General features: G+C 28.2%; 4 protein-coding genes and 1 long non-coding RNA gene across 20 annotated transcripts; 2 read left to right on the top strand and 3 right to left on the bottom strand.

Annotated features, from left to right (window-relative positions):
- Positions 1 to 251: 251 nt before the first annotated feature.
- Positions 252 to 9,222, bottom strand: LOC135926345 (uncharacterized). 2 transcript variants are annotated; one of them, XM_065462188.1, is made up of 7 exons: positions 9,150 to 9,222; positions 4,841 to 4,922; positions 4,299 to 4,516; positions 1,910 to 2,018; positions 1,572 to 1,607; positions 574 to 749; positions 252 to 510 (listed from the first exon to the last, which is right to left on the bottom strand). In XM_065462188.1, the coding sequence occupies exons 2-7, from the start codon at positions 4,902 to 4,904 to the stop codon at positions 304 to 306; spliced, it is 810 nt and encodes a 269-aa protein (XP_065318260.1). In that variant the 5' UTR covers positions 4,905 to 4,922; positions 9,150 to 9,222; the 3' UTR covers positions 252 to 303. The 2 variants fall into 2 exon arrangements, with proteins under 2 accessions (XP_065318260.1, XP_065318259.1); XM_065462187.1 differs by having other exon boundaries at positions 4,299 to 4,519.
- Positions 9,223 to 10,198: 976 nt separating this feature from the next.
- Positions 10,199 to 19,280, bottom strand: LOC135927673 (uncharacterized). Of its 14 annotated transcripts, XM_065463816.1 has the most exons (17): positions 19,221 to 19,274; positions 19,138 to 19,152; positions 18,918 to 18,950; positions 18,820 to 18,867; positions 18,745 to 18,771; positions 17,023 to 17,046; positions 16,936 to 16,965; positions 16,858 to 16,881; positions 16,769 to 16,798; positions 16,700 to 16,723; positions 16,367 to 16,399; positions 15,558 to 15,578; positions 13,179 to 13,214; positions 12,676 to 12,702; positions 12,306 to 12,338; positions 12,203 to 12,229; positions 10,199 to 10,347 (listed from the first exon to the last, which is right to left on the bottom strand). In XM_065463816.1, exons 1-17 carry the CDS (start codon positions 19,264 to 19,266, stop codon positions 10,328 to 10,330), a joined length of 498 nt encoding a protein of 165 aa, XP_065319888.1. In that variant the 5' UTR covers positions 19,267 to 19,274; the 3' UTR covers positions 10,199 to 10,327. The 14 variants fall into 14 exon arrangements, 9 of the variants coding, with proteins under 9 accessions (XP_065319888.1, XP_065319889.1, XP_065319890.1 ...); XM_065463817.1 differs by lacking the exon at positions 19,138 to 19,152; XM_065463818.1 differs by lacking the exon at positions 16,700 to 16,723.
- A 15,684-nt stretch (positions 19,281 to 34,964) lies between these two features.
- Positions 34,965 to 48,824, bottom strand: LOC135926237 (glycosylphosphatidylinositol anchor attachment 1 protein-like). 2 transcript variants are annotated; one of them, XM_065462038.1, is made up of 8 exons: positions 48,780 to 48,824; positions 46,031 to 47,164; positions 45,282 to 45,423; positions 39,251 to 39,401; positions 38,665 to 38,818; positions 37,942 to 38,058; positions 36,634 to 37,205; positions 34,965 to 35,320 (listed from the first exon to the last, which is right to left on the bottom strand). In XM_065462038.1, the coding sequence occupies exons 1-8, from the start codon at positions 48,801 to 48,803 to the stop codon at positions 35,050 to 35,052; spliced, it is 2,565 nt and encodes an 854-aa protein (XP_065318110.1). In that variant the 5' UTR covers positions 48,804 to 48,824; the 3' UTR covers positions 34,965 to 35,049. The 2 variants fall into 2 exon arrangements, with proteins under 2 accessions (XP_065318110.1, XP_065318111.1); XM_065462039.1 differs by having other exon boundaries at positions 35,037 to 35,270.
- On the top strand, positions 40,635 to 42,284 carry LOC135926238 (uncharacterized). The gene is made up of 3 exons (XR_010571810.1): positions 40,635 to 40,757; positions 40,800 to 40,864; positions 41,529 to 42,284. It is a non-coding gene; the product is annotated as an uncharacterized LOC135926238 (long non-coding RNA).
- A 2,896-nt stretch (positions 48,825 to 51,720) lies between the features above and the next one.
- LOC135926045 (DNA-binding protein HEXBP-like) lies at positions 51,721 to 52,314 on the top strand. The gene has a single exon (XM_065461709.1). The coding sequence runs from the start codon at positions 51,721 to 51,723 to the stop codon at positions 52,312 to 52,314; it is 594 nt and encodes a 197-aa protein (XP_065317781.1).
- The last annotated feature ends 623 nt before the right edge of the window (positions 52,315 to 52,937 follow it).

Below are 52,937 nucleotides of genomic sequence, written 5' to 3' on the forward strand. Positions count from 1 at the left end.
TCTCGGGGTTGAGAAAGCAAATTTCAAAATAGGCTACTGAATGTGAGCTAATATTAATGTAAGGAAAGATATTTACGTGAAAGTTAACGCATCGTTTAAATTTTTTATTATTCAGCTAATTCCCAATTTCTATAATTTAATTTGACATCAAAAAGTATATGATTGATTATTTTAATTTTTTTTCTAATCAATCATTTTTAAAGATAATTTTTATAATAATCATAAATTTTGTTATAATTGTAACCCCAGAATTTATTTATTTTATTTAAATTTTTATTAACTTATTGTATCATTCGATTAAATCTAATTCTGGAAATATCCGTATTTGACATCAGAATTGATATCTTCTGCAGTAAACTTTACCGGTACTCTACCGACAAGCAAATATGGAGAAGGTTTAGACCCCGCTCTACCGGTATTCGCGATTGGTTTGATATCAACCGAGTAGGATTTTTCTACCGATAATTCTTTGTTCTTCAGGTCCATCTGCCCAGAATACCTGTTACCAATCTAAAGTATATGTAAATAAATTCCTATATTATAAGGCCAAATAATGGGGATTTTTATATATACCTTTTGAATCTCTACAGTTTCCTCATAATATCCGCCATAATTGGGGATTAGGTATATAATTGCCTTTACGTTATTTCCCCGATAACTGTTATAGGCATCAACCCCATCAAATTCAAAAGTAACCTTTAAGACTTTGTCCACTATGCACGCCTTTAATCCGTCGTACAAATCAATACCTGTCAAATCAAGGAATTAAATATATTTATATAATAACACTCATGATTTTTTTTTAAAATAAATTAACATAAATCACTTATTGTTAAGTGGATTTAAAGATAATCCCCTATTCTATCCATAAATATAAACTATCACGCTACACACATCGACGAGGTCAGAAGATAGGTAGGAGTATTGGGAGAAAGAAATATCATATTTATATTTACACTCATATTTTTTTTAAAAATAATTTTAAATCCCATATATGGATTATTTGGATAGCACAAATAAAATAAGTATCTGTTAATATAAAAAAAACTTCTCTTTCTAATATCAAATTAGTTAGTATTCAAAAAAAAAATACAGAATCTAAATATAATTAACTGGACTTTAACCTCCTACTAATATTATTTAGTCGGCTCAAGCTAAAGAGCTCAACTCATATAGGGAAGTTTTAATTGTAAATCAAGGCTAATCGAAGGTGATTATTTAGGATTAAATATTCTTAAATGAGTCGTGGTTTTCTGGCTCAATCTGGATAATTAAAAAAAAATAACTATTCATGACCCTTGAATTGGAAGACTAACACAAAGCTCTACTATACTAATCTTAGAAAAAGAGGCACAATGCAATTATTAAGAAACGCAGGACAATAAAATATTTTCTCTAGGATCCATCATTTTTCCTTATGTATAAAGGTAAGTAAAGTCTGGTAATCGAGTTAAAATTTGTTTAACCCCATATCAAAAAATAATCATTAAAATTATAACTTATCGAAGTATTGGCGCCTTGCGCTAAAGATTAATAAATATATAATATATAATATATATTATTTTATTCACTTCTTTGATAAAACATGTTCGCATTTTCAATTTCAACTAAAAAATGATAAAAAAGAAAAATTAAGATAAAGAAGGATATACTCTTTAAAAATTTTTTTAAGATTATAATCTTTATAGATTAGTGTTGATCATGGCTTCCGATTAGGGTTGATATCACGTGAACGTAATAATCAACCCATTCCATAGCTATTCCGGGCTAATATAACGTCATTTTGTCTTAAATATTAGTCGTATCCTTTTTAAAAAAATCGTTACAAATTGGACCGTTTAAACAACACTACTTTAAAGATACTTCTTTTTTTTCATTATAGCAGACAAGATATTTAAAAAAAAATTACATTTGAAAAAGTAGGGAAAAGTCTTTGTGGCAGATCCAACCACGTCATCTTCGGTTATGTAAATATAATAAGGTGTCTTTATTTTGAGTCCTTTGATTACAACTAGATCCTGTATTATTGGACAAACGATTTAAATACAAAAAAGGGAAATTCGAAAGGAATTACTTTCTTTCTTTCTTTCTTTCTTTCTTTCTTTGTTTGTTAAGCATCATTGTGTTTTTCTTCGGCAATGTGCTATTATTTTTATGCAACTTTAAATCATTTTTAGAGCACGAGAAAATCGGAATTTACCGAAAATATGTTTTATCATGTTTGAGAATACCTATCTTATGAATTGTAGACCTTGTTAACCTTTGAATCATTTATAATATATATTAAAAAAATATATAAAATTTAACATTTTATATTAAATTATATTAAGTTTAAAAGTTCACGAAAAAATTGTTTGAAATTCGTAGGGTAAGGTATTTCAAACATTACGGCATCCATTTCCGGTAAATTCAGATTTTTAAATTTTTACAAAAACGTTCTCAAAAAATTTTACAAAATGTGAAAAGTATACATATTTTTTTCTCGGATATAAAAAAAATAAAATAACAGAAATTCTAAATCTAAATGTAAATCATATATGGTAATAAGAATTATGAGATATCATTTAAATAAAGGTGTGGGGAGAGAGGGGGGGGGGTATCCAACATCCAAAGAATAAATGAAGAAATCTTCAGGAGTATATATTAAACACCTCGTATGGATCTTTCGCAGCCTACAATTCATTTTCCAGAGGCCTTTATTTTAATTAATTGGAAAGCCTCGCCTCAAAGATTCCAAAAGTTGTTCATAACTGGTGACCGTCAATTTCAATTTAAAAAGTTGGGAGTATTTGTTATTTTTCTTCTTTCTTTAAGTGTTCAGCATGGACCAGGACAGATCGTGAACTATTTGATCTATCAATCCCGATGTAGGCCTTTATGGGGTATTAAGGTCAGGGGTATTAAGGTCATAACATCTGGTCTTTTTTAAACTATAAGACGATTTACTAGTATAAGTGTAAGATGGTGTATGTTTAAATATGCTTTCCAAACCTACTTTAATTTCTGCTAAAACTATATGCTCACCACATATAGGATTTTTAAATCCTCGTTACAGTTTTTAAATATTTTTCCCAGTCTTCAATTCGGTTTTTTTTTCTTATTTGATTAAAAATAAATTGTAATCTATAATAACTAACAATATATAATCTTAATTATAAATTACTATCTTGTCCATATTTTAAATGTAAAAATATAATTCTGTATTTCTATTTCAAATATACATTTGAAAAACTATCGACTATACATATATTAGCGGAAATATGTTTTTTTCCGGCAATGTATAATTTGTTGTTTTTTTAAACTTTAAATCAATTTTTTGAGCTCGTTTTTAAAAAATTTTTAAAAAAATGATTTTACTGAATATGTGTGCTGTTAGTGTTGTTAAATTGGCTCGTTTTGAGCCAATTTTTTAAAACGGCTAACTCAATATTTCATCCAGAATACTATTACGCAAGCCTGTAGATTTTGTTTGTAGAAGGAACAAAGGTTTGGACATGTATTAGTCAAATCTTGAGGCTTAGACAATATTTTTCTGGATAAAATAATGATTCAGCCGTTTAACAGTACTATATGCCGTGTTTGGAATAGGTATCCTGTGATATTTAGACAAAATTTGCTAAGAAACCTCTGAACTTAATATAATTTAAATTTAATTTTTCCCATAGATTTTTTTTATACAATTTTAAATGACTCAAAGGTTATTGTCTACAAATTTATAAAGTAGGTATTTCCCAAATATGTTGGAATATATTTTCGGTAAAATCCAATGACATATATAATACCTAGACTGACGATTCATTCATTTAGCAAATCAGCTGGAGATGCCATCTTGGTTACACTAATCATTATTAAAATTTTAAACGAGAGCCTAGTTTATTCCTATCTGATGCAAACTTTATTAAAGAATTACAGGATCATCGAGATAATAAGGAAGCAAGTTATCAATTTAATAGTAGTTTTTTTAACATGAGCATAATTACTAATATGTGTTACCAAAAATGGCGAGTCCAACTGATTTGCTTTAAACGACGCTTAAAAATGCATTTTAATGAATGAATCGTCAGTCTAGGTATTATATATGTCATTGGTAAAATCAGATTCTTAAATTTCAAAAAAAAAAATCTAGCTTAAAAAATGATTTATAGTTGAAAAAATAACACACATTGGCCGGAATAAAAAAACAAATTGACGCTAACATATACATAGAAACTATATTTAAATATGTTATTTTAAAAGTATTTTTAAATATCTCTATTTGTATTATTTTTTCTTTGTTCTTTAAGAAAATATTAATTAACCTCTTTCCTGAAATTTCCCATCTTTACAAACGTGGGATTAGTAAGCCCCACATCGGGGTGGGCAAATAATTCGTACACACTATTGCGCGTTCTTTGATTTGGAGGATTAGCATATTGTAATTCGAGATCAAAAGTTTCCTGGTTTACTAGTACATTTGAATATCTCAAATAGATCTCGGGCCGTGCCTCGAAAGGTTTTGTGAAGCATTTATCTTCTTCTTCTTATTTTTAGCCCAAAATTTATTTGTTATAAATAGCATCATAGTATAGTTATTACATCTTTAAAATAGTGTTGTTAAATCGACTCGTTTTGAGCCGAGTTTTAAAAACGGCTTACTCAATATTTCATCCAGAAAAAATATTAGGCAAGCCTGAAGATTTTGCTGATAGAAGGAAACAAAGGTCTAAACATATATTATGGAAATATCGAGGCTTAGGTACTGAAATATTGAGTAAGCCATCTTTTAAAAATCGGCTCAAAACGAGCCATTCAACAACACTATCCTTTAAAATAAAATAAATTAGCAATAATAATTTTATACCTGACGACTCTGTATGTCTTGAACAAAAGATGAGTATAATTCCAAATCCAAAGATAAATTTCATGCTAAATTTTTGCGATAACTTTAAAAAAAAAAATAGTAGGTATTGAAATTGATTCAATATTATAACAACTTTATATACTCATGAAAATCCAAGTGTCCAAGGTTAAAGTTAATTTTTTTTTAAATAGTCAATTTTTTTCCTTAAGTCGATATTTATAACTGATTAAATTGTTAAATAAATTATAAATAGACAAATATCCTTTTGTTAAATTTTAAAAAAAACAAGCCTTTTTTTAAGCTTATATATTTAGAGCTTATTGCACTTTTAAATAATATTGATTCTAAGCAAATTAAATAAGTCAATAGAGATCGTTAAAATTTATAGCTAAAAAATTTGCAGGGCCCTCCAGTACACAAAGTACTGAGTACACAAAGTACTGAGTACACAAAGTACTGGAAGACCGTCGTGTCAGGCTATTCTAACTGTCTTTATTGCATCTTATATACATCTATAAAAATGACAATAGAGACGATGTGTATAATAATATAAGTTGTTGCGACAACTTAAAATGGGGTAAGAGATCAATTTTTGTAATCAAAATACTTTTATAATTTGATCATTTTAATGGTTCTGATACAAGATTACTATCACAACAAACACTTACAATCAGAAATGGATAATAACACCCGTTTAAGATTTCATCCCTCAAGATTTTTCAAATAGAGAACCAAACCTACACTACAATTCTTATAATGGAAGTATACTCAAACACAAATTCCAAAAAATATTGAAGTTGTTCTGACTTAATCAAAATGAAACCATTAGATATTACTGAAAATTTTTTTTCAGAGCTAGATTTAATTATTTCAAGCATGAATGCGAACCAACCTTAATTTATCATTTAAAATACTAACCTAAGCGATTATGGATATTTGAAGTATACACCAAAATTTTGAATATATCAAATTCATAATGAAGATCGAAGATAAATTTAAGCTTCAAAATATATCCCTCTCAATAAAATTATTCATTTTCCATACTTTATAAATTGACTACAACCTCCTAGTAGAAAATTGAAATATTATTTTAATTATGACTACCAATTTATTGATATTCAAAAGATTCTATTGAAAGATGATTCCATTCCATCAATATTTAATTTCTAAGCCACCTAATGACTGATATATTATATCCTCAATTATTCAATTAATCCTCATCCAATGCAAGATATAGAACAAATGGAGATTGATCTTCGATCATATAATTATTTGAACATGGGATTGGATTACAAATATTTTCAAATTATTTTTAAACCTAAATATTCCACCAAATAATGTCCACTGCTTATATATATATATATATATATAATAGCCATAGAAGCTTACCACCAAGATTTCTTTGACTCAACAATGATAAAAATACCAGTTAGTTGATTTATCTACTTGATTATTATATTATTTTTAAATATTCCAATTCCACAATCATCTAAACCCCAAATTTTAATACATATTTTTCAAAAATATAGATTTTAAGTTAGTTTGTATCATAAACATTACTCAATTTTTTAAACCATAATATCATGAATCTTGATACAACAAAATCAAATTTTTAATTAAATTTTATAATTTTTTATTTTTTTTAATTTTTAAAAATAGCATTTTTGAAATTTTAGAAATAGGTCATTCGTTCATATTATACCACCCCCCCTACATCCTCCTTTTTTTTCCCTTCTAAAATGGGTATGTCAAGCATTTGTAATGCCTGTCATAGAAATATAACCTTGACCCAAACTATTTGTTTTTATAAACATGGGCTCAGGACAAAACAATGTTTAAACTCTGGTAAACCCCCCTTCAAATTAAATTTTGTACAACAAAATTGAAGCAACCCCCATTGTAACTCAAAATTTATATCCTAATTTTTATGATAATTTTTTAAAGTGGAAAAAGCGACCAACCTTAATCCACCTATCCCTTGAATCAAGGTCTCTAATTTCTAATTTTTTAACAGCACTTATTATGGAAGTTAATTCAATTTTAAATTCCCTTAAATCATGGGAAAATCTTTTAACCTTTCCTTTCAAAGTCTCAATTAAACCTACAGATAAAAATAAAAAAACTGATTTACAATGATATTAAAAACTGAATAGAAGGAGTGAAAATTCTTATAGTGATGGAGTTTTTCGTTCGACATGGCTTGGAGAGTAGGCTTGTAAAATATTAGTTGGCAAAACTTAAGACGCGTCTTGTTTTCTTTATTCACCGACACTGTCTTCTGCTCGAAATCGATATCGATACCCAGGTAACACATCTCTCCCGTTGGAATGGTCACTGATTTAGTGCGAGTGACGTTAGCCCCCTGGCTGCAGCAAGATTAAGGAATGACATGGTATCCTGAAAATCGGCGTGATCGCTGGCATGGAAAACATCATCTAGATATATCGAATAATGAGCTTCTTTGATTGATTTAGCACATAGGTCCAGAATAGTATTTTGTAACGCGTAAGGCGAGAAGCCAGCGCCCATGGATAATGTTTTATAGCGAAATTTCGCGGTAGCGGTAGATAATCTAAAAAAACATCTTCAGCTTTGAGCCAACCAAATTAAATAGAATGCCGATTTTAGGTCAATTTTGGCGGCATTGCTAGTGCTAGCCAACATTGGTGCGATCATCGAATCGTCTTTAATGAATGGGTATTTTATAAAATATTTTAAAAAGTTTGAGATATGACTCTGGGTGATCTATCTTGTTTGGGGATCAGGAACAGGGGTGAGCAGAACGTGGTATGGGATTTTTCTATGACACCGCCTTCCACTAGTTGGGTGACTATCAGCATATATTTCGAGGCTAGAAGAATAAACATGTTCCTGAAATATCCTCCATGGTCCGCGAATGCCTGGTTATCGTATTTCGGGCAAAAGCCGCGTAACGCGACACTTCTCGTTTAAAGATACCGCTGACAAGTCCAATCTTGCGAACAAGTTGAGTTCGGTTTCATCTGTCGTATCGATGCCCATGAGCCTGAGTAGTTTATGGAACCTGCCGATCGTGGCGCTGTCGGTCGGCGCTGACGGAGGCAAGACAGCACCCAGGTAGGGAGAGATCCTATCGGAAAAAATATTGGCTATGATGATGGGAGTCGACACTAGATGTTTCGCTAGGTAGATCCTCGATTTCATCCCCGTCTGCTCGACCTCGTCAGTTAAAAAAATATGCGAATATCCATCCTTAGACTACCTCAGAGACATCGCCATGAAAGCGCAAACTTACTTGAAGTCCTATGCATGGGGCTGAGTCCAAATTAAATACGAGGCCCAACATAATCTCTGAAAATTAGTGGGAAGTCTTCCACTTATAGCCAACCAGCCCTTTCAAGCGGCCCAAGCTTCCGCAGGTGGCCGCAAGCAAGGAGCACCTACCGGGAAAGACAAGCTCCCTGCCACTGACGAGGAGGAGCCCACTACCAGCTCAACGACAATGCAGAGGGAGGCTTCCCTAAGCGAAGGGGAAGGCCCAACAACCGTAAATGAGTTCATCAGAACTCTCCCCCCTTCGGCCCTTGGAATTGGGAGTCGCAGAGGCACTGGCAGCCTTGGCGGAAACCTGCCTTTCTAGCGATGGGAATTCATAAACGTCTCTTCTTCGCAGTTGGTAGCCAGGGGCTCTTTCTGCTAGACATATGTCATTCACGAAGTGCTTGGCCGTCCTGATCAACTTGTTCTCCTACTCCTCCCAAGCTAATAACCAAAAACATCCTCTATTTTCACCCACGATTCAAAGGAGTAGTTCTCGAAACGAAACTTGAACAAGAAAAAAGCTCTGATTAAAACTAACTGTAAGTTCCATTTTTTTTAAAAAAGAGGGGGGGGGGGAATTTAACGAAAATCATTTTAATTAGAAAGGTCAAATTTATCGAAGGTTATATATAATTTTAAAAATAAATTTTGAGTTACTTTTTATTGCTTCGTCAATATATAATTAGCAAAATTAACTCGATTTGACATTTTAAACTTAATAATAAAACAAATATTGAATTACGTATGTTAAATGTATATTTATTTTTTTTAAATTAAGCACGCTTAAAATTCTTTAAATTATATATAAAAATTTTTAAGCTATGTACAAAATGAGACAGCGTCTTTCTAACCAGATCCAAAGGGATGAATAGCTTAAGAGATCTAATAAAAGAAAAGTAATCTTTTTCTCAATAAGAGTATATATATATATCTTAGATGCCTAATTCATTTTTTGCGTCTGATAGTTATTTATTAATTATAAATTAATAAATATTTAATATTTCCCAACCTCTATCTTATATTATCGTTTTTCAAAAGTAACGCTGACGCAATAAGGATCTGTCACGAAACCTTAGAGTTCTAATATAAAAATTAGTAGTAGTCATTTTTAACAAAATATATTGAATGTAAAAAAAAATAAAAATTACAACTGCTGTTCAAACCTAGAACAAATGTTGTTAATGAGTAGAAAAACGGCCCGATTAAGATTATAGCCTAAAAAATATTATGTAAGCCTCAAGCTTTAGTCAATTGATGACCAAACCTTTCTGACAGCTAAGAGCAAAATCCCTAGGCATCATTTTGGTTATTATCTTAATGGGGTCGTTTTTAAAAAATCGACCCTTAATCGGGGATATTTTAACAACACTTAGTCGGCTCAAGCTAAAGGTCTCAAACTCATTCAGAGAGGGTTAAATTGTAAAAATTAAGGCTGATCACTTGTGATATTTAAGATTAAATATTCTTGGATGAGTCTGGGTTGTCTGGGCTCTATAAGGCTAATTTAAAACCAATACTATCCATTATTACATTTAAAACAATATTTCAGACCAATATTACAAACCCCAACATTTCATATATATATATCAAACTAATATTTCTTTATTTTCTTTATCTCCATATCATATAATGATACTAAAAATCAATAATAATCTTTTAGAAAATATATCGAAAAACGTCCATATCTGTCAGTTTACAAATAGTAAGATTATACAACATCCATGAGTGCTGAAATGGAAGACTAACATAGCCAACATACTAATTCTTAGAAAAAAAAGAAGCACAATATTTTTTTTGCAACGACAAGAAAAATATTTTTTCTTACTTTTTTTAAGATAATATTTAACATTTTTGGTGTGTGTGTGTGTATAAATACTTGTAAAATATTGTAATCAAAGTTTAAAAATAAATTCAAACTCAATCTCCATGTCAATAAAAAAATAATATAAAATTTTTAAAAAACTATCTAAAAAGTTAAGTAGAATCTCTATTAATGAAAACGAATCACTAGTTTTTTCTCAAAACACCAAAATAAAGTTAAAATATATTGATAACATGTAAGTAAAAATATTTTTATTGATAAATCAATCCATTTAAATATATTGTCATATCCCCAAAGATAAATAAAAATATAATGTTAAAGCATTTATAATATTAATAATTAAGATTTTTCCAGTGTTGGATCCATTACAAGTTTATCCTGGTACCTTTATCAAATATATTATAAATTATATGAAATGAATTATTTATTAAAATTAATAATGAGAGCTGATATGTTAAAGGTGTTCTCTTTTATAATGCTCTCTTATTATATCATTAAAAACCGCATTATTTATAAATATCATTTTCTTCAAAATAAACCCTCTTTATGATTCGAAATTCTTATCGAAGGTAATTTCCATGTCTTATTTTATTGCTAGTGTAAAAACAAAAATGAGATAAAATAAAATTAACTAAACCCCCTCGAACAAAAGTTTAAATAATTATATTTATTTTTAATAACAAATTTATTCAAAATTTATTTGGAATTTTATTAAAAAAACCAAACCTGTTGAGAAATTTTGATAATTTTAAGATATAAATAATTTTAAAAAATTGCATAGGCAGTTAAGACATATTTTTATTAAAATCTTTACTAAATATATTTAAATAATTTTAATATTTTATATAAAATTCTTATTTTCGCAAAATTCATTTTCAATATTTTGCTTTGCAATAATGGCACATCGGAAGTTGGAAAAAAATTCTCAAATTTTGAAATCACAAATTTTGAAATTCTCAAATTATAAAATTCTTTCTTTCTTTCTTTCTTTCTTTCTTTCTTCTCTCTTCTTCTCTCTTCTTCTCTTCTCTCTTCTCTTCTACTTCTCTTTCTTCTCTTTCTTTCTCTCATAATGCTACGTCAAAAGTAAAATTTTTATTAATTTTCTAAATAATAATAATTTTTGATCACAAATAATAAGTTTCAAATATATTTTAATTTTATTTGGATTTTACTTCAGCTGACAAAAATGGGGCAATTATTTTTTTTAATCATGTCATTATTTTTTTACAAAAGGCTATTAATACTATAATTAGGATCTAAAATATACTAATATATATTTCAACCCCCTTTTTCTTTATATTAATTATGCCGATAAAGGTGAACGTTTTTATTTATTATTCAAATAGCCATTAAATTAGATCTAGATAGATAGCAATTCTTCCCGTGGAATGAGAATTGGGTGAGCATTGATAATAATATTGAATCAAATCAATGATGGCTATAAATCGTAAGTAAAGGATATTTTAAATTTTTGAAGCAATTTATATCATAATTGAAATTTTAACAATAATATTAAATATATTATGAAGATATTCAGCCCTAAAAGAAATCAATATATTTCTAATGAAATCATAGCTAAATTAAACATAAGGATTATAATTAATTAGACTAACAAAATCAAAAAAAAAATGTAGTCGGAACAATTTTTGAAGAAGTGAATTTTTTACTTCTAATACATATCTATCTTTCAATATATAAAACCAATCCTATAATACCTCTTTCTCTCATTTAATAAATGGTACACGAACTTCTTTCTATATGATAATTTAGGCTAAAGATATGGTTTTATCATTTATTAAAATTGTAATATTATAATTTCAATTAAGAGAAATTATAAGTGTATTTGGAAATATAATTATTATTAAAAATAATTAATTTTTGATCATATTTCTTCTCTCATGAACAACGATACCGCACCATCTTGGGATTAAGAAATATGGCAGAAATAAACAAACCTTGCACGATAAAATTTGTCAATTCCGACATCAAATTGTCTTGATGCTGCATATGTAGACTTTTATGATCTTTAATGGGGAGGGAGGTAATGAGTAGGAATTCACCCTTATTATTTTGATTCCTGCCTAGATACCACTTACATAAAATATATTCTAAACAAATTTTCCTTGAAAAATCTTTTTTCGTTTTTCATCTATTTAAATTTCTTAACTATTTTATAAAGTCATTTAAATTTTTTTTAGTTGCAAACAAAAATTAAATGATATAAATTGGTGATATACCATTATGTTGAAGAATGTAAGGCATAGCTGTAAAAAATTTATTTAATATTTTTATAAAAAATTTATCATAATAATTCTGAAAAACGATTTTTTTTTATATTACTTCTATCGGATATAACTGTGAACTTTCCCGAGACTAATAAAATATTAAAGAATTGAAGAAAGAAAGAAAGAAAGAAAGAAAGAAAGAAAGAAAGAAAGAAAGAAAGAAAGAAAGAAAGAAAGAAAGAAAGAAAGAAAGAAAGAAAGAAAGAAAGAAAGAAAGAAAGAAAGAAAGAAAGAAAGAAAGAAAGAAAGAAAGAAAGAAAGAAAGAAAGAAAGAAAGAAAGAAAGAAAGAAAGAAAGAAAGAAAGAAAGAAAGAAAGAAAGAAAGAAAGAAAGAAAGAAAGAAAGAAAGAAAGAAAGAAAGAAAGAAAGAAAGAAAGAAAGAAAGAAAGAAAGAAAAGAAAGGTTCTATAAATTATATTATATACCTGATTCATTGAACATGGCATTACTTCCTAAAATAGAAAAAAAATAAATCTTAATTATTTTTGCGTTTCATTTATATTATTTATATTGGCATTATGAGTAGTTTGTTTCAGGACTAGGTAAATATTTACTTAATTAAGGGGAGAGGTGGGATGGGTTAGTAGAGGGCTCTTCTCTTGTAGTTGACCCTAACAAATTTGAATTTAAACAGTAGTTTTTCTCTGAAAAATTTAATAATTTACTCATTATTATAAAATATATTTTTTATAAAATGATATATTATATATAGCCTAAATAACCATTAAAACAGTAAGTTCCTCTACAGAGTATAATAGCCAATTCTGTCGGGATTTATAATAATTTTATATTTTCAAAACCGGCCCAGTCAGAATTTATTATCATTATTTCTTAATTTTCAAGCCCATTTCTTATTTTTAACATACAAAAGTATTTATAAAGTTATATATATATATATATATAAGAGATTATGAAAAGATCTAATTACCTCCTACAAATATGGTAATGTTGCCGTGCGCAGGTCCTAAAAGATGGTTAACACATTTTTATTATTATAGTATACGTATATCGGTTAATTAGCTTATATAAAGCTTTAGTTAATTTGCGTTCAACTATAAACAATTGACAAACTAGTAACTGACTAAAGTTTTCATATTCTTATTTATATTTAAATTTTTTTTTACTGATTTGAAAAAATTTTCCTATATTCTTTCGATTTTGGGTGATATTTTACTAAAACAAGTGGGCCCTTAGCGCGCCGCCAAAAGCCTAACAAAGTTGACAAGCGGACAGGTTAATTTAAAAAAATTTAAACATTGGGCAGGCTGGTTATATATTTTCCAACTTTTATTTGTTATTGCCTCATAAAATCTTGACATTTTTATTACCAAAGTTCCAACGACTGAGGATGTTTACCGTTCGGGACAAAATAATATAGCAAAAAAAATTAATATATCGAAAATATGTTGGATATCATTTGCATTGAAAAATATAACATCAACACATATACGAAAATCTGATTTTATCCATTTCCCAAAAAAGTAAAGAGTTCAATTAAAGGAGGGATCAAATTATAAATAATGCAATCTTTAATATTGATAGCATCTACGCTCAAATTAAACTACTACATAGGGAGGACGAGATTGTTTAGGAAAGCACCTTGTTTGATGATATAATAAGATATTTAAATCTTAAAAGTGATAAGCTTAATTTATATAATTTAGCAAAGATTTTAGTCTATACAAGTTTTACTATTCTTAAACAACACATTTAAATTTTATATTTCTTTTAATTAAATTTATTTTAAAAAAAAAAATTACGTAAAAAAAATCATATAATTCAAAACAATAACGAAACTATTAAATTAAACATATAAACCTTATCTTTTTAAAAAAATTTATTATTAACGGTTTTACTTTTTAACTTTTTCTTTCGAGATATCATTTGAGGAAGATAATATATTTCTAACGGATATCCTACTTAGATGGAAACGACATTGTTGCAAAATCTCTTTATTTGAGCCTATTTTTAAAAACTGCCAACTCAGTTTTTTTTCAGAAAAATATTAAGCAAGCCTAAAGATTTTGATCATAGATGGCACAAAGGCTTGGGCATCTACCAGCGAATTTTCTAGGCCTAGGGAAATATTATCCTGGCTACCATATTTTAAAAATTGACACAGATAGAGGAATTTCTTTTTATCACTGGATAAAGTAACCTAAGCTATCAAGATTAGCTAAAAAAATGTTCTAGCAACTATTCTTCTGAAGAGTATTTAAAATTGCTGTAAGATTTTTTGAACTTAGGAGAACGTGTTTAAATCCAGAAAATGTCAACCCATTATTTATTATTGTTATGCATTTTAATTACAAATAATATCATTAAATATAAATTTTATATTTATATTTGCAAAAAATTTTAATGAATGGGCATGTTGGGTTAAAAAAAAATTTTATAAGTAATGGTCTGGCTATCGGGTAAAAAAATCTTGAATAATGGGCAGGTAGTAAATACTTTGCGAACCAATAATTATGCCAATTACAAACCGGTTGTATATGTTTTTAGGAATATATATCTTAATAGCAAGTTATATTTGTCAATGATTAACATAATTTATTATAGGCAATTGAATGCTGGACCGTGAATATAAGGTTGAGGAAAATATTATGAGCATTACTTACTGCTAAAAATTATCTAAGAAGGATCAGGTGATGACTGTATCTTTTAGAGATTCACTCAAATTCTGGCTAAGATAAAGGAACATATGTTTCGATAATTTACTAATATAGAAAGGTGAGAGACAGGATATATTGGAAAATAAAATAGCTTGAATAAAAGCTGAAGGTGAACCTAGAAGAAATTTTTAAATTTAAAATTAATTTTGTTAACTTAATTGGTAAATGATCGAAATAAGTGGAGGAATCGAACATAGAATCAAGGATACGAAAGAAATAATCATTCATTATTATTATACCTTTTATAAGAAACGTAGGAGATAATTTTATATCTTTCAAATGATATGTTTCCTCATACCTTTAGTGATAATACATTTATTTCCTCTTATTTTAAAAAACCCAACTCATATAAGGCATTTCCCCGCATCTATTAATTTTAATTTCAAATTTACTTTAAAATTACATTATTTTTATATATTATATATTTATTTTGCAAAGTGAATTAAAGATAAAAGTTAACATAAATCGATATATATATATGTAAAATTATAGTTATGAAATGGAATATATCCATAAATTAATTGTTTAATCGTAATATTTTTATCCATATTTTTTTCCCCTAATTAAAATGCTTAACAGTAGGTGAAATCATTTATTTTAATATTGCAAATTTTTTATAAGAAGAAATGTACTTAATTGTATTATTCTCAGAACTATATCGTAATTATAAAAAAAAATTAGATTTATAATAGATAAATACTATATGATATATCAATTAACAAAATAACCAATCATTCGCTTTGCTATTAAATTTATGACATGTTTATTGATATAAATCTAAAAATTTTAAAGTTCTAAGCTTTTAACATCTTCAACTCGAAAGTCGCTAAAGAGCAAACAATTGACAAAATTTTTGCATAAATTCAATTTTAATAAATATCTTTGGACATTGTAAAGCTAAAATATTTTAAAATAGTGAAAAACTATCAATTATTTAAATAAATTACATGTATCTTGGAAAATACTGTTAAATATCTTAAAACCAAATCTTAAAGAAATTGAAAATAATTTAACTACCAAAGAAAAATATATTTTTTAAAATTATGTAAAGGAGGATTTGCAAAAGTATATATTAAATGTACCCTAAGCGCGAAAGATATAATATTGGCACAGTAAAGCCGTCAAAGAACCTGAATTTCTGCTAGTACACTATTTAGAAAAAATATTGACTTTTGTAACTGTTTTTAGGGCTGAGCACCAATACCATCCATAAGATTGTATCTTTTTAATAGTGTCATTAAACTTTGACTAACTGGAAAGTAGCTTAATGTTTGCCTCTATCTTCAAGTTAAAGTTAAATTTTGAGGCTTAAGTCATTTATTAAGAAAAGAGCCCGGTAAAGTTGTTAGAGTTCGCCATAGGGTGAAAATTTAACATTAGTTTTAATAGAAGTTCGTTTTTTTTTAAAAATTTTGTAGGTGATAATATAAAATTAATCTACCTCTATTCCCAAAAGGCATTGTTATATTAGATACTATTATATTAAAAATACAATATATTATTATTATTTGAATATACTATTATATGATACATATTAAAAACTAATTTTAAAAAAAATTATGTGTTGGGGACTATATAGTTGCAAAACTATATTTTAAAAAATCAAATAATGCTTATTATTTAGATAAAAATTTTAACCAATGATTAGAATTTTTTTCTTCTCAATTTGATTTATAAACTAGTTCAATTTATTAGATTATTATATGATTGAATCTTCTTATCTGAACTTTCTTTTTTCCTACCTTCCTTACTAACATTTTTAACAATATTTTACTAATTATGGGATCCATTGCTTGTTCTATATTTTAATTATTCTATATATTCATTTTAAATTTTTTTATACCTAAATTGAGCGTTGGAATTTCATTTGTTTCTAAAAGTATTAAATATTAGATCGCTCTATTTTTATAAATTATTTTGTTCCTAATTTACTTATTCCGATCCACAAATTTAAACCTGATACAGTGAAATATTAAAATAAATCTAAAATAATTGTTTAAAAAAAAGTACTTATGATGTAATAGCTCATATTTAGGGAACCTATAAGAAATATTCGAAAATTTATAATTATGAATCATCTATAAAAGGGCTAAATACCTAAGATAACACCGTTAACATTTCCTAGAATAATATTGAGAAAATCATATATATATATAAACGAATTTATAATTAAACAATAAATAAAATATCATTTTTTATCCTGATCTCTTTTAAGATCTTAAAATATTTGTATTTTGATAGTAATAAAAAAAATATAAATTTGAAGATTTTAAACCCACTAAGGGACCAAGATGTCGGTTTTCGAAATGCAAAATATTATAAAATTGTTGAATTTTCTAATAGATCACCGGATGCTTTGAGCTAGGATAATTTTTTTTTAAATGTATTCTAGTAGCCCTAAAAGTATTATAAAAATACAGGAAGTACAAAATTGGAACATGTCTATTTAAAAAAAAGATTGGAGCTTTTTCACTAATTTGATTTTCTTTTATAAAAATTATAAATCTTGTTCAAGATACATCTCCATAAAAAAATATTGGTGAAGAATTTGCAGGTTTTAAATTACCAAATTTCTATCCTTAAACACTATTTTTTTGTTAAATACTTTTTTGAATTACTCAAGTTTAAGCTATAAAATCTGAAAATTTTGTGCCAAATAATTAAGAAATTTTAATTCAATATTTTGTTGAGATATTTCCAAAAAAAAATTTTATTTAAAAGCTTGAGAAGATTTAAACTAGCGTTCTGTGGATGATAAAAGATAAACATTGAAGGGAAAGAGGGAAGTGAACGGCGGTGTAAAAATATTTGTAAATAAGGGTGAGAGGGTGAATTTGAAACATGAAAGGTCTTTTTTTATTTCATAATATGGCATATTTTAGAAAATTTAACTTAAAATAACAATAAAATAATATATATAAATAGCCTAAATCAACCAATACTGAAAAAAACAATTTAAACAATGGAAAAGCATCCGTGTTAAAAACCCGTCAATTGTAGACGCAGATCTCTAACTAAAATAAAATAAGATCTGTAAAAAATCAATAGTCATGCATTTATGGTTATAATGATTATATAATATATATATATATATATTATATATATTCTGATAAAAATATGCCGAACTTAAAATTTTAATTTAATTTCTTTAAACTACTTTTAGCATTGTTTATTTTAATACTCATCGATAACATTGTAAGATAACCGTAACAATTGGTCAATGATGTAAATAATTAATGAATTGAATAAATTTAAATGTTTTTCTCTCATCTTGAATGCCCACCAAGAGTTTAAAATTTTGTTTCCTATTGGCTGAATAAGCACGAATTTTGGCAACTTCTTGCCATTCAGTTAGATTTACTGATCTTTACATCTTGTTTAAAATATAATATTTGAAATTTTTAAATAGTCATAACTTTAAAAACCTCTAGAATCACATATTTTCGGTTTAATATTTCCGGTATTTTACCTAAATATATTTATTTTTTTCCTCAGTCAAATAATTTTGAATAATACGATTTGTATTTAAATTAAGCTTACAATGCAGTTAGCCGACAGCGAAATACAGAATCGCCGCAAATTTTTGCACAAACTGTGAATTAGTCGAGCGCCCTTATATTAACCTCCCCCCTGAGTTAGATGTAATTTTGTAATCATAGGCGTTATCATTTTTCAAGATTTTAACAAAACCTAAAGGTGGTAATTGCCTAAAACTCTATGTTGATTTGTTATGGAATTCAACATTATTGTATTCGGAATAATAATTTAAAATATAGCACATTTCCAATCACAAATTTTTGGTAATAATTTTGTATAAACTTTCGTTGGTAGTTAGTATCAAGCCATCTATAAATATTGTAATATACGGTAATTTATATATTTCAATATAAATACTTTCTCTTCCGCATAGTATTTCATCAGCCCTCAAAATTCTTCTGACAGCTATTTTTTTATTTTAATATAAGATAATAGAAATTTAAAATGGTTTATACCAGGAGTTATCTTCTTGCAAATGATCGATTCAGCTAATAAAAAAAAAATTTTCATTTAAAGGGATATAATATAATGATGAATACCATTAAATTAAAAATATGAGTAATTTTTTATATCTTTTTTTTTGAGTAAACAAAATATCGGTTCTATTTTGTCGATATTTTTAGATAATTTTTTAAAATAACATCAAATAAAATAAATATCAAAAATTATATTTACTATTGGCTCCCACAACTAATAAAAATAAAGCAGAATTTATATATATATATATAATAGTATATTATAGAGTCAATTTTAGTTACATCCAAAAGTGAGAACTAGAGTGGACAATATTATAATTTTACTCATTATTTTAAGAAAAACGACTATAATAATTTGAATAAAATAATTTTAATTTATATATGTTATTCTCAAGGTTATATATAATTTATATTGCATATATTTGAAAAGTATATCACAATAATTGGCAATTTTTTAAAAATTCATATTAATTAATTAATGTTATTTTTAAATTTTTTTATATTTGTGTATTAATTTACGATAAATTTTTAAACTTGATTCAAGGTTAACTTTTAATTTTAAATAGATTAATATCCGAAATAGATTCAGTGAATATATTATTTTCCAATCATATAAATAATAAATATTGTAAAAAGATAATTAATTAATGAGATAAAAATTTAAGCTATACACAATATCGATATATGTAATATCGAAAATTATCTTGGTTATAGGCTACCTTACCAAACCAAAGCAGGCGTCATTGGAATAAGGTGGCCCTCGCTTCCATTAACTAATTCATATCCTCTCGTTTGGCATCTGAAGCCATCATACACACACTCACAAAATATTATTACCTCTCGCTTCTATAGACAATGAATCTTCATAAGTCTCTCTCATTAATCTATTCTCCCTCATAGGCGCGCCAGAAGGGTTGAGTTAGAAGCTTAGTCAGTAGTTTTGTTGTAATCTTGACCAACCTGCTTAGCAATGAATAGCTAAATGGTAATACCCCATCACCGTGTTATTTGTCAAACTAGGTCACTTCCCAAAGGCCGCTATTCTCTAGACTCAATAGAGGCAGATTCATTATGTAGAATCTGCTCACATCCGTCGACCTTTAAGTCCACTGGACTTTGCAGTCCAATGGCAAACTACTTGATGATTTTTTTTTACTGTTTCTAAATTTTGTTTGCCTCTTCCAACATATAATAAGATGTTTAGACTGAGTTGAATAAACTCGCTAAACATTTGCCACATACCTATCAACTATACATTCCTACCCATAATCAATACGACTTTGACATCTTTCGAATATTAGGCCCTAGCCTAAAGAAAGAATTAGGGCACCTAGAGGATCCCAAAGAAAATTATTACCTTCGTAAGATGATAGCCCTATACTTAGTAGAAAAGAGTGATCTCAGCTTTTATTACCAGAGATCCTATAAAAGAACAATCTATACTTTGGGTTATATTTTGAACTACTCAGCTCGGTGGATACATCGACGAAGTTTCATTGATTCCAAATTGAATGAATGACATATAGATAGAAAATATGATTGCTAATATTTCTGCCTATTTCTCATAACTTAAATATTCTCTTTTCCCTCTATATTCATTATATATTTATTGTTTTTCGCAACTACAAGATAAATATTTTTTTCTTAGATCCGTTTCTTAAGATATTAATTACCATTTTTGGTAAGTGCATGTGTATAAATACTAGCAAAGTATAATAATCAAAAGTTATAAAAAAAATTTCAAACTCAATGAGATAAAATATTATAAAAATATATATAAAAGTTTAGTAGAATTAGAATCTCTATTAATGAAAAAGCATCACTGGTTTTTCCTAGAACCAATAATATTTGAATTAATTTTGATTGTTGAAATATATTGATAAAACATGTAAGTAAAAAAAAAATTTTTTTTATTGATAAATCAATACATTTAAATACGTATTGCTTTAATACAATTTAAAACATTTTTTAAGTAACTCCCAATATAATATTTTTTTATTAGCCAAAAATTCATGATATCACCATGGTCTTTCACAATTAAAGACTCATAAAATGATGGTATTGACAGAACTAAGCACAATCAATGTCTCCCTCAACTACGACACTCCCTATTCCAATCTTGCAAATTTTTTCGACTCAATTCCATCAGCCCATTATTAGAAATAGGCTACTTGTTTAATCATTTATCTAACATCAATTACTAATAAAAAAAAAGAAAAGAAAAATAATAGAGGGATTGAGGTTCTCCGCTTTAAACACCAATACTCATCGTTAGTGGAAACGCGAGCGTTATATTTGTGTACATAGCCATAACATATTGAATAGAATCCAGAAGGTTACAAACAAATACGAATGAGGAATAAAACATCAGAAAAACTGAAGTATTAAATTTTTTTTCAAGTTTTTAAAACAATTATTTTTATTGTAAATATCCTTTGGTTTTCCTAAACCACGTAATATTTTTTTTTTTTAATTTTGTCCACATTTGTTTTTTAACATTTTAATGAAATTTATTTCCAAACTTTGATTTTATATTATATATATATGATATTATTAAAAGAAAACAATACTTGTTAAAAGATATCGGAACAGGACGTAGTGATACACTAAGAAATCGATAATCTTACCAAAAAAAATATCACTTAGTGATATTATTATAAATAACTTCTCGATAAAATAACAATCAAAATTAGTTTATAAGATACGAACTATTATTACTAACCGTAGGGGAGTAATGAGGTAATATCTTTGAAACGTTATCGATGTTTTTTTTAAATAATGTGTTGGTAAAAAAATAATTTAATCTGTAATGGAAGGGTTTAAGATTTATTATTCAATATAAAAAATAATTGAAAAATAAATATCTTATATTTGAATTATAATTGACTAAAGGATTTAACTTTGTAGGCAGCCACCTTGCAACAACCAGAAGTTAAAACAAAAATTTGTATAAAAGTTAGATTTATAAAAAAAATTTAATTTTAAAATAAACTAAGAAATTATAAAAAAAAAATTATTTAGGTTTTATAAGCCATATTAAAAAAAAAATGAGAGCATAATATTTATAGGTTATATTGCTGTGCTGATTTGTGTTGTTAAATTACCCTAACTTTGATTTATACTGTGGCTTAGTTAAACTTTTAGCCTAAAAAATATGTATACTAAGTTTCTAAGTTGAGTATAAACTTGAAGATTGATTCGAATAAAAACATAGCTATACACTGTTTTTTATAGTTGACTAAAGTTAGGTAATTTTAATGTTGTTGAACGGCTAACTCCATACTTTAGCCAGAAATATATCGCATAAGCCTCGAGATTTGGCTAATAGATGCCGTATTCTTTGTTCCTTCTACAAACAAAATCTTCAGGGTCGCGTGATAGTTTTCTGGATGAAATATTGAAGTTATCCGTTTTTAAAAAACCGACTCAAAACGATCCATTTAAACAATACTAGGTAGCAGAGGTGTTAAAGGATCTAGATACAATCCTGTATCTAGATCCTGTATCTAGATAATAATGTGGTATCTGTATCTAGATAGATTTTTGATTAAAATATCTGTATCTAGATAGTATTTTAGACGATGTATTTGTATCTAGATCCATTTAAAAAGTATCTTTTAACAACTCTGCTAGGTAGTATAACATTGCTGATATAGGTTTGTTTGTATATTTCTCAATTTTAATTAGGTTCAAAATCCGGTTATTAAAGTTTTTAATTTGTTTTATTTTATATTTTTAATAAATCAATAAATGAAAGAAAAGTTAAAATTTATATATAAATATAAATATCAATTATATAAATTATATAAATTTTAAATTTTAAAAATAAAAATGCAATATGCATCCAGGGTTAATTTTAAAGTTCGTTATTTTTTTGCCTTATCTTAAAAAATTAATCATATTCAAGTTAATTTTTAAATACGTTAATTTATGTTAATATTAAAGGAAAATGAAAATTAATAGACATAATTATTAAAAAAATCCCGGAAGGTAAATAAATATTCTATTCTTTGTTTATTTTCTTTCTTTCTTTCTTTTCTTTTCTTTTCTTTCTTTCTTTCTTTCTTTCTTTCTTTCTTTCTTTCTTTCTTTCTTTCTTTCTTTCTTTCTTTCTTTCTTTCTTTCTTTCTTTCTTTCTTTCTTTCTTTCTTTCTTTCTTTCTTTCTTTCTTTCTTTCTTTCTATTCTTTCTTTTCTTTTCTTTCTTTTCTTTCTTTTCTTTTCTTTCTTTTCTTTCTTTTCTTTCTTTTCTTTCTTTTCTTTCTTTCTTTCTTTTTCTTTCTTTTCTTTCTTTCTTTCTTTTCTTTCTTTCTTTTTTCCTTTTTTTTTTCTTTCTTTCTTTTCTTTCTTTCTTTTCTTTCTATTTCGGGCCGGTTTGAGCCTAAAGAATAAAATGAAATTCAGGGCCATGTAATAAACTTTTAACGGGAACTGGTTAATGAAATAAGGAAAAGTTGATTATAGGATTAAGTAAAATCATGAGTTTAAACCTTACAGGGGTGAAGGGGTTGGGAAAAAATTTTATGAGGGAGGCCTAACAAAATTTATAATAAATTAGTTTTTGCCATTTTTTTTGTATATATAATTATATAAAATAATTCGTTTTTTTTTACTAAAGTGATATGATAACTAGTGTTATTAACCTAACTTTAGTCAACTATAAAACAGTAGCCAATTCGAAAATATTCGAATTTGTTTTTTTAGGCTAAAAGCTTGTAAGCCCCAATAGAGATGGTCAACAACACCTGATAACATAGATTTATCACTTTTTTACAGAATGGGTTCTAAGCGCCATATTGTCCTCTTTTTAACAATTTTTACATTGTTTTTTTTTTAAAAATATCGGTTCTTACTTCAGTCATAAATTTTGATGTAGGATAGGTGTTTCTGGTATGATAGCATGATATACGATATAAACGGGATGCCCTAAAAGGAATCTCGGCTCATCAAAAATTTTGTAGGAGTTTTTTTTACTCAACTCAACTTTTTCATGATTAATTTGATTTGTCCAGACACTCTCTCCACACTCTCCCGTGTTAAGTGTCTACTTGAAATGTGAACTATTTTTAATGTAAGAAAAGATATACACGTGTAAGTTAACACAAATCGTTAAAAATTTATATTATTAGCTAATTCCCAATTTCTATATATTAAATTTGACATCCAAAGTTACATGATTACATTATTTTTTTAATAATTATAAAAAAAAAAAAATTTTAATAATCATAATTTTGTTAAAATTATACCCATGAATTTATATGTATATATTTTTTTAATATTAAATCATTCGGTTAAATCTAATTTGGGAAATATCCGTATTTGACATCAGAATTGATATCTTCCGAAGTAAACTTTACGGGGACTCTACCAATTAAATAAGGAGAACGTCTAACGTTATTCGCGATTGGTTTAATATCAACCGAGTAGGATTTTTCGACCGATAATTCTTTGTTCTTCAGGTCCATCTGCCCAGAATACCTGTTACCAATCTAAAGTATATAATGAATAGATCCCCTATATTATAAGGCCAAATAATGAGGATTTTTTATATATATACCTTTTGAATCTCGACTGTTTCTTCGTAATATCCGCCATGATTAGGGATTAGGTATATAACTACCCTTACGTTATTTCCTTGATAACTGTTATAGGCATCATCCCCATCAAATGTCAAGTCACTTTTAAGACTTTGTCAATTACTTTAATCCGTCTTACAAATCGATACCTGGCCACAATTGTCGTAAATTATTTTTAAAATAATACTTATTATGATTTTTAAAAAAAATAAATTAACATAAATCATTTATTTTTTTTAGTTTCCTATATATACATAAAATATAAACTATATCACTACACCCATCGAGGTCAGAAGATAGGTAGGAGTATTTGAGGAAAGAAAATGTGATCTCATTTATACTTTACAATGGATAGCACAAATGCAATAAGTATCTGTTAATAAAAAAAAACTTATCTTTCTATAATATCAAATTAAAAAATATATTGAGATAATTAGGTGTTTAAACCTCCTACTAATGTTGCTTATTAGTCTGCTCAAGCTAAAGGGATCTACTCATTCAGGGAATGTTTTAATTGTAAATCAAGGCTAATAGAATGTGATTATTATATTATATATTTTTAAATGAGTCGTGGTCTTCTGGCTCGAACTTGCTAATTAAAAATAAATACTATCCATGTCCCTAACTAACATAAACTACCATATATTTATTTTTTGCAATTGTTTAGCGTGTCAAAACGCATGACAACAAAAAAAATGCCTTCTCTTAAAGATCCATTTCCTAAAAATAATTGATTACCATTCCGTGTGTGTGTGAAAGTTATAGTAATCGAGTTAAAATGTGTTCAAGATCAACCCCTCTTCCCTCCCTATTTTTTAATTTGTTCATATATTTAGGGGTGGGACCAATACCAATATAATATTGGTTTACAATACCAATACCAATATAAACCAATATATAATTAAATATTGGTATTGTTTTTACAACCAATACCAATACCAATTACCTAAATATATTGGTTTTGAAATATTGTTTAAATACAATTTTAACCAATACCAATACCAATATTAAAAATTTAAAATAGATAAATACATAAAATTATTTGGTTTTATCGTGGATAATTATATCGTGGATAATTATATCGTGGATAATTATATCGTGGATAATTATATCGTGGTATATTTTTTTACTTTCATTCATAAACATATTACATCTGTTATTTCTTCCAAATATTCCTGTGATATCAATATTGGTGTTATTTATAATTATAGTTTATTTTTATTATGGAAGTAAGTTTTCTATATGATATCTATCAATTTTATCTATTAATTCATTTAGGATATTATAATGAATGAAAACCAAATCGAGTTAATAAATATAGATAATGATGTTGATACTAATAATAATAGCGATAATGAACAAGAAGAATCAACGATATCTAATAAAAGACGAAATACAGCAAAAATCTGGGAATTTTATACTAGTTGTGATAACAAAAAAAGGCTATTTGTAATAAATGTAAAAAAGAATTATCTATTCCCAATTTTGGAACCTCAGGATTATGGACACATCTTAAATCCATCCACCCAACTTTATATAAGAAATGTGAACAAATAAATAATGGCAGTAAAAAAATTAACACCATAAAATCATTTTTAATTAATAATGTAAATAATAAAGCTAATTTAAATAATTTAATTATGGACTTTTTTATTCAAAATAATTTAGCCTTTTCAATGGTTGAAAATGAGTCATTTAAAAATTTAATAAGCTTTTGCAACCCCTCATTAACATTAATTTCTAGAAAAACACTTAAAAAAGAAATTATGAAACATTATCATAGTTCTTTTATCAATTTAAAATCTGTACTTTCTAAAATTACTTCTAAATTTTCTTTAACAATGGACATTTGGTCCTCTCCAAATAAAATACCCTTTATAGGCATAACCATTCATTATATTGATAATGATTTTAAATTAATTAATCATTTATTAGATTTTATTCCTTTTAAATCAGCACATAATGCTATTAATATTTATAATATTTTTAATTCTGTATTAAAAGTAAAATTTGAAATTGATTTTTTTTGTATTACATTAGATAATGCTAGTAATAATTTAGCATTTTTAAAAATTTTAAAACTAAAAGACAATTTTGATAATGTGTGCAAATGTTTTTGCCATATTATCCATTTATCTGTCATGGCTGCATTGGAATCTCTAAATCCAACTTTAAAAAAAATAAGAAATTTTTAAAAATTTTTTAAACTTTCTATATCTAAATTTAATAAACTTGAAAAAACATATCTTGAAAAAAATCCAAATTTAAAATTTCCTCACCCTATTTTGGATATACCAACACGTTGGAATTCAACGTACCAAATGCTCGAATGGGCTATATTGCTCAAACCTTATCTCACAATATATACCAATCATCAACAAAATACTAATGAAGAATATTATATTAGTGCCTTAGCTTGGAATAATATTGAAATATACCGAGAATTTTTAGAACCATTTAATTTTGCTACAGAGATGGCCTCATGTGCTAATACTCCATCAGTTTCAACAATCATTCCTTTATATTCCAGTATTTTTGAGCACGTTGAGAGTTATGATAATAATCCTAATGCTATTTTAAAGACAGCTTCATTAGCTGCCTTGACAAAACTTAATAAATACTATAATTTTAATAAACACCTATATATTATTTCAACAATGATTGACCCAAACTATCAAGTCACTTATTAAAGCATAATAGTATAGAAACTCTTATTGGATGTCTAACCAATGAATATAATATTTATAAAACAAATAATTACAATTCAGCTGAACCTACAAATGAAACACAAAATAACAAAAAATTATCCTTTTTTGACAAAATATATCAGGTTAAACCTAGTCACAACAATAATAACTTAGAAATAAGCAAATATGTGGATGAAGCCACAATTTATAATGATACAAATCCATTAGACTGGTGGAAATTAAATAAAAATAGATATCCAATATTATCAAAAATTGCCAGAGATTATCTTGCAATTCCAGCTTCTTCATCTAGCTCTGAAAGGGCTTTTTCAGAAGGAAGGTATCTTATAACAGATCAACGTTGTTCACTAGATGAGCATACTATCCAAGCTTGCCTGTGCTTAAAAAGTTGGATGCGCATGAAGGATTCTTCTTAAATACATAAATTTTTTTCTTTATATTACAATCTTTTGCACTATATTTTATATAAATAGACAATTATGTTACATTTTTAGTGTATTCATTTTGCTATATTCTTTGTGCTAAATAAAAAGTTTCAAAATATACGTTTATTATTTGATTGGTTTGTTGATTTCAAAAATATATTAGTTTAAAAAAAGAATTTGGATTTAGTAAAATTTTGGGAGTTGGTTCTTAGCCTTGTTTTTATGGTAATGCTTCATGATTTTTTTTTCCATGTTTATTTAAAACTAGAAATTAAGAGTTTTATAATCACTATTTCTATTCTTTTAATTAGTAATTTGAATTTAAACCAATACCAATATAAACCAATATATACCAATATAAACCAATACCAATAGCAATACCAATACAAGAAATAGAAAATATTGTTTAGACCAATACCAATATTTTAGACCCAATACCAATACCAATACAATATTTTGTTTATATTGGGTTTTTAATATTGGTTCCCAGCCCTACATATATTCATTATTTTTTATTATATACATTTATGTGATTTGATTTTGATATTTTCATATATATTTTTTAATCTAGTTTTTTATATACATTACAATATGTGTTTTCTTAATAATTAAATTAAATAATATTAAAGTATTGCGTTTTGCGCTATAGATTAATAAATATATATATATTTTTTTTTAATTCACTTTTTTGATCAAATTTGTTTCCATTTTCAGTAGCAACTAAAATTATATAAATAAAAAATTAAGATTAAGGATTTATATTTTAAAATTTTTTTCTAAATTATAATCTTAAGATTAGTATTGTCAAACGCCCCCGATTAGGAATGGATATGCACATGAACGCAATGATCACCCATTCCATAGCTATTTCCGGGATTTACATAATGTCATTTTGTCATAAATCTTAATCGGATCCTAACACTACTTTAAGATACATTTTTTTTTTCATTATAAAAAACAAGATAAATTAAAATATTTAAAAATCTTCAAAAAAAAAATTACATTTGAAAAAGTAGGGAATAGTCATAGTCCCAGATCTAACTACGGTATCCTCGGATATATAAATATAATATAAGGTGTCTTTATTTTGAGTCCTTTGATTACAACTATATCCTGTATGGGAGACAACGATAAACAATATTATTTAAAATACAAAAAGGGAAAATTCAAAAAGGAATTACATATGTTAAGCGTTAAATGTGTTTTCTCCGGCAACGTGCTATTTTTTTTACACAACTTTAAATTTTTTTTTGAGCACGAGAAAAATCGGAATTTACCTAAATTATGTTTTATCATGTTTGGGAAATACCTATCTTATAAATCTTAAAACCATTTTGTTGTAAATAACCTTTGAGTCGTTTTACAATTTTTATACAAAAAAATATACCGAAAAATTTTATATTAAATCATATTAAGTTTAAAGGTTCATTGGAGAGATTGTCCAAAATTCATAGGGTAAGGTATTCCAAACTAGTCTTATTAAACGGCTCGTTTTGAGCCGATTTTTAAAAACAGCTGACTCCTCAATATTTCTATCTAGAATAATATATACGCAAGCCTGAAGATTTTGTTTGGTGAAGGAACAAAGGTTTGCACATCTATTAGCGAAACCTAGAGGGCTTAGGCAATATTTTTCTGGGTAAAATATTGAGTTAGGCGGTTTTTAAAAATCGGCTCAAAACGAGCCACAACACCATTCCAAACATGTTGGAATGTCGGAATACACTTCCTGTAAAATCAGATTTTTTTAAATTTAATAAAAAAAATAAAAACTTAGCTTAAAAAGAAGGATTTTAAGTTGAAAAAATAACATTGACGCTAACATGTACATAGATACGATATTTAGATAGGTTTTTTTTTAAAAAAAGTATTTAAATACTTCTATATGTGTTTAATTAACCCGTTTCTTAAAATTTTCCCGTCTTTACATACGTGGGATTAGTACGTCCCATATCGGGGTAGGTGAATAATTCATACGTACTCTTGCTCCTTCCCTGATTTGGAGGGTGAGCGTATTGAAATTCGAGATCGTAAGTTTCCCGATTTACTTGTACTTCGAAGATCTCAAAGCGATTTCTGACCGTGACTTAATAGGATCGGTGAAGCATTTATCTTCATTTATTATCAATTTTTTTAACAAAAAGAGAGAGAAAAATTTATGTGTTATATTTCATTTTTTTAAAATTGATAATAATTTTACCCGATGACTCTGTATGTCTTGTACAAGCAAGATCCAAAGATATAATTTCATGCTAATTTTTGCTATACTTTAGAATAAATTAGTAGGCATATTGAATTTAATTGCAATACTTATAACTAAATTAATCTTAATAATAGCTAATTTTTTTCCTATTATTCATTTTTGTAGGGGCACGGACAAATCATCACCCGAAACTAAAGCTGAAACCTCATAAATTACCAGGGATTGTCGTCTTATAACTTTCAAATTAATGTGCAAAACATATCCTTGGATAATTTTTGTTCTTAAATATATAATTCCAATTACAAGTATTTTTCTTTAAATTATAGATTTGACAATTACGATTAAAATACATTTATTGCTACTTATGCCAGTGAGGTCAAGCGCTATCACTTCGCCAATCATGGGCGCGTCCCTATTATGATTGACATATTTCATAAAAACGACAATTTTACCTTCCTTTTTTTAAAAAACTTTTTATTAACAATTTGCTATAATATAACAATTTTTATTTAATGAGCGAGTATAAACAAAAAAAAAAAATACGTAATACACCATTATAATTTTTATATATATATATAACCCTATCATTAATATGAACTATCATAAGAATTTTGCGATACCCCTCCATCGTCAAAATGTACAATTGGAGCTGATGGGAAGGACAATATTGAATCAGCTGAAGAATCGGGATTAGATAAGAGACCCTCATCTGCATTAGTGGGTGCTAGAGCCTGGGAAAGGTCACCATTACCATAACTAAAATCGAAAACCGGATTTATGCCTTGAGAGGAGAGATCATCGTCATATTGCTGGTTGGATAAAAAGGAATCTCCCGCCGTATTCAGATTATCTTGGATCCCAAAATCTTGTCTTTTGATAAATCGACGAGGCAACGCTTCCGTGGCGCTTAAGTAAGTAAACTATATTATTAAAATTGATTTTATTTTAAGATAACATAGAACTATAATTAATATATTAGAAATAAAACTAAAATTCTAGGTAATTACTATCAAGGTTATAGTAATATAAGAAAATGTCCTCTTCATAATTTTCATATATTTTTTAAAATTTGTAAAAGATAGTTTTTATAATAAAAATGATATTTTAATCTTGTATATATATATATAGTAATGATATTTTTTTTATATAAAAATACTTAAATATTATGTTAAGTATTCAAAAAAAAAAATTTGGGGGTAAATATATGTACTTTTTAATGTTATTAATACTTGTGTAATATTTTAGGTTGCATAATAGAATAATCTTCTTTTTTTTAAAAAAATACTTATAAATTAGATTAATATTTTATTATTCCAAAAATTTGAATGTATTACATATTATATTAGATGAAGAAATAATGATAAGTATAATATAAAAATTAAATAAAAAAATATGAATAATTTAATATATACACTGCTAGACTACCATTAAAGATTTTATAATGTTAGCAACTACCCAAATTGAACGCGATAAAAATAAAATAAATGATAGTCCCTTGACCCTCCCCCCCCCCTCCCCATTTCTAAATCCACAAGCAATCAAACTGAGATTTGTGTGTTATAAAAAAAAACCAAAACCCTAAGAATCTATAAAAATGTTTACTTGAAATATAATTAATCACATTTTTTTAGTATTTTATAGCCTTGCAGAATTTTATTTAATTTTCAATGAACGCGTATGATTTAACGGCAACACCCACTTTAATATAGTAGATGATAATACATTGAATACCAAATTTTCACTTCTAAAATTAAATAGTAAATAGTAGGTTTTACCTTAGAATAGCACTTAACAAAACATACTACAAGATCTTCCATAGAAATAGATCTTTTGATTGGCACTATCAAATCAAGCACAGTAAAATTGAATTTTAACACTTAGTAAAAGGTGGTGCGCGTTAGTGATCTGTTAAACCCGGCCCAACCCGGCCCAACCCGGCCCAACCCGGCCCAACCCGGCCCAACCCGGCCCAACCCGGCCCCCGAAATCTTTTTTAAAAAATTTTTGCCGACCAGGCCCGAACCCAAAATTTTATTTAAAAAAATTCACCGACATCGTCTGGCCCGAATTTATATAAATATAGAAATTAATATTTATAAATTACTCAAAATAAAAGACATATGTTAAATGACGTCTAGTTTCTATAAATAAAATCAAATCTTTTTATTTTACATTAAAAAAAAAATAAATTATAAAATTGAATGAATTTAAGATATATTTTTAAAAAAACTTCCAAGGCCCGACCCGACCCGGCCCGATTTTTTTAAAAAAATATTAAGCCCGGCCCGAACCCGATGGTACGGGTCGGACCTACTTTTGCGGATCTAATGTGCATACATTTTAAACACCGATTACCTTGTATGACGTTAAAAAATAAAATTGGCCATGTTGGTGTTTCTCTTTAAAAATTTTAGCGATAGGTCACGCGTCGATTTCCATCCTACTTTTTATATCATTGGAGATGGATCCTTCTAAATTTTACCTTGAATAATTATTTGTTATTTTTTTTTTTTTTAATTTTTTTTTTTTTGCTTAATCACTAAAAAAAAAATGAATAATTTATTCGAAACAAATTTTGTCAAAAATATTTTATTTTTACATATATAAATATATTAGATGATGATTTTCTTGAATAGACTTAATTTCCGAAAAACGTAAGAAAGAAAGAAAGAAAGAAAGAAAGAAAGAAAGGAAGGAAGGAAAGAAGGAATGAAGGAAAGAAAGAAAGAAAGAAAGAAGGAATGAAGGAAAGAAAGAAAGAAAGAAAGAAAGAAAGAAAGAAAGAAAGAAAGAAAGAAAGAAAGAAAGAAAGAAAGAAAGAAAGAAAGAAAGAAAGAAAGAAAGAAAGAAAGAAAGAAAGAAAGAAAGAAAGAAAGAAAGAAAGAAAGAAAGAAAGAAAGAAAGAAAGAAAGAAAGAAAGAAAGAAAGAAAGAAAGAAAGAAAGAAAGAAAGAAAGAAAGAAAGAAAGAAAGAAAGAAAGATGATAGCATGATCTACCGATGAAGATGCATGAAAGAAAATAATAAATAACATTCTTATCTTAACTCTTTCCCAATATGGCCTTTCGCTTAAATATTAAATGAATGTTTATTACTTTTCATAAACTTTGTTTCAGAATAAAACATTTCATTTTAATCTTACAATTTCCATGTGTTTATAACGTAATAGTTCGGTTATAAAAAACAGGTGGAGGGAGGGGTGTGGTAGGTACAGTTTGTGTCCATTTTTTTTGGAGAATAAGGGGGTATACGCCTTAAAGGAAGGTGAGTAGGATAAATTTTTTAAGGGGGTAATCTATTAAATTTTTACATGAAATAAGGCCAAAATATATTGCTGTAAAAATTAATACTTTTATTATAGACCTATTATAATACAGTGATATTGCTGATCACCGACCAAATGTATATATAGCAAATTATTATCATAGATACTTGCCAAATAAAACTTTCTGCTTTTTTTATATAAGGGTTAGACATTCTCAGAAAGACTCATATTTCATGCCAAACAAAATGACTATATTCATGATCTAAAAAATAACTCTTTCATATTATTCACAATATTTTCATAGTTGGTTTGTAGAGCTAAAATAATTTAAATAATTTTTAAAAATTTATGAAGGGAGGTATCAATATAATTAAAAAGATGAAATTAATAATGTGGGAATATAGCTGGCGAAGGCTGCGAAAATTTTTTAGGGAGGTAGGCATAGGTTTTTCGCTGGACTAAACACCTTAGGGTAACTAAGATATTTAAATTTGAAATTATAATCAATAAAATGTATAAATAATAATGATACTAATACCAGAAAATCAATTATTGGAAATCTATAACTTAATCAATCGCGCATATTTTGTTTTAGAATATCAACGATATTCATTATAATTTGCCGATCAATGATCGGATATTTTTCAGCAAAATAGAAGAGCTAAATTTATCTTACATTCTTTATATGAGTTGATAAAAATCCATTTATTATTAAATTATTTAATGAATTTTTAGGGATCTTCCACTGAATCCCAATCCGAATATGAGCAGAAGTAGTATGGATGGACCACATTAGATATATTAGAAATTAAAATTAGTAAAGTTAAATGAACATTTTGAATTTGTTCAATGTGACAATAATGTATAAACATGTGGGTAAAAACAAACAAGATAAAACTATTGATTGATTGGTGATTGGGTCTTTAAAATTAATCGTTACTTTTTAATTTTAATTTATATATCCTTTTCCTTAGAATCTCACTTACCAGATGATGTAATCGTAATTATCCCATATACTATGGATAAGAGAAAGTGAGTGCAAACTGGTGGTGCAGCAATTGGAGTAGAAATAAAGTTATCCAATGTTTTGAATTTATTTATCTATTTTGTTTCAGCTTGAGTATACGTGTGTCGTTATTGATATTTATGAGGAAAGTGGTAACATGCATAATCCCAGTTAATAAGGCATGATATAAAATATTATAATAGATGTTTCTACATTCTATAATATTAGACAGTTAAACTTTACTCAACATAATACATACATAAATAATCATTATATATTTACCTATATATGTATTATAATGCAATTATAATATGACTTCTACATTATTTACATTATTTCTATGTGAATTATGTGATTTCCCAAATTTAGAATTACTATATTAACCCCCCCCCCCCTCTAAAATGTTCGTTTAGGTTAGATTATTGTAAAAAAAAAAATATTTATTCAATGCAATTTTAAATTCCTTTAATTAAAATTTGCAAATCTAAAATATCTTTAAAATAACTAGATAACATCATATGCTGAGTTATATAAAAAAATAAGAAAGTAACGTGCAATGTAAATAGTTACTTCTGGGATATAACTGTAATCCGTTACAAGTTACTTTTGATATAATGTGTAACTATAAACAGTTACTTTTCAGAGGTTAACAAGACTACTTTTTATCTTTAATTTTGGAATGTTTCAAAAAATATATATAAACAAATTTTACAAAATTTTTACAATATTTATATATCGAGTTTTTTTTATGTAATAATTAAAATATGAAGATTTAATAGGATAATTAAATATAAACTGTCTTATTATACAATCAAACATTTTTTTTTCCAAACAACATATTCCAACTAAGAGTTGCTTCAATACAAAAAAATTGTGATATATTTATCAATGACGATTCTTTATTTATCGGTAGATTTCTTTGTGAAGTCTTCAGTAAAGCGACATCCAGATAGGAAGGCAGAATAGGCAAAATATTTTGAACGTCCAAACCCCGTATAATTTGTCCGTTAGGAAGAGTAGATACAAGTTATCAAACGTGAATTCCCGAAGGTAGACGTGTTCATTGCGTGGCGCGGATAAGGAAAGGCGAGCGTAACACAATATCGAAAATATCACGAATGGGCACGTTAGTACGAGTATAGTCAAACGGACTAAAGGTTTGAAAAAATGAGCTTTAATGTGCGATGATTTCTTCTTAACCCTTACAAAAAAAATAATTTAAAATATGTGAACGTGTAAACATGTTCCGAAATACAAAAAAATCTCAAAAAATTACCATAACAATATCATACTAGTATAGCTGATTCCTGTAAATATTATATTCAAATTTATTAGTTAGAAAAAAAAGGAAGTTTTTATGCTGTATATTTTATATTTCTTCTTGGATAGCGAAATTCGAAATCATTATTTTAACATGGCGGAGAAAAACAACATGCTCAATTTATTATTTAAATTAAACTTATTGACAAATAACCATTGGTTTATTTTAAAAATTTCTTTTAACAATCCCTTTTTAAGATAATAATTTATGGCGGCCTGTGCAAATGGAGTGCTCTACTCAACATTATTTATGGAAAATGGATAGATTATCATATATTAATGCGATAGAGAATAAAATTTTGCTTATATTTTACCTAATAGTGCGACCTATTTCTGCGTTTTCAAAACTTTTGCGTTTTTTTTAATAAACGCTTATAAATTGCAAAAAGTTTCCACGATATAATTTGAAACGCATTGTTCGCGTTTTACATAACGAAACGCAAATGTTCAGATAGTTCGCATCATAAGGATAAAAAAAAACACCCTATTTTTTTGCGAAGAAAATAAAAAATAATTTTTAGTTTTATTTGGATTTTTTTAATTTTTTTTTTAAATATTAGTACTACGATCCTTGTGATATTAAATAATCTATAAATATTTATCGTAAATTTTTCAATATCAGAATCATCTCGAAATATACACTACGAATATTGGAATTTTTCATTTATCACCTTTTGTTAAATGTTCGGTTTGTTAAAAAAATTGAATTTTTTATACAATAAAATTTAGTTTGATAATTTTAATTTTTAAATTTTTTCTAAATTTCGCTAAAATAATATATTTGTTATTTTATATAGAGGTAGGGGGGGGGGCTCTTTGAAGTAAAATTTTGATCTATTTTTCGTCCATTTCGGGTTAAAATGGAATGGACGTTATCCGACATTTTTATATCGGATAATTTCAAAGTGATTTTTTAAACAATATATAAGATACAAACAATAATTTAGAGCCATTAAATGGACCAATCAAAAAAGTGGACGAATTTAAATATCAACTGAATTTAAGCTCATAGTTGGGTGAATCGTTTTTTTCCCGCTGTTTTCTATATTTTAAAAAAACAATAGTTTTTTTAAAAAAAAACATTTTTATAACTTTTTTTATGTTTTTTAACATCTCTATCTATATCCTATATTCTCAAAAATAGATTTTCCCATTTACAATAAATAAGAAAAATACAATATGTTTCATTCAAACTTCGAGTTATCAAACCGAAATCCGAGGAGATTCACGTGAGGTGCGAACGACAAAAGAGCTAAAAAGAGGGCCACAAAGTAAGCCAGAGCAAAATTTATCAGAGATATGGCGAAAAGCCCTAATACCAATTCCAGTTGACCCATGAATCGTGTCACAGTGTAGTTGATTTCGATGAAACGTCCGTCATCGTCATTCTTTTCGATGGTTTCCTCCCCCTTATTTCCGTCGTTTTCGTCATTGGAAATATTCGAGACCTTTTTAAACGATTTTGGAGCATCTTGGTGAAATTGGCGGGTGATATCGTTAGCGCATAGTGAGTTAGCGGTAAATCGGATAATTTTTGATGTCGCGATTGCTAGAAATACCGCGCTGAAACATTGAAATATTGTGAGTAAATCGGATCCATGTGGGATTAGATGGGATGGAATAGAAAAGTATCCGTATAATTTGGCTAAAACATTGGTTTCTGGCGGCTGCATGCCACCGATCGTCGCAACGATTCTAGGAAATGAGAGATATAATGCCAAGCTCGCACAATGATTCATAGTTATTCTCAGCAAAATGGCGGGGAACTTATCAATTTTTTTTTTAAACAAAATAAGAATAATTTATTTTGAAATACTATGGTTTTTTATAATTTATAATTTTTGTTACTTAAGTATGTTTTTTTACGTCCGAGATTAGAACCGTAACCTTAGGAATTCAAACAAATCTAAAACCAGGGACCCCTCTCAAAAATTAACAGGAACGCCAACATGAATTGATTTTAACAGAAACTGGAAACCCAGAATAGGAATCTCTAGAACGGAGTTAAATCTGAGAAACGGAGCCTCTTTAAAAAAAAAAATTAGGCACTGGAATTAGAAACCATTTTTTTATAGAACATTCAGAATCCAAACTCCTGTGTATATATCTATTGGGTGAGTGAAAGAAAGAGTAAAATAAGAAATAAAGACAGTATATGTTTAGGGAACGCTCTAAAACTAAACACCATTTTTGGGAAAAAATTATACAGCTGACAAATAGCATTGAATTTAATTACTCCTAATTTTAATAGGGACCCCGCTAGTAATATGGATCCTGACGTCGACGCTTCTACGTGGGCCTTAGAGCAGCCAAAGATGAAAAAATATAAACGAGAAGTTTTACTAAAAAAAGGCTAAGATAGTTAGGGCTATTGTCCCAGAACCTCTAACTTTTCGACTTAACATATGTTTTATGTTTATGCGCTGTTCGCAGATAAAATCGGAGTTAATATTTCGCTGAAGGTTTTTCATATTATTCATTTTTATTTTTTTTATTGGTTACGTTTAAAATGGAAGAAGGATCATAATGAAACGTTGGCTGATTGATCATGTCTGATTCGTCCAATTTGATGACGCCTTGGTTAGCGTAAAGTGTGATGGCTAACCAACAATACGCGCAGTAAATCGACATATCGGATTATAATCGTTAAGGAAAAAACTTTTTTTAAAAATTTATTTATACAGTAAAGGTAAAGGTCGAAGTTCAAATCGATAGATAAACCTCAAAATAAATAAATTATGACAAACTGTCGATCTCGAATTAATTCGGATAGAAATCTAAAGACTTCTGTCCAACCGGCGTTCGTACGAAAACTTGATAGGTTTTTCATACGATTTTTTTACAACCATTATAACTGTCATAGCCCATGATTTCCACTTGTTATTTTATTCGTAACTATAATTTAAGCGTTAAAATGGGACCATATGGAGTTATATCTCTATATATATATCTATTTCAGAGACCTGCAGAGGTACCATTTGCAGGGCCCGGCTGGACCCAGATTGTTTTTTCTAAAAAAAATTTCGGCCAGACCCGGGTTTTATATTTATAAACCTGGCTTGGCCCGGTTTTTATTTATAAAATTTTTCAAGTCATGGCGATTTTAAATATTTGGTTTTAAAATATAGGGCCCGGCCCGGCCCGTGTAGAAGGGTCAGGTTTAGGGCCGAGCCTGTCTCTCTGATATATATTAAATAGAATCATTTTTTCGTAAAAAAAGGATATATCGAGCATGAGCGGTATCACGAGGAAAACGAAAGCGGGGTAATAATTAGCGATAGAAATGAAATTGTCAATGGAGGTCAGCAGGTAAAACATATAGGATTGGTGGAACTTCTCTTGAAGATTGTTGACGCTCCTAACCATTCCTTCCAAAAATCTTGTGGAAAAAAATAATTAAAATAAGAAAAATATTTAAATATTTTGGGGAAAAAACAAAAGTCAAATCCAAAGATAGATTATACAGATAGAATTGGGACAAATCTAGAAACCGGAAGTAGAATTCCTCTCTCAAGATTTATAGCCCAAACTGTAAACTGTTCTAAAAAAATGGAGCCAGTATGTTAGTTATTTAAAAAAATGTTCAGATTCATTTTACAACTAGTTGGTTTTATTTAGTTGTTATTTATGTTTTTAATCGCTTTACCGAAACTAGAAACTTAACCTGCCAAATTAACCGGAAACGATTTTCAAAAAAAAAAAATTCTGAGCTCTGAAGGGGTTCCAAAACTTCCCAAATATAATTTTTTTTCATTTTAGAGAGATGAAAAAAAAATCCTTTAGGTTTAAATTAAAGAAAAACAAACAAAACCTGCAAAGCGTTCTAGCAGAAAAATTTTTTCGGTAACCGTTATAACTGGGATCATAATGGATTTTCCCCTTACCGGGTCGGATCAAGAAGGTCACCGAATCTACCCCGTACTTGTTGAAGAAGGCGTGAGGGTATATTCCTGGAGTCGAACCTATTCGAAGATAATATAAAAAATTTTACACCCCGCATTAACAGTCAGCGCGATTTCGTGGCGGATTATAAAAAATATGTTGTATTATAGGGGTATTCTATGTCCGCTAATTCGCGCTAGCGGTGAAAGCGGGTTTATGCGGATTTCAGAAATATTTATAGCCGAACTCAACTATAACATCACCTTTAACAAAAAAAAATATATTAATTCTTCGATTCAAAATAACGGAGATTTGGAATTTAATTTAAAATATCCATTTTTTTTTTCCTGGGAGAATTATTACCTATTACTGATGATATATAAGGTCACTCCTTGATCAAAATTGATAATACACCACACCCCAATAACCTAAATATAGTCAGCAAGGTTCTGATCAATAGTGCGCATAAATTGAGCGTTTCAAATGCTACGTTGCAAGCGCAAATAATTTATTTCAAATGGCCTCATGCAAATTGGTAAAATTACCGTTTGGAGTTAGCAACCATTTTAAAAAAACGTAAAATAAGTTTACTTTTTTCGTTAAATTTTTTTTATTCTTCGCTTTGTAATATTATATAAAAATGTAATATAAATAACTTTACTTATAATGCTAATAAAGGAATATTTAGAAATTAAAGAAAATAAGAACGCAGACGATAATATAATTTTCAAAGACAAATTCTTTTTTTTAGAAACTTATTTAAAATTTTGAATCGACGATATTAATAAAAAGGCAACCTCGATTTAAACAAGGAACGCGTTACGTTTTTCTTCATTAAAAAAATTATGGCAAAACGTAAACGCTCAATTTGTGTGCACTATAATAATCATAGAACAACCTTATCTAGGCTTCCACTGCGTATTTTTAATGGTTTCGATTGGTTTAAAATTATAAAAACTCGCTAGGAGTTGTGTCGAGGAGAGAATCAAATTTAAGATTCGAGAATAATCTTTAATTCTAGAAAAAAAATGTGATTAGTTCTTCCGGTGACATTAATACAAGGGTTTCGAACCGAACCGCCAAACCGGAATGAACCGTTATAATTTTCTGAACCGTAACCGAAACGTTATAAAGAAACTATAAAAAGAGCGAACCGAACCGTTATAAATATTTTAAACCGGTTCAAAACGGTTTTTAAAAATAATTAAATTTAAACATTATTAACCTAAATTTGAAATTTGAATTTTCCTTGGGGAAATTTTTAAACTCTTTATTTCTTTTCAAATTGAATTTTTTTTCATGTCAATTAATACCACCATGTTTATTGTTTTTTCTTTTCACTTTAATAAATACTCAATTTAATAGAGATTAGGCGAATTACCAGTTAATTAGATAAGAATCTTAAAATCAAACAAGACTATTCTTTAAATTAACAAGTTTATTCTTATATATATATATGTATATTAGTTATTAATTAGCTTATTAATACTTGCTAATAATTTGGGAAAAATCATAATTCTAACTAACATCTAAAGAAAATCAGGTACTGATTACTTTTAATAAAATACTGTTTTATATTAATTTCTTATTAATTAATATTTTCATAATGAATAATTTATAATGACTTAAATGAATATTAGAATTCTGAAATTAAAAAAAAACATATGATTGTTAATTAATATTCCTGTATTTTATGGTTAATTTATTTATTTATTTCCATTTACACTTTAGTGGATAATTTCTTGAAATAATAACTACTTACTGATTTACCTTCTAAATCTTATAGTACCAAATAAAATTTAAACACATGAAATTCAATTGGATAATTATAAAATGATAAAGTATCCATTAAAGTTTTAATTTAATTAACTTTAATTTTTTAATAAAAGACAGTTGTTTTTGGAATTTTAAACAGCTTTTCTATTTCTTTTCTTCTTATTTTATATCTTATCTTTTTGCTTCTTTCTTTTCTCTATTAAATCAAATTATTTATTAAAATGGTATTAGTAAGCTCCATTCACTTATTTAGTTTCATCTGTGTACAAGTTTGTTTTGTTAGTATTTTTGAGGAAAAAATCGGCATAATTATATGAAGGGTAGGCCTGCATATAATTCACATTTTTGGGGGAGATCTTGTCAGATAAGATAAATAAAAAATTACACTGATTCTATTAAGAAATTTATTTATTCTATTTTTATAATAAAAGATTCTGATCTATTCATCATCATATAGCATATTAGTATCTATTAAATGGTTCGGGAAAAGTCAAATCCTGTGCGATCATATTTTAAATTAGATATTGTAAAAAATCAATCTACTTGTAAACTAGAAAACTGTGGTAAAGTTTTAACCGGGGACCATGCAGCAAATCTTGAACGACATATAGAAAGATTCCACGATAAGGAATTCAAATTATTTAAAAAAAAGAAGATAATTTGACTATTAAAAAAACAATAACAAAAAATGCAAATAATCATAATACAATTCAAAATGCTTTTACCAAAACTAATACAATATAAATTAATATTAATAAAGACACTTTAATCCGCTCCTCCACTGAGTTAATCACAGTTCATGGGAGACCAATAAAATCAATTGATGACAAAGCATTTAGAAATATTATAGATCCGATAATTGTAGGATTGGGTGGTAATTTAACCATCAATTCTGAAAATATACGCAATAATATTAAAAAAATGGCATTTGATTTTTCGCAAAATTTAAAAAAAGAAATATACCAAAAACTTATATCGTTAAAATTAGATATTGCAACTCGATATGATAGGTCCATACTGGGGATCAATATTCAATTTATAGATAATGGAGAAATAAAATTAAGAACGTTATGCATAAAAGAGATAAAAGAAAGACATACATCAGAATATCTAAAAAAAATTATTCTAGATGTTCTAAACGAACATGAAATAAGAATTGATCAAATTTATACGATAACCACAGACAATGCAGCTAACATGATTAAATTAATTAAGCTGTTAATACATCATGATGATGAAGATGATATCCTTAATTATTTAGATAATGATAATTTAAATAACAATGATGATATAATTGTTAATGAAAATGAAGAACCTTTTTTTAATATTGAAAATATTAATCTTGTACCTCATACGAGATCCATGTTAATGGGCATTAGATGTGCCTCCCACACATTTCAATTAGCAATTAATGATTGCATAAAAAATTCAAATGAAATTGTTATTATTAATAAAGCAAGAAACATTTGCAAAAAAATAAGAAATCAGACTACAATGTCTATTTTGTCCAAATTAAATTTAAAAAAGCCACTAATAGATTGTTGCACAAGATGGAATTCAATCTATTTAATGTTGGAAAGATTATTAGAGTTAAAAAACTTTTGCCAAGAAATATCGGCCCAAAGTAATGATCGTGAAAAATGTTTGTCAGAGAATGAATGGAAAATAATTAGTGATATATTAAAAGCTTTATATCCATCTTATATTTTGACAAAATATATAAGTGAACAAAAGACCATGGGCGATTTTTATGCAGCATGGATCAAATGTATCATGCAAACTAGCAAAATAGACACTTCATTTGCCAAACTTTTAGTTTGTACAATCAAAGCACGAGAGATTAATTTGAAAAATGAAGTTTTTTGCTCAGCTATATATCTCGACCCAAGATATAATGTATTTTTATCATTTGAAGAAAAAGATATCGCCAAAAAACATCTTTATAAAACTTGGAACTTAATCCAAAATTTAAATAATCAGAATATTGTAGATACTATTCCTACGTGTTCACATTCGAAAGATAACTTAGATGATGATTTTGAAGATTTATTAATGTCTCATGAAAGCCTTAATAAGAATAGTTCTCAGGGCATAGAAAATTATAATAAATGTGTAGAAATAGAGTATATAATTCGGTCATTTGATTATATAGAGAGATTAGAAAAAGATGCAAATCTTTTGAATTATTGGGGAAATGTAAAGAATAGTATGCCAGAACTTTATAAGTTAGCTATGGTTGTGCTAGCAGTTCCAGCTACGCAGGTATCCGTAGAAAGAGCATTTTCTAGCCTTAAGTTTATACTCTCTGCGCAAAGAACTAAATTAAATCCTGAAATATTGAAAATATTTTAGTTATCCGTTCCAATTCTCTTTTTAAAAATAAATAATATAAATTTCATTATATTTATGTGTTATTTTATTCCTCATTGTATTTGCGCATGTTTGTGTTTATCTTATTTATGAAATAAAAAGAATTGATTTGTCTAATTTATATTTACTAAGTTTAATAAAAATATCTATTAGATTATCATTCATGGTTAAATTAAATAAGAAATTATAAAAAGATTTTTCTCTAAAATTAATATATACATGGTTAATGATTAATTTTTTTTTAAATTAAATTTATAAAAACCGGAACAAACCGAAAAGAACCGTTATAAATTATAAACCGAACCGAACCGATATGATTTTTTTTTTAAAAACCGAAATGGAACAAAACCTTTATAAAATTTTAAACTAAAAACCGGAACGAACCGAACCGTTATACTAAACGGTTCGAAACCCTGATTAATACTAACCTAGGCTGACGATTCATTTATTAAAAGTGTACATAAATCAGCTGTAGATTGTCAGTGGTTCTAGTTGACGCCATTGAAAAATATTTCGTCTGGCCATTTATAATTTGGTCTAAATATCTTCCCACTGCAGACTTAATGGTTTATACGTTTCGGTAATGCATTTTAATAAATGGATCTTCGGTCTAGGTTATTTTAATGTCATTGAGTTTTCTTAATATAAGGATTGAAATTTACTGGCTCACTTATTCCGATTTTTAAATATTATATTAAAAGAATGGATGGTAAAGTTAACAAAGTCTAGTAAATGGTTAAAAAAAATAAAGGGATAAGTGACAAGAGCTCTCTAACACTAAGCTAAACCATTTCCTGTTTCCCACAATAATCAAACCTCCTACCCTCCATAAAGCTAAGGGTGCTATAAGGGATCACTCTCAATATCCTCCTACTCCAGATAATTAGGAAACCACTGGGCCATAGGATGTTGGGCACGAGACACCCTATCTTATTCAGCCAGACCTAGATAGCCCACTACTGGTCATCAACGCAATAACAAGGCACCTTATCGTCCCAATGAGCGTCGCCGTTCGAGCTCCAGAAACCACACGTCCACTACCCATCAGTGACGGTGAAGATAATGGTTTTTGAGAATGGGAAGCAAGCAGGGCGACTCCTCAACCCGATAATCTTACCAGCTGCTCCAGGTAAAAAGATGTACAAGCTGTATCGTATGCGGTAGAATATTTAAAGCAACTCCCAAGGCAATGAGCTGAAAACTCTCCGATGAATTATCCCCCAAATATGCCTACAAAAATACGAATCAAATATTTGCATTATTCGTATTTTCGATTCGAATAATGGTTGGACGAATATTCAAAAAAAATTATTCGACAAATAATATCTTTTCATTATTCGTTTTCGAATAATTTGGTTATTCGTATTCGTAAAATACTAACCGAATAACGAATAATTCGTTTAATACATGATGGTTATCTGTGATGCTCTCATCGAAGGTATCAGGATATTTACACGAGTTATTTACCGGAACTTGCCAGCAGTTCACAAGCAAGATGCCCCTTTTGCTATGAAATAACTCAGTCACCGATAGACCCTTTCGTGAAAACGGCGAATGAAAAGACAGCTGTCAACTTTTCGTAATGAAAACCTCTTACTCAACATACATAGTTAGTTACAATCCATTTATAATGAATCATTTAATATTTTCGTCATCGTGAGTAAGTAAGGATGTCTTTGCACATATCAGACCTAAGAAAAAAAATTGAGCAGTCAGGTGTCTCTAATCATCATCCCCATTTAGCTAACTTAGAAAGATTTACATTCTTTTTGAACATATCCAATATTTAAAAAAATATATTATATATATTCTACCTTTGACTTTCAAGAGCTCGGGAAAGGCTAGATTCATCATAGTGTTGAGCATATTAAACAATGGCTTGCACAAGGAAAATGAAACTCCGATGTATTTGTCAAGGCCGATAGAAGCGGTAAATTGGCAAACTTTCGTAGATATCTGGAGATATATAAAAAAAATATATTGATTTCTAGGGCTATGCCGATCAACAAATATTTGCCCGATCCGATTTGGTATTCATACAAAACCGATTAGATACCCGGTAACCGATCCGGTATTTAGATTTATTTTATCTGAACCGTCATAAAAATAAACTATAAGCCAAAACAAAAAAAAACACTTTGAAAATTTTAATATTCTTGACCAAGGCGATATTTAGCGCATTTATCGCGAATGATTAAGTGTACACTTTATAAATTTTTAAAATACGAACAACGTTCATGGTAGTATCGCGATCCTCCGAATATTTTTTGAAATCCTTTTCTCGTTCGCAGATAATTATAAACAACAAATGTTATCGCATAACAATTCCGATTCATTTTTCAAATATTTTAAAAAATAAACGATACAAAAAAAAATATCGGCCCGATCCGATACTTTTTTTTTAATAGTATGCTAAATATCGAGCCCGAGCTTATATTCAATATGGGTCAAACAGCCCTAACAGAAATGAAGTTTAAAAAAAAACGCCGATAGATTTGATCGATATCACTGCGATAAATAATATATTAAAATATATAAGCCGTGGAGAAAATAATATATTAACGTCGACATGGACACGTCTAAACCGCGTTTGAATATCGTTCTTGGAGGCTAACCGCTGGGCCACGTTCACCAGGTCCAAATTGGGCAACCTTCCATTTATACCTTCGAATTTGATGATCGTGTCCTCGAACTTGAACATTTTATTATTATTATTATCGTTCGATTTTTGGAACGATTTTGAATCCATACTTTGGTTATAATCGCCATCGTCATAATCGAGTTGCAAGCACATCGCAGCCTGTATATACCCGGACCGGCCTTCCCCGTCTAATGTACTGTAGCTCGAATAGCTTCTGTAAACCGGCCTTGATTGAAGGATTTCGTTATCGTCGCTTTCCGTGTAATAAGATCGGGTCCAAACTTGAGGTCCCACCGTTTTGTGGGAGGTAAATAAGAATATAATATCTTTGGCCACCCATTGGTTCGCACTGGTGGAGAAGTGCCTGGCCAATGAGAGCAATATGGCGGATGTTATCAAAGATTTGGGAGCCTTTTTATGAGAACCAAAATTTATATCCGAGGGGTACTCCGGATCAAAGGAAGCGGAGAGCAGAATGGCATCGTAACCCGTAACCCCTGTAGCTCGTTGAATCGCATAAAGGTTGATACCGGACGAGTGCGAGGGTTTCGTGTCGTTTTTATGAGAGAAAGCAGGAGGTAGAGTGAAAGATTGCCTGTAAACCTCTAAACCGTAACTGTCTAAAATTGACTCCATTTCCTTCGTCAGACATTCATCCCGAAGGTGTCGCATTGACTCTCCCGTAGTATCGCCATTTTGTTCACTTTTTGTGTGTTGGTCACGCCCGTTTTTATGATAAATGAGATTTGATTCATTCAGTTTCGTTAGCAACCTTTGATATATGCTCTCAGCGGAGTGAGAGTTGGAATGGGTAATCGTATATGTTTCGTCCACGAGTCCTGGTAACAATGCATTTTCCGATATGTAGGTATGCTTATTTAGGTTCCAGGGATTCGCGCCATTGTGTTCTGGCGTATTTACGCAAATGATTAGGATCCAAAGCAGGCCTAATATATAAAAAACGGAGCAGACGACTCTTTTATAGCGAGGGTTATATAGGAATTTATATATGTTTGTCTTTCTTAAATTCCCTTTAATCTTGCCTGATGGGAAAATCTAGGAAATGTGTAACAAATTCATATAAAAAAATAAATAAAAAGAATTGCTTTTTATATATTTGGAATTGGTTTAAAATTGAATAGAAAATGATATAAAATTAGAATTATTGTGCATAAACATTGTTAGAATACTTAATTTTTTTTAAAAAAAGTTGTATTCCAAGGTGAATACAAAGTTTATATTTTAATTTTTTTAAAAAAAGAATGATTTTAGTCTAATTAAAAAAATTTGAAAATGCCGAGTGGAGCACTCCAATTCTAGACCGACGAGATGGTAGAAAGGTTTGGACCTCTATTTGCCGAATCTCAAGGATTACATAATATTATTTTGGCTAAAATCTTAACTTGGGCTCTTTTTTAAAAATCGACCAACGACTCGGGCTTTTTAACAACCCCATATATCTGTTTACAAATAAAAAAAAAAGGAGATAAACAAAAATATTTAATTTTGAATTAAACTAAAATAAAAGGGGGGTGGGGGGGGGGGAGTAATTATTTAAACAACCATCATTTTTAAATATATTTTTTAAAAAAAAAATTTTTAATTTTGCTTTATAATTAGTAATATTATTTTTTTTTCGAATTAAAAAAATTGTTTAATATTGATTCTCGTTTTTTATTTACTGTCATATTAAATATTTTTAAAAAATTATATTGACTTATTAGTTTGTAAAATTAAAGGATTTGGAGCTAAAAACATAATCACAAAATTTTATGAAAATGACAAAAATCAGAATATAATAGTGGTCAATTTAACAGATCTTATTGATTAATTGCTGGAAAGGGGGGGGGGGGGGGTGCCAATTATCTTGTGAATTTTCATTATCTTTAGTTCTGTCTATTCTATAATTTAATGTTTTATAAAAAGAAAAGGTATATCTTAGCCTTAGCATTTATACTATTTTGAGCTATTTAAATATGAACATTTATCAGTTATATTATACAAAAATTAATACATGAATCTATCATTACTATTTCAGTTTATGAGCATTAGGAAATAAATCTGAGAATTCAGTATTCTTTCTGTTATCAACTTTTAAGAATTTTTTAATTCTTATTTTATTTAAAATATATTATTTTTTATGGTAAAATGAAGCAGAAATTTTTTAAAATATTTAAACAAGTTGCTTGTATTTAAGTATTATCTATCAATTTTTTAGTTTTATATCTTAAAATCTTAGATTGCTTAATTCTTTTAGCATTCAATTTAAAAAAATTACAAAATTTTTTATTTCTGAAATTTCTTTCTTATAAAAGCTATATCCGGAGTGAGGTCTAGGTGAGAATGAGAAGCTAAAAAAATGAGAAGATTTCTTACAAATACTTGAAAATAATATATATCAAGCCCAAAAAAAACAAGGAAAACAACTATAAGAAGGATAATCTATATTATTTATGTAGGCCACAGTTACCTGAATATGCATAACAAGATAAACTTAATATTTAAATATTTATGGAAGTGAGAGAAAAAAAAGCAGATACTTGATTAAATAAATGGATTGATTATGGAAGAGTTTGAATAGGTTAGCTTATTTAATGTGTTATAACTTATGTTGTAGAAGAATATATAGATAAGGAAAACTAAATAAATTCTGACATGCTCATAGATTTACCTTTTTGAAAAACATATGTTTCATTGCGTGAATGAATACATTAGGATAAATCGCTCCTGACGACTTTCAAATATTTTAGCAAGATGTTTAGACTATATCATAGTGTATATAATTTATATGTATAGAATTATTATATTATTATGCATTCTATATTCAATATTTATAAGGTATATTATATTATAAATAAATAGTATTTGAATTTATCTAAGAACGTTAGGAATAATAATGGTGATATCGGAGATCATAGGAAAAGTTGAGAATAATTAAAATTAGAAAATATGAAATAAGTTTTGATATTATTCGTTATTATAAATGTTGCAAAAGTTGATTTCAGTTAAAAACAAAATTAAAAGTTTTGTTATTATTTTATTTTGGTAATTATAATATAGAAATTATCGAAAAACCTTCCATGGAAACCTGACGTTTTCACTTTTATGGAAATTAATTGAATATACGGGAAACTCTATAAACTTCACAAATGTTATTTCTACCCTAATGAACTTTAATCGACTTAAAATGACGGAAGGAGAGTCTCAATTAAATTCACTAAATATTGATATTGACACGAGATTGAGGGATCAATTTATGTTTTGCATGAATTTATAAAATTTTAAAAGGAATCTTCAGGCACAATACAGAGGGTTCAGGCAGACAAAGAAGGGAATAAGATTACTTTCCTTTATTATACTTTGTCATCCCAGGTTGTAACCATGAAATAGAGCTGTATGTCAGTGGTAGTGCTGATTTTCAAGCTCATAGACATAAATAAGCCAAAGTATTTTTGTTCACATGTAATGTATCAGGCCGTGGGAAAGTTTGCGTATAGATTTGGCAGGAATTCTTTTTTGTATAGTTTTAGTGAATATTTATTCAAAATGAATAGAAGTAACTCGGTTAAAGATTATGACTAGTGAAACAATTATTAGAAGGTATGAAGAAATAGTTTGCAAGATTTGAGGTAACTAAATAATTCATATCAAGATAATTTCAGTTCGACAATCAAAAAATATTATTAATATAAAGTCAACACCCTATAATCCTAAGACAAATGGCCAAGTTGAAAGTAAGATTTGCACATTCAAGGAAAGTTATAGAGCTTCGCATTGTGAAACAGATTCTGAAAATGCTTTAAAAGATGTTTTAGAACATATCGTGTTTTTGAAGTTATCTTGAGTCTTGAGATGATGTTAGGCAGGCACAAAAGCCAGTTAAAATTGGGCAATGTTGGACGCCCGTTATGAAATAGAAAGTCACAAATTTTACAAAATAAATAATGACCTAAATAAAATAGGAGATTTTAAATATTCGCAACGGGTTTGATACAAAACTAAAGTATGCCAGACTGTAGGAAAGGAATGATTAAGTCAAAAAATTTTAATTATTTATATATTGTTGATTCTGCTGATAAAACTATAACAGGCTGATCAGTTGTAGGAAATGTCATAAATGAGTGACATATTTGATAATATTTATTGCGTGAACATTAATAAATAAATTGTGCCGGTTCATTATTAGACCGTATTTTAATATTTTGTTTTATTTTATTTTTAGATATAGAAATTAAGTTTTGTTGAATCATGATGAAATTGTATTTTATGCGCTTCCCTATAAAAGGGAAGCGAAATATTGTAAAAATGATTATTAACTATTTTATTTTTGTTTTTAATATATTTTTTTTTGGTTGTAATAGTATATATAAATTTTGAAATTTAATATTTTGTTTTATTTTATTTTTAGATATAGAAATTAAGTTTTGTTGAATCATGATGAAATTGTATTTTATGCGCTTCCCTATAAAAGGGAAGCGAAATATTGTAAAAATGATTATTAACTATTTTATTTTTGTTTTTAATATATTTTTTTTTGGTTGTAATAGTATATATAAATTTTGAAATAAAATTATTCATTTTTTTTGTGTGGGAAATTCAATAAAATTATTATACTCGGAGTTTTGCTTTCTATTCGGACTTATACGGCACAACGTAATAGTTGGTGCCGTGACCAAAAAATTAAAGTAAAAACAATTATTTTTATAAATTATTTTTGGGAAAACATTTTTGTGGAGCGTTGTGGTGGATAAGATCGCCAATTTGAAGAACCGTCAAGAGCAAGTACCGTCAAGAGCAAGTACCGTCAAGAGCAAGTACCGTCAAGAGCAAGTACCGTCAAGAGCAAGTACCGTCAAGAGCAAGTACCGTCAAGAACAAGAACCGTCAAGGACAAGTACCGTGTGTAATAAGGGACCGTTTGGGTTGAAAGACCGTCAAGAACAAGTACCGTCAAAAGAGGTGACCGTCGAGTGAAAATTTTCAAAAGACGTAAAGTACACGGAAGTGCTGCCCAAATTTTTGCCTATATAAATCTATTAGACGAAAATCGAAAATTTACTGAAAAAGTAGAGTACACGGAAGTGCTGCCCAAATTTTTGGTTATATAAATCTATTAGACGAAAATCGAAAATTTACTAAAAAGGTAGAGGACACGGAAGTGCTGCCCAAATTTTTGTCTATATAAATCTATTAGAAGAAATTCCAAAAAAGTTTATTAGAAAGCAAGTTACACGAAAGTGCTGCCGATTTTTTTTTTTTTTTCAAAAGACGTCAATACACGGAAGAGATTAAAGATTAGCGGAAGGTATTGATTTTTTTTTTGAAATTGTTAAATGTATATGTGTATTATTGGAGTTTTTACCTTATTGATTTTATCTTATTGTCTGACATTACAAGTAGTTAAGATATTTTTGGTGAAATTAATTATTAATTTTTGTGAATATTTTATAAAATTTAGTGTTGTTAGAGAAATAAATTAGGAAAAATTGAAATACGTAAATATTTTAATGAAGGGTTTTAAAATTACAAAATATGTGGAGTTGCAATATAATGTATTGGGAGCGGTGGTAGTATTGATGATATGGTTGTGTAGTTTATATTTTGGAAGGAGAATGCGAAGAGAAAGGAGTATTAGGATTCGTGGGCAATCGTTGTTGGTAGAGGGGCATAATGGAGAGGATGATAGGTTGGGGAGAGTGACGTGGTTACCGGTTCAAGAAATAATGAAGGGTTGGGTCAATAATGAAGAAATTGACCGGTTAAAGAACGAGAGGATAGATGACAGACATTTGGATGTATACCGTGGACGTCAAGATATGCCAAGGCCGTTCAACAGTGGGGGACAGAGAGGTCGGAATGGTAGATGTTATAAATGTGGGGAGATGGGTCATATTGCGGTGAATTGTAGAGATGTCAAATGTTTTGCGTGTGGGGAGATGGGACATATTTCGACATATTGTCCGGGCAGAGCAGAGAGAATACGTTGCACGGGTTGTGGAAGATTTGGACATGTGTTAAAGGATTGCCGAGTGGGAAAGGTGGAAACAAGGGCAGGTTTTCCACAGAGAGGAGAGTCGTCGGGGGTCGTGAATATGAGGAGTATGACGGAGATAGCTGGAAAAGAAGGAAAGGATATTGGAGAGGAGATGACGTGTTTCAAGTGCCGAGAAAGGGGACATTGGGCCAGAGATTGTAATAAAGATTGACTATATGATGGGAAGGAGAGTAAAATAATGACCGTTACGTTAGGAGGGGGCAAGAAAGAGTTGAGAGTTAAAATGTTGCAGCCGGAGGTTCAAAGGGAGTTAATGTATCTGCCGAGTCCAAGGGTATGGTTCGATATCAACGGGAAGATGGTATCTATGTTATTTGATACCGGAGCAGCTATTTCGGTGATGGGATATGAGGATTTTAGAAGACTTTGGCCGGGTAGTAATATAATTAGAGACGTTATGCAAGTAAGGCAGTTTGATGGATCGGAGATGGAGATGATGGGAAGAGTGAATATTGGGGAGGTAGGAAGAGAAGGATGTAAAATGTTGGACTTATGGATAATTAACCGAGACGTTGAGCCGGTGATGGGATGGGATTGGATTACAAATGTAGGGCCGAGGTATGGATTCTGGGGAGTATTTGCACGATGGGGAGTATTTGTGGCGATCGAAGAAGATATTCGGGAAGACTTGATAAATATGGTCCGAGTGAATGAAGAGAAGAGAATGTCGAGAGGAAATTTGGAATGGATGGAGGGCCTAGATAATATTGAAGTAGACGATGGAAGATCCATGTTTTGGGGGGAAAGCGAAGAGAATGCGAGAGAATATATGTT

The sequence above is a fragment of the Gordionus sp. m RMFG-2023 genome, chromosome 3, assembly GCF_954871325.1.
Source record: "Gordionus sp. m RMFG-2023 chromosome 3, tfGorSpeb1-WG-v2, whole genome shotgun sequence".
NCBI classification, from domain to species: Eukaryota; Metazoa; Nematomorpha; class Gordioida; order Chordodea; family Parachordodidae; genus Gordionus; species Gordionus sp. m RMFG-2023.

What these genes read in the sequence shown, in the direction of transcription:
- LOC135927673 (XM_065463816.1), bottom strand. Translation starts at nt 19,266, where the DNA reads ATGAGTAAAATTATAATATTGTCCACTCTAGTTCTCACTTTTGGAT. An exon ending in TTGCAAGAAGATAACTCCTG is followed by an intron (nt 18,868 to 18,917) that starts GTATAAACCATT and finishes ATAAAAAAATAG; the next exon opens with CTGTCAGAAGAATTTTGAGG. An exon ending in TATGAGCTATTACATCATAA is followed by an intron (nt 16,882 to 16,935) that starts GTACTTTTTTTT and finishes TCACTGTATCAG; the next exon opens with GTTTAAATTTGTGGATCGGA.
- LOC135926237 (XM_065462038.1), bottom strand. Translation starts at nt 48,803, where the DNA reads ATGAAACATATGTTTTTCAAAAAG. An exon ending in TTAGACGTGTCCATGTCGAC is followed by an intron (nt 45,424 to 46,030) that starts GTTAATATATTA and finishes ATATATCTCCAG; the next exon opens with ATATCTACGAAAGTTTGCCA. An exon ending in TCTGCTAGAACGCTTTGCAG is followed by an intron (nt 38,819 to 39,250) that starts GTTTTGTTTGTT and finishes TTTTTCCACAAG; the next exon opens with ATTTTTGGAAGGAATGGTTA.
- LOC135926345 (XM_065462187.1), bottom strand. Translation starts at nt 4,904, where the DNA reads ATGAAATTTATCTTTGGATTTGGAATTATACTCATCTTTTGTTCAAGA. An exon ending in TGGGAAATTTCAGGAAAGAG is followed by an intron (nt 2,019 to 4,298) that starts GTTAATTAATAT and finishes CCAATAATACAG; the next exon opens with GATCTAGTTGTAATCAAAGG. An exon ending in GAACATGTTTTATCAAAGAA is followed by an intron (nt 750 to 1,571) that starts GTGAATAAAATA and finishes TTGATTTGACAG; the next exon opens with GTATTGATTTGTACGACGGA.
- LOC135926045 (XM_065461709.1), top strand. Translation starts at nt 51,721, where the DNA reads ATGCGAAGAGAAAGGAGTATTAGGATTCGTGGGCAATCGTTGTTGGTA.